The sequence below is a fragment of the Denticeps clupeoides genome, chromosome 18 (assembly GCF_900700375.1).
Source record: "Denticeps clupeoides chromosome 18, fDenClu1.1, whole genome shotgun sequence".
Lineage (NCBI taxonomy): Eukaryota > Metazoa > Chordata > Actinopteri > Clupeiformes > Denticipitidae > Denticeps > Denticeps clupeoides.
This window is the reverse complement of record NC_041724.1, coordinates 5657261-5718208: the sequence shown is the minus strand read 5'-3', so window position 1 is coordinate 5718208 and position 60948 is coordinate 5657261. Positions and strand designations below refer to the sequence as shown.

General features: G+C 43.5%; 4 protein-coding genes across 5 annotated transcripts in view; 3 read left to right on the top strand and 1 right to left on the bottom strand.

Annotated features, from left to right (window-relative positions):
- Nucleotides 1-20087: 20087 nt before the first annotated feature.
- Nucleotides 20088-25239, top strand: zdhhc15b (zDHHC palmitoyltransferase 15b). Its single transcript, XM_028960243.1, has 12 exons — nt 20088-20248; nt 20499-20525; nt 20638-20732; nt 20810-20930; nt 21624-21693; nt 21865-21897; nt 21990-22110; nt 22199-22331; nt 22545-22671; nt 23223-23341; nt 23703-23767; nt 23938-25239. The coding sequence occupies exons 1-11, from the start codon at nt 20131-20133 to the stop codon at nt 23744-23746; spliced, it is 1008 nt and encodes a 335-aa protein (XP_028816076.1). The 5' UTR covers nt 20088-20130; the 3' UTR covers nt 23747-23767; nt 23938-25239.
- Nucleotides 25049-29743, bottom strand: LOC114768124 (uracil phosphoribosyltransferase homolog). Of its 2 annotated transcripts, none has more exons than XM_028960244.1 (7): nt 29349-29743; nt 28550-28592; nt 28401-28470; nt 28261-28323; nt 27432-27593; nt 26206-26304; nt 25049-25756 (listed from the first exon to the last, which is right to left on the bottom strand). In XM_028960244.1, the coding sequence occupies exons 1-7, from the start codon at nt 29567-29569 to the stop codon at nt 25650-25652; spliced, it is 765 nt and encodes a 254-aa protein (XP_028816077.1). In that variant the 5' UTR covers nt 29570-29743; the 3' UTR covers nt 25049-25649. The 2 variants fall into 2 exon arrangements, with proteins under 2 accessions (XP_028816077.1, XP_028816078.1); XM_028960245.1 differs by lacking the exon at nt 29349-29743 and adding an exon at nt 28899-28910 and having other exon boundaries at nt 28550-28691.
- A 701-nt stretch (nt 29744-30444) lies between these two features.
- abcb7 (ATP-binding cassette, sub-family B (MDR/TAP), member 7) lies at nt 30445-57161 on the top strand. The gene is made up of 16 exons (XM_028960093.1): nt 30445-30619; nt 31517-31597; nt 31917-31994; nt 35097-35216; nt 37203-37335; nt 39614-39882; nt 42399-42487; nt 42827-42914; nt 44689-44863; nt 46610-46767; nt 47750-47913; nt 48572-48701; nt 48828-48999; nt 49114-49217; nt 49694-49801; nt 54999-57161. Exons 1-16 carry the CDS (start codon nt 30473-30475, stop codon nt 55221-55223), a joined length of 2241 nt encoding a protein of 746 aa, XP_028815926.1. The 5' UTR covers nt 30445-30472; the 3' UTR covers nt 55224-57161.
- A 3538-nt stretch (nt 57162-60699) lies between these two features.
- The window catches only part of nexmifb (neurite extension and migration factor b), a 47883-nt gene continuing 47634 nt past the window's right edge, over nt 60700-60948 (top strand). The window contains exon 1 of the mRNA XM_028960241.1: nt 60700-60923. The gene's annotated coding sequence lies outside the window, so the exon portion shown is untranslated. The remainder of the gene's footprint in view (nt 60924-60948) is intronic.

Genomic DNA, 60948 nt, shown 5'->3' with positions numbered 1-60948 from the left:
CCAGTACGGCTACTCCACGGTGACTTCGGCGTCTCACCGTGGAGCCCACTCTGAAAATGAAGTTTGAAGAACTTTGTGAAGAAAAAAATCAAGCCTTACTGCATTCGCATTTACATTTAGAGCATTTATCAGACAGCTGTACAGAGAGTGACATAAATTATAATGGGCATAAATTATAAATATATGGGGCATAAATTACAATGATTTGTTTAAGGTTCACGGTAACTTCACAATAAGCCAACTAGAGGCAGATGTGGCGCACGCAGCAATGGAGAGTTCAAAAGTGGACACAGACATGACTTCCCTTGCTGGAATGTTCAGCTTCATCAAAACTAGTGGCCAAGAACGTGGAAGTTGACAGAGCCGCACCATCCATATTTAAACATTTTAAATGACTTTTCTGGGTAACTAGTCACTTTTATAGATATCTGTGACTCAACAAACTATAACTTACTTACTGCCTCAGTGGTATGTAAAGTACATTGAACATTGTTCACATTACCCAATAAGGAATATGTTCAGTACATTATTTTGAATGAGGGTATTGTTTTTTTTAATGCCTAATTGTACCTACGTTTCCAGGTTGTTATGTTCTGTTTACGTGGTTTCCTTAGATTTCTAAGCAGGAGCTCATGTCATCTTTTCACAAGGTGCTCATCAGAGCTCCTCCCCCAACCACTCTCCCCGACAAACACATCTCCTCTTTGTTGCCATTGACAGCTGATATTTCCTGGCGGGCGGTGAAATACTAATCTTTGGCTCTTTGAGAGCCATGAAGTAAGGGAGACAGAGCGGGCTCTTCAGAAATGCCGGAGCACTAGACATAAGCACCTGTAATCCTCTCCACTGCAGTCTTCCACCGCAGCAATGTGGGTACTGCTGTGTGACCTCACCGCTTGGCTCCAGGAACAGTTCCATCAGTAGCAGTCCTGTACGAAGATGTTCTCTGAGCATCCCTGCAGCCCCCATTAATGCTCTTTAAAGGTCTAACTGTATATAATAATCAGGAGACAAATTGAAGGTGATGGGTCATCATCATGTCAGAGTTGCAGGTCACCTTATTTACATACTGCTCATCACACATGTAGTCACCTTTGGTGCAGGGTTTGGTTGGCGCTTCACAGATGGAGCAGAGGTGGTGGTGGTGGTGGGACTGGTGTTTTTTAGGGGGGGGGGGGGGTAGAGCTGAAGAACTGGGAATGGGAAATGGAAGATGTGGTGTTGGACCAGAAGTACTCTGGAGTTGTGGGCTGCAGTCAAAAGGTGTAATCTATAAACTTCTGTTTTTGGGCAAATAGCTAGTCAGAAGCACCTTATTCTCCTCGTAGAACACTGTCAGGAAGATACGGAGAATACTCAGTTATCAGATAATGTGGCAGGAATGGGTAGTAGGTGTGAGAGATTGAATGAGTGATTGTGACTAAGTGAAGGAAAGAGCACACGAGGGGAGAAGGTGTCTTATGGTGAGCCGCTGAGGAAACCTTCCCAGCTTTAATGGTGCCTCAGGAAGTTGGGCCCGCTCGGTCAGGCCTGTGGTAAGTCGGTTAGGGCTGCGGAGAGACTGGGGAGCCCCTGAGTGTCGGGCCTGCGCTCAGCGCCTGGGCCGAAAGGAACTGGAAATCATTCAAAATGTGAAATTAAAGTCATCTGCACCCTGTTTGAACCGCATCCATCAGTGAAAATGGCTGGAGAGGGCGTCACAGGAGTTGTTCCTATGCATTTCATGCGAGCAGCAAAGTAAACATGTGACTCCTTTGGTCCCTGCGTGTCTTTAATTAAACCATTCGATTGAGACACCTTCAGACACCTCACCTGGCTGTATTACTGGCAGTAGTGAAGATGTAAAATAATCACCGACGGGTGTTGTTTTTAATAAGACAAGATGTTCTTTCGATCCCCGGCCGCAGTCTCCTCAGGATGCTCGAAGTTCTCCCACCGGGCTCGCCACTCGGGTCACATCTGCTGATCCCATCCGGCAGTCGCCCACATCTTCGAGGAGTTTCCTACCTATTTATGAAAAAGCCATCACTGTTCACGCTTCTTAATCCCAGAGCTGCCGTTATTCCTGGGAAGCTCGCTCGTCACCATAGAAATGAAGAAACGAGAAACAGCAAAACAAAACAAGAGGGGAAGAAAGAGAGGGAGAGCGAAGGAAAGCATAAATGGAGGGAAATGTGGAACCGAAGAAGCGATGGAAGGGTAGAAAAAAAACAAAAAAAACCTCCAAAGGACAAAGCACAGATTAAAAAAAAAAAAAAAAAAAGAAAGAAAGAAAAGGCGCCGCCATGAAAGTGTCAGTGTGGAGTGTGTGACGCACAGCCCAAAGCGCCGTTTGCAGCTAATAGGTCTCACGGGTTCTCTATTTCTGAAGCTTGACCGCAGTTTGGATAACAAATACAGAGACCCCGCTCCGCCCTGCGCCAAGGCTGGCGGCCTGCTGAGGTCCCAACCTGAGGGACACCCAGCGGACCCTCTCCAGAGGGCGTAACCCCGCGCCCGGGTCTCCGCGTCCACGTCAGAAGCTGCGCGGCACGGGATTGCTCGCGAGGTCAATCGTCTTTTCCCTTGACGAAGGCTGTCTGATTCAATGCAGAGAAAATTCAGGGAGGGGTCCTGCTCCCATCGATAGTCTAGTAAACGCTTTGACAAGAAAAGTGTTTGCAAGGAAATGTCGCCATAGATACTGACAAATCAAAGCAAGTGCCTTGGACAAATCGTCCAAATCGTCACCGTGGGGACGCTTTCCTTTTTCACTTGTCCTACTTGCGCTGCATCCGTCAAACTGCCGTTAAACTGATTTGTGTTTGATGTGGTCTAACCAGTTCACCAGTAAAAAAATGTCATTGTCCACATGACCTACCTTGTGTCTCTTTGGGGTGTAGATCCTTGCACAAGTCAGGAAAACCAAATGGGACCTGTGTGTCCTATCCAGAGAGTCGTTTTCACATTGTGAACCGTTGCTATGGCCTTTTCTCGCGAGTCTTTTGTCTGATTTCACAGAATGACTGCACCTTGACTTTCCACTGCAAAGCTCTTTTAATGGCCAGCAAGGATGCGTATTACCACAGGCCAGCGCTTATAAAAATGAATACTCGCATGTTGGACTGAGATAAGTGAGTCACGTCGCCCTATGAAATCCCCTCGCCCCCCGTAAGAATATTTTAGTATCTTGTCTTGGACATCTTGCCCTGCGCACCAGTCACATTTGAACAGTTTAATCACTGTCTGATGAACTGACAGTGGGCATTACACATCTGACACTAGGGCGAAGCCAGGGGGCTCGTTCAATAGCGTAATGTCAAATGCTTCCTCGGGAATCACTTCCATAAAGAACCGCTCTGTAGTTATCTGTATCACGTAGAAGAGACACTAACTTCCTGTTTTATATTGGCGCGTAATTATTTCTGTCGCCCAGAACATGATTCTTCTAAATGATTCACCTGTCAATAATATATACTGCAAACATCAACGTATTTCGAAACAGCGGCCATTATAGTAGATCACTACTGAACCCAATTGTAAGGGAATAAAATCAATGTGCACATGCAACACGCGTGGCTAAAATCATAAATCCGATAAGGCTTCGCCCTAAAGTTTGGCAGGCAGATGGGACTGTGGTTCATGTTGGTCATGGTCAGGGTGTGTGGCGCATGTGGAGTGTTGTAACATGAATCACCATGTTGCACGAGATACTACAAACCCTTGGCCTTCCAAGGGAGCACATCTGCGATGAAGACATCACGAATAGCCGCTCGGATGAAGAGTGTCAGCGTGCGCGGCAAGGAGAGTGCGGGTTTTTTTTTCTTTTTCACGTCAAGCTCGAAGAGCCATTAGCTGGTGGCTGAACTTGTGGTGAATCCCAAACCGCAACTATAAAAATTTGAATATAAAAATGTGTGGAAATAACTCAGTCAAATATCCAAAGCAGACCACCGAATAAAAATAACTGCATTGTATCTTTGGCAAGTGTGTGAAACAGGTGGGTTAACCGCAGGGCCTCTGGGTTAGCTTGTGGCGCTAAAGCACGGTTCTGAATCTCCCAGAACTTTCCAATGTCAGAAGCCGTTATGTGAGACATAAAGTTACAGTGAACTGAGTGGAGCGTGTATTTTTTTCCCCTCTCTCCCTCTTTCGGGTGTTTAATGCTGCTTTGTATTTTTTTTTGTAAAGAACTCTTTGACTGTATTTGGTTTTGCTATAATTTACGGCATTTTTACCAGATGCCCTTATCAAGAGCGACTTACAATCAGTAGTTACAGGGACAGTCCCCCCCCTGGACCAATTTAGGGTTAAGTGTCTTGCTCAGGGACACAATGGTAGTTTGAGCCTGGGTCTTCTGGTCCATAGCCGAGTGTCTTACCCACTAGGCTACTACCACCCTGTGCTATAAACTTTATGAAAAAGTATACATATATAATAATTTGTGATTTTTGCTACCTTGAAAATGGTAGCACACTTTTTTTTTTTGTGATGCCTTCTCATGTAATTAATTAATTACGTTCAGCACACTTCCATAAATGTTTCTTGGTTTTGCCCACATTGGAACTATAAATGTCCCCAAAAGAGGACACCGACCTAGTGAGACTTATCCCTTGTTTTAAGGTAGCAACATGAACTACTTTCATGGCTGCCGTTTGTCTTGCGTTTCATTCCTCACCTTCATCCGGCGTCTGTGTCAACATAAAGTGTTGAATCAGGTGAAGACTTTCTTGCACTCAGCGTATCAGCGTGTGTGTGTGTGTGTGTGTGTGTGTGTGTGCGTGCCTGGAACTATGGAGCCCTGCTTGGTAAAAGGCACCATGAAAAACTTGCTGAAAAACTGCTGGCCACAGGAGTGCATCTTGGCAGCCGCTAAAAGAAACGTTAAGCTTGGTGCCGAGGCGCAAACACCAAAAAAAAAAAAAAAAAGTGTATTAAACATTACGGCGGCATTTTAATTTTACAACCTGTTTTAGTGTTGCCCACGACTCTTGTGCAGCTATGTGGAAACCTAAGTGCTCAAGGCACCGCGATTCCAAATGAACTTTGAAGTGTACACAAATAATTTGAGCCGTCTCTTGCGCCAGGTTGTTAAAATGTGGGAACTGAGGACGCGGACTGGGTCCACGAGGCCAGTCAAGCCGTCAGAAGTGTGACCGACACACACTCACACACGTGAGTTTCAGGCTCGTTCCCCGTCCCAGGCAGCCGGGTCGTTTTACTAGACTGGGATTTAAAAGCATTTCTTAACTTTTTTTTGTTTTGTCGTGAGCTGCTAAACCCTACTTAAGGCTGGCATGGAAAAGACCAGACGGGGGGTGTGTAATCCAATGGTGAATATCAACTCTTTGCATTGTGCGCGTTCACGACGTCGTTGCTATTTTGCTTCAAGAACCACCCCCTGACTGTCACTCTCTGACTTTGACTCGTTGTGCAAAGTGTATCGGAACATGAGCTGCAAACATCTCTGTCAATATGCAGACCAGCTGTGGGACAGGCTCCGTTCCCCTTGTCCCATCAAAAAAACACCCCCCCCTCTCCATTTTATCAGAAGTAGAGAAAAGAGAAAATTTCCACCCACTTCTGTCATGTATGATTGGTCCTTTTCCAAGTATGACATGATGCATATCATCTGGTTCTACTTAGGGTGGGGCACCCTGCTGAGATGAAATGAGTGCAAATGTCCTGACATAATCGATAAAGGCCCCTATTAGCATGTCTCCACAAACAACAATAAAAGTAACACAACAAGGAACAGCGTAGCTGTGTTACGTTCTTGCTGTTTTTAGGATCGAAGAACTGCCCCCCGTCCACACCTGGGACACCATCACCCAGCCATGCTCCTGTTTCTGCTATGTTACTTGTGAACCACATGTTACATAAATTTCCGCACCATTAAATGTGCTTGATATTGCCAGTCTAGCCATAAAGTACAGTTCGTGCTGGCAGGACGTAGCTGAATCTGGACCACTTATAACAAAAAATGTGTTTCTGCTGCCCCTGCTGGCAGTTAGGGTGAGTTGCAGCCTTGCCTTTTCGGAGCTTGCGTTCTCTCTGACTGCCAAATGCAACTGACGGAACTGCAGATGACATGAGTTATGATGACTTGCCCATTAGGAACGTGAGCTTTTGGTGAGAGTTTCTGAGGAATCGTGTGAGCTGTTGAGTGACAGAGAGGGTCGCGGAACAAGTCGGCAAGAAGCAGGTCTGTTGTACCAGAAAGTACAGCTCGTTCAGAAACAAGTTTGTTTTTAATTACATGAGAATGTGCTTTGAACAGAACAATGTTCAGCCTTTGGTAATGTGTTTAATTATATTTTCTAGGAATGTGCATCTGCATCTATGTGAATTGACCTCACGTCATCCTTCATCCAGGGAAGGCCAACCATGACTCAACCGACCACTTTGACATTTTTCAGACGGTCTCAATGACAATGCTGACCCCGTACTGTTCTGTACTGTACCCATAGAACAGGCGTGGCCTGTAATTAATTATAGATTAGACAACTAATTAGATTGCATTTAGATTAGTAATCTCTGGTTGCAAGGCAGAACGATACCCTAAACAGGGTGCTGGTCCACTGCAGGCTAAATTTTGTACCATAAAATGTACAGTTACTCAATGTAACCTTTTTTTTTTTTTCCGTATATGCCTGAACGTACAATGGGTACATCTGAAGAAGCATTTAAGATTTGAGATGTAAACAGAAAATGGAGAAATTTTGTATATAGAGTTTTGTCTGAGGGTATATAAAGTTCGCATTGAGGGTTTGTCTGAAATTTGTACCAGTATGGTTTTTGATGCTGTTGCCCATGATGTTACTGTTTCAATGATTAGTATCAAAATCTCTAAGTGAAATTTAAGATGTTCTAACCCGTGTAATCCACATAAACGTCAGTGTCTGTTTATTTAGCTACCTGTTTCCGACTGTTATCAGCTTCACGTGTCGGGGTTTTAACCTTTTCTGCTGCCTGTGGTTTACACAAAGCCCTGCTTAGCATACAGGGACCACGCCAAGCGGTTTGACGTCCGCTTCCTCGCTGTGGTCATGAATCCGTGCGCACTTTTACCCGTGTAATCATTTATCCGAACAGACGTAAGGACGTTATTTGAATAGCTGACATTTTCCCTGCGTCTCCTGTGATTACAAGCGTGGAGAACTAATGAGACCCATCAGGCATTTTCTTTGGTCCTCTAGCTATGCAGGTTTAATGTAAGACTCCTTCAGTTCTTCCAGACCGCCTTTGATGCCATCAGAGAACAATCATTCTAATTGTCCAAGGCAACGTTGATGAAAGATTTTTTTGGAATGGGAAAACTGAATCAATATCATTAATCACGCGCAGGAATCTTGTATTAATCGGGTCTGCTACCTATTATGAGCCCAAGAGATGTGAGTGAAGGGCTGCTGAGCCACTCTGACCTCAACTGTCCTGTGGAAAAGTTCAGTGGGAGAACATCTCTCTGCATGGCGCTCGTCAAAGCCTTTCATTCCACCATGTCACTATAGCCACGCACTGGAGCATTGAGAACCAGGCTTTGGCCATTTTGCATCTCATTGGAATACAGACGTGTGGCGGGGAGAGCAGGAAATTTGACTGGTCATATTGCGCTCAAGCAGAAATTACAGCATTTCTGCCTCATAGAGCCTTAACATAACGTTGACGTTGAGAGCAATGGTGATAACAAAGCTTATCTGCATTGGAACAGGCACAAAGAATGTGACATTAACTTGACCTCTGACCTTCTCTGCTCATTAAAATCACAGGTTGAAGCCGCGTTACTACATACTAGAATAATGAGGAAAAGTCTTAGAAAAAATAGAATAGAAATGTAATAGAAAAAAAAGTTAAATAAATTTGATACATATCTCAAATATAACCCACACATATCAATAACTAATGAACAGCTTAGCATTAAAAAACTGTACGTCATCTATAATCATAACTCAGTCTAGCCTAAAAAATGTTGATGATTTTTTAAAAGGGGCGTGGCCTTTTACTGGAAACTAATGGTTAATTGACCGTTATAATAGCAAGCAACCATAGATCAGGCCCCCTCTGTTTTTTAAAGGAGATATGCTATCATTATGTTGTATGTTATGGCCAAAGATTACCTCTGAATAATTAAGAGTACAACAACTTTCCACTTTGTCAAAAAAAATGTCTTAATAACATTAACATTAAATAACAGAAACATAAAAGAAATGTTGTGCTTTCACATCAGCAAAGTAGGGCCCTGGGAGTGAGTTTGTGAGAAACCTAACATCAAAGCCACTTTAACTGGCTGTGCCAGGGTGCAGCAGCACACTGGTGTGACTACCTGATACCCTTTACTTTACGTTATCACCAGCACCAGCGATGTCGAGGGAACCATAGAGAGGCAGAGAAAGAATTCTGCTCTCCTACTACTCAGCCCCTTACCTCAGCTGCTTACAACACCCCAGCCACCTCTCTCCCCTTCTCTTCTCCTCGTATTAACTCTGTCTGGAAACTTTAAAGGACCTTGTAAAGCAGGACTGGCAGGCTGGTTCTGAAGCACTACCTCAACTGGAAAGTTCTTATGCAAATTTGGTCGGAGCTGGAGGTGGACACTGGGGGTGAGGGAGGTTGAATGGGGGTTGAGGGGGTCAGTGCTTTTGGGGGACTGTGTTATGTGCATTACCAGTGTGTGTGTGTGTGTGTGTGTGCGCACATGAATGAATAAAGTAAGTGAACAAACCTATGAACACGCGTCCCTCAGAAGTAGCTTAGCTTGAAGGAACTGTTTTTCTTGGAGTCCTTGGCTACAGTTTCCCAGATGAAAAACACAATGTGGCAGAGTTTTCATCGCCGCCACTGCGTCCAGACTCCCGTCTTTCCCAGTATTTGCAACGACGCACAAAGGTTGGACACAACACAAATATGCTAATCTGCATATGTCATCTGCAGATGATCGTGTCCTTTGTGATAAAAAATGTAAATGACGTCACTGTGGAGCTGCGCTCTTCACCCGCTGGCCCTGACATCATTGAAGCATTATCAGCCACCTCCATTATCTCTAATCTGATGGCCTCCTGGAATCCTCACGGTGACTTATCATACAATGTGGTAAGTATTCCCTTTCACAGTACATTACACCTGACATTTTGTCACTCTTGGCATTTAAATGCATGTGTTGCTATAGACCAGAGGCCGACGGTCTTTGTGACACACCAATTTTTATTATTAATTTTCATTCATTACATCAAACAAAAGGAATATATGTTGCCGTCAGCTTAAAGCACCATCATTTATTTTTTTGTGCACAGTGTGCTGTAAGTTACTGGAGACATGATGCCATCTGCTGCGTCATTTTAACCAAGCGTACAACCTCTGTTTATATAATGAGCCATGAGGGGCCTCCAACAGAAACACATTGCAGGCCGTTGAGAAGCTTGATGGAGTCCATCTTTAATGCTGTTTCCCATCAGTGAGGGAACACACACACACAAACGCACACTTCTAGAATGATGTACTCTTGTATTTTTTCGATGCACAGGAGGCCATCAAAAGGACCCATCTTCTTCTCTTATCGGTCTCCTCTTGCCCGCCCCGTCTCGCCCCGCTTCCTTTCTGCCCCCCTCACTGACCAGCGGCTGTGCGCAGGCAGCTTTAAAACAGTGGAGGCTATATGGGGGCATGGCTGGCTGCTGCACGGGGTCGCCGAGGCAACGTTCAGGGGAGAGAGAGAGAGAGAGAGCGAGGCCAGGGCGAAAGGTGAAGAGGTTTAGGGACACATATGATGAACCCATGACGAAAGGTCATTTTAAACTGGTCTAGATTTAAACAAATGCTCTGTCCACGCGAGAATGTGTGTCCGCACGGTACAGGGCGTTTTAGGGGACACAGAAACATTTACATCCACAAATGCCCAACCTCCAGCCTGACCACTTACAGGTGTGGTCAAAACGGCGTTTTGCCGTTCAGCGTTCTCTGTGTCTCTGTGTGTGGACGCAGGTTCTTTAGAAGCCGAACAACCTGTTTTAGAAAAACACATTCTTGTGTGGACGGGCCTAAGACAGGAGTTGTTTTATTGGACTTGGGTGTGATGTGGCTCCTGAAATGCACTCCTCAACTTTCCAACTACTTTTTCAGGGGGTTTGCAAGGTCAAACATTGCACGCTTTAACAGCGGGTCACCACCCAAACACCAACGCATCTGTCAAATTCCTCGCAAAATGAAAACAAAACGTAGCGTCTCGTTTGTTTTGAGAAACCACCCCAGTGCATGAAAACGCGGCGCTCTCCCAAAGACACGCTGCTTTAATGCAACAGCTGTCATTTTGCCATGGTTCACAACTCATCACGCCAGTTCAGTGCCTTTGGCTGACTCTTGCCTGTCTGCTCGCTGACTTCTGTGCATGTGTGAGAATGTAGAGCCATTCCACCTGCACCCAGCCACCCACACACACACACCTTACACAGTCACAGTAATGGCTATATACTATGGGCGACTCATTGTTAATTCTGGTCATTTACGATCTCGGGTATGGGCGTGGGTGATGGGCGTGTCTGGCGCGCAGGGAGCACCGCGGCTTAACCAGACCGATCGGCCACTCTTAAAATGTTCTGCTGCGCACAATGTGACGTGATGGACCCACAATCCAGTCTGTTGATGTCTCCAACATGTATGTGTGTGTGTGCTGCAAAATCAACAAAAGAGGATCCGAGGCCACAAAAAGTGATGTTAATCTCCAAATCTGATGAAATTTTGGACAAAATGAATAAAACTCTATATTATTTCTGCTGAGTCACCAATGACTTCACTTTAAAAAAAAATTATAATTCCTTTGGATTGCAAATATTGAGCCAAAAACCCAGAACTCCAGGTAATATTTGAATAAACAAAACCTGGATTTGCTGTTCATGCATTACGCAACACACATGTAGGAGATACAAAGCAGAACTGAAATGATGCAGGACATCGCCAGGACAACGGTTAGCCAATACGTCCAGTGGTGGCCACTAGGTCCTTTACTGACCTTTACTGACACTCATGACATTCAAGTGTTTCATTTCAATATATTACCCAGCCTTATTAGATCTTACATGAGAAATTGTATGTGTCATGGAAAATGGAAAACCATTTCTTCTGTGTTTTTCTGAACTCTTCGTCTTTTCTTGTCTTTCTAATGTTCCAGCAGATTCCCTGAAGAATAAATACACTAGATTCCCGTGAGGATCTGCTTTGGGCAGTTCTGACAGCTGCAGATATGCTGCTGAGCAGAAGAGCTGGTCAATAGAATCGCAAATATAATGGTGAGAACATAGAGGGGGAGATCAACTATAGAATGCATGTTATCAGACTGGTCCTGCAGAGCATTTCATCTTAGAAGGCCCTCTTCACTGGAGGGTTGAGAAGGGACGGCTGCAAATCCCTGTGAGGTTTGTAGACGTTTCTAACTTTGTTTCCCATCCAGACTTTTCCAGAAGTTCAGTTTCAAACAAGCTCCCATACGGTCTTCTCATAGGACCTCAAACCCAAGCCTCAAAATAGAGTTGTCTTGTGCTGCTTTTTTACTTTCTTTAACAACCATTAATAGTCAGGATCTATACTTTTGGGACACATACTCCTGACTGTCAACTGAGCAACACATCACTGAATTGAAACATCTGCAGAGCATTAGTAAAGTCCTCTTTAAAAAAAAAAAAAAAAAACCCCAACCCCCTTCCCCCCTTTTCACCCAATTACCCGATTTATTGTCAGGTCCTCACCTCCTGCATCAGTATGGAATGGCAATGACTTGCACATGCCTTCTGAACTCTGAATCCTTCATGTCGCCAAGAGAACTGAACAATTTGGAGGAGATGCTGGTTCACTTGCTTGGCCCTTCACTGACAACGGGAGTTGCAATTGCATTAATAAGGTCTTCACCTGAGCCGTGTTCTCATGTTCTTCAGGCGCCCAGCCCGAGGCGGCTAGAACCAGCACAGCTGGGATTTGAACCTGTGATCTCAGCTGTATAAAGCAGGAATAAACAAAGTCTGGCTGTTTAACCCCCTTTCAGGCAATTCATGTAAAAATCGGATTCCAAGTTTCGTTTTTTTTTACAGCCGCAGATAACAGTGTCAACACAGAAGACCTGCATTAGACGGCCCAAACACCACAAAATCATTGGGCCTTGTCTGCTAATAAGGTCATGCAACAATAATGGATTGTCTTATAGAAAGCAGCCTGGGCTCACTTCTAATAAACGGTGCCGTGGCATGGAAAGACCCGGCTTCAATCATTCCCCCACATTCTCCCGCTCATTACATCACCATCGCTGGATCATCAGGACCAAATGAGCCTGCTCCACTCTACCTCCATATTCCCTGCAGTGACAACGGTGAGTAATAGGCTCCGAATCTGTTTTTCTCACTTTGTGGGAACCGCTCCTACATTCCAGTCATCTCAGCCCTGCTACAGAGCTTAGTTACTTTTTTGCTCACAACACAAATAACACATTTACAGAATCTCAATATCATATCGATTGCATTTAACATTTACATTTAAGGCATTTGGCAGACGGCCTTATCCAGAGCGACATACAACGTGCTTCCATGTTACCATCGATGAAGTGATCAATTCTGGTTCTATACATAAGTCAGTTATATTCTCTAAAGAGGAAGGTCTTGAGCTGCCGTTTGAAAATATTCAGTGACTGAGCTGTTCTGACCTCAAGGGGAAGTTCATTCCACCACCGAGGGGCCAAGACGGAGAAGAGTCTAGATGAGTGTCTTCCTTTTACCTTCAGAGATGGAGGGACCAGGCGAGCAGTACTGGAGGCTCGGAGTATACGAGGTGCAGTGCGAGGTATAACGAGGGCTAATGTATTGGAATAATCCATGGTCTGGGTGACTTAAAATCCAAGAATAAATGTGTTGTCAGTCATTCAAGTAAAACCTGCAAATTGCTATAGTATATAAACATATATATATATTTTTTAAAAATCATGTCTAACAGCCTCGCCTGAGCCAGCATTTGGGATTAGAGGACAATGATTTACCTGATTCCTCTCACTCTACACTGTGTATACACTTACACACACACACACACACACACACATATATATATAGTTCAAAAGTTTGGACACACCTTCTCATTCAATGTGTTTTCTTTATTTTCATGACCATTTACGTTGGTAGATTCTCACTGAAGGCATCAAAACTATGAATGAACACATGTGGAGTTATGTACTTAACAAAAAAGGTGAAATAACTGAAAAAATATTTCATATTCTAGTTTCTTAAAAATAGCCACCCTTTGCTCTGATTTCTAAATTCTCTCGATGAGCTTCAAGAGGTCGTCACCTGAAATAGTTGTCCAACAGTCTTGAAGGAGTTCCCAGAGGTGTTTAGCACTTGTTGGCCCCTTTGCCTTCACTCTGCAGTCCAGCTCACCCCAAACCATCTTGATTGGGTTCAGGTCCGGTGACTGTGGAGGCCAGGTCTCCACTTTGTTCACCGAGAATCTTAACAGAGAATCTACCAACGTAAATGGTCATGAAACTAAAGAAAACACATTGAATGAGAAGGTGTGTCCACACATATATATATATATATAAAATCACTTGACCAGATAGTTTTATTCATTTGTATGGTCACCAAAGTAGCAGCTTGTTTGATAACTTGAATTGAAGCAGGATAGCCACGTTCCAGCAATATTTTGTAAAACGTATAAGGTGTTTAGACTGATTTTAACTCTACAAGATCGCTAGAGCTCAGTGGGCAGGACCGTTGAAAGACACTTTCCTGAAACATATTGCAGTGAATGACAGGAATTGTTATGCATCCTGAGGGTTGCGTTAGGAGGCTGTGAATGAGAGGTATAGTGTGATTGTGATGGAAAGAGCAGCCACCAACGCAGGTGAATCTCACGTAAAGGACCGGAAAGCAAACAGCCACCAGTTCCAGATGGTGACAGAGTTTCCACCTGCTGCAGCCGTGCACCATCACATGCCCTCATCACTCAGCAGGGCACTGTGTACTGGTGCGGCCTACCTGTGGTATTTGTGGAAACCTAATCAATGGTGATGAAACCGAGAGGATTTTGCTTTTGTTCCAAATCCTCCACCCACTTTCTCAGCAGACAGCAGATTATTTTTAACTCGTTTTTTTTTTTCTTTTTTTTTTCCACTTGTTATTTTAATGTGTGAAGTGGTAATTCAGTTAAGACCTTCAGAACAATTGATGTTTCCATTGCTGAAAAGCTGCTGGAAAGCAGTGAATGCATGCGGTCTGATCATTTGCTCCTTGTCGTGTGTAGATGCTGACTGCTGCTGTTAATTACTCCCACGCAGGCTATATTCATCAGCTCTGTGCATCACCTAATTAAAAAAAATCTTAAAACTAGGACTTAAGGAATACTCTATGTTCACTTGTTTGCAAATGTTTATATTTGACACTTATGCCAGCCCTAGTTTGGTGTGCACCATCTCAATCGTGTAGCATTTGAGTTATTCTAAGTCGGTCCGGTTCTAGTCCTGACATTTAATATGCAACATACATACGTTATCACAAGTATTTTATCTTTGGCTCATGCAAATAGCGATGCCAACCAAACAGGAGTCAGGAAAACAGGACAGAGGTTGTGTCTTTGCAGAATTTTCAAACTGGCACTATATGCTATAAGTGTGCGGCTTAGGTCAAAGGCATCCTTTGTGTTTTACATAAATGAATAGATAAAACTTAAAAGAAAGAAGCTACTAATGATGTTTACACATGTGACATTTTGATGGGCATGGGTTCAAATCATCCAGAATGAGGAAGTAGCGTGCGTGAGTGCCGTCAATCATCAGGCTCCTCCCAGTTTAAAATCTGTTTATGAAAACATCTTTAAAGGTCATGTTTTGTGTGACAGAAAGGATTAAATACCAACAAAAATTTTATTTTCACTACTTCTTCTTCCATTCATGTAAATCCTAAGGAGCTCACACTAATAAACAGTTTGAAAATACTGCCCTAGTGAAAGTGAAGTGATTGTCATTGTGATACACAGCAGCACAGCACACGGTGCACACAGTGAAATGTGTCCTCTGCTTTTAACCCAGCATCCTTGGAGAGCAGTGGGCAGGCATGACAGGCGCCCGGGGAGCAGTGTGTGTGGACGGTGCTTTGCTCAGAGGCACCGTGGCGGATCGGGATTCGAACTGGCAACCTTCTGATTACTTCTGATTCCTTAACTGCTAGGCCACCACTGCCCCTAATGACTTGTCTTTTGACGTGAGAAGGTGACAGTCTTTCAGAAAAGATTTTTCATGTACGGGTAGCTTTGCCTGGTACTCTAACAGTATGCTCCAAAGTAGGCTGCACAATTAGGCATGGGGTTTGGGTCGCCTGACATACCGACCCGCGCACGTAAGCCCCGACACGCACAGCCTTCATTTACTGCCCCGCTCGTGGCGCGGCCACTGAAATTTCCGTGATTGGCGAAGACACACTCCACCCTTTTGCAGATTTATTTTCACACATGCTGGATGAGGTGGCTGTAAGTCCTCCCTGCTCTGTCATTGTTTATTCTGCTGCTAAGTGTGAATATGAACAGAACCCGCTGCCTCCCATCTCACACACACAGTATATCAGTGCCCCCCCCTCTGTTCCACAGCGCTGGTCAGCCACCGGTGGTCCAGGGCCTGGAGACCGTGGGATATTATGTTCTATCACGTTCTGTTCCCACAGAATAGGATTTATTCCTACATGGTTCTGCTTTGAATTAAGCCTGCCACAACACATCAACGCGAACAAAAAAAAATGAAATAGTTTGGACGGAGGCAGAGGAATATAATTGCAGCGTATTTTGATCTAACCTGTTTTTTTTAGTTGTTGTTGTTGGTGCACAGATGCTGTAGACGCAGACGTACAGTTCAAATTTTGCTGGGCTGATTACCATCGTCGATATTAAATATGGCTTGTGAGTGACAGCAAATAAGAAGTAATCCACGGCGGTGTGGAACTCTTGGCGCTGGGCGCGTTTTTCCACTTTGCATGTTCTCCTGTATTCGGAGCGGCCTGCTTTCATCTCTGATGTCATGCTCTTGTTTTTCATGAGCTGGTCAATTGTGCAATTAATGTGTGACTTAGGCCGACCGTTGGAGTAACAGGAAGGAAAAATAGACAGCCTATTCTTTGATCACCTGCGTGGGATGATGACCGCGAGCCCAGATGGATACGAAGTTTTTCCAAAGCGCGTTCCATCGTTGTCTTCAGAAGTGCACGTGCTTGATGAATTCACCGTGCAGACGCCTAAGCATGCAGGGAATGAAATGGGAATGCTATCAAACCCTGCAGTCAATTTCAGAGTGATTCGAAAAACACCAGTCGCTGCCCTGAAAACTCGCAACTGGACGGAGAAAAGAGTCCCTGCTGCAGACAGAGCTTTTCTTCAGCGAGTCTGGGAATGTAATTAAAAAGGAACACCCCCACACACACACATAGCCATACACAATTAAATTTACTGTAGCCCGTCGCTTTGAACCTTGAACAACTGGCTGCCATTTTATCTCGGGCCTGAGCCCTCATCGTAAGGGTATCACCGTGTCCTAGTATGCTCAGTGAAATAAACACAACGGCATAAACAGAACTTAAAACATTTCAAACAGAGACAAGTTATCACATATTAAATGCAGGAGCACTTCAGATTCCTAAGATTTTTCTGTCACTAGTCATATTTAAGCAAAAATGTTGCACTGGTGATGTTAATGCCTTTGTACAAAAGGTCAGATTTTCAAGATTTCGGTAACATTACATCACTTTTTTGGAATATTCTGATGGGAGAACATAGGTGGGAACCTCAGATTATATATAGAATATATCTGAATATAATATACAGAAGCCCTATAGAGGCCCTCCTGGGTTCTGACTTGAGAACCTCATAGCATATGAGGTATAATATTTAGGATGGAGGAATTTAATGCCTCTGGTCCCCAAACTTGTTTGATCTTTAAGCACCATCAAAATTCTTAGTCATACCTCTTCTGCTTAGCATTCTCTTAATTACTTTTTACTTTCATCAAGTGTGTTTTAATTTGTATTCAGTTCTTTTTTTTCCTAATTTGCACTGTCAAGCTGTTGTATTGCTATTAGATGCTATACATTTACATTTACATTTACAGCATTTATCAGATGCTCTTATCCAGAGCGACTTACAATCAGTAGTTACAGGGACAGTCTCCCAGGAGCAACTTAAGGTTAAGTGTCTTGCTCAGGGACACAATGGTAGTAAGTGGGATTTGAACCCAGGTCTTCTGGTTCACAGGCGAGTGTCTTACCCACTAGGCTACTACTTTACTTTACTTTACTTTATTTAGCAGACGCTTTTATCCAAAGCGACTTACATGAGGAAGACACCAGCAATTCTCGTTCGATTTCTATAGAATATTGAGTTTACAAACTAAGAGCCCTGATAAGGCTCACACTTGTCAGTGAAGAGCATGCTCAGAGATTGTTAGGTGCTAGACGAAGAAAAATTATAATGTATTTATACATTTTTGTATTGTTTGTGCAATGTGTACGCATGTGCGTGTGTAAGTGTTAGATTTGTCTGTAATACTTTTTGAACAAGAGGGTTTTTCACCTGCTTCTTAAAAGTGGTGATAGTCTCGGCTAGTCGTGTGGAGGAGGGCAGGTTGTTCCACCAGCCAGGGACAACAACGGAGAACAGACATGATTGGAATCGGAGACCCCGTGAAGAAGGAATTTTTAGTCTCCTTTCGTTTGCAGATCTGAGAGAACGTGCAGGAGTGTAGCTAGGTAGTAGTGTGTTGATGTAGGAGGGCGCAGTTCCATTTACAGCCCTGTAGGCTGCATCAAGGATTTGAACTCAATGCGAGCAGCTATCGGGAGCCAGTGGAGGGAGGTAAGAAGAGGTGTAACATGGGTGTATTTTGGCTGATTGGAAATGAGACGGGCTGCCATATTTTGGGTCATCTGGAGTGGTTTTATGGTGACTGCAGAGGCTCCAGCCAGGAGAGAGTTACAGTAGTCGAGTTTGGAGATGACCATTTTCTGGACGAGGAGCTGCGTAGCCTGTTGTGAGAGAAAAGGCCGAATCTTGCGAATGTTGTAGAGAGTGAACCTGCAGGATCTGGAGATCGCAGCAACATGATGGTTCAAACTCAGTTTGTCATCTATCCAAACTCCAAGGCTTTTTGCAGATGCCGCGGGTGTTAACAGTAGCGAGCCAATTTGAATTGAAAGGTTTTGCTGAGGGGAATTGTTGCCCGGAAAGATCAGAATCTCGGTTTTGGATGGGTTGAGTTGGAGGTGTCGCTCAGACATCCATGCCGATATGTCTGAGAGGCAGGCCGAAATTTTTGTTGGTACTACCACCTTATGCTATATAAATGAAGTCTAATTGATTAATTGATTGTGTTTATCCATTGATCTGTACCCTTGCTGTTACATGTAGCTTGGACAGTTCTTGGACCACGGAGAAAACGTACTTTACTTCTTTTCTTCTGGGACCGGGTGTCACATGGAGGTCAGAAGCAGCGTCCTATCACACCTGACTGTGGCTCTGTCGCTTCTCTACATGCTTCTCTATCTCAATTTTAGCACATTGTATGATTTCCTGTCCTCTCTTGCTTAATCTCTCCGGCTTGCGCTGTATATATCTTTCACGTTCTCTCCTTTTTCTTTTTTTTTTTTTTTTTTTGAGGAATGCACCCAGCGCATGCTGTGCTCAGGGGTCTGTCCGAACCTGTTGATACGAGAAGTTTGTGTTTTTCCCGTCTCTCTCCCTTTCCCGCTTTCCGGGGGTAAATGTTTTGATTAAAAGCTGGTTACTATGTTCCTAATCACAATGACTTTGCAGTAGTGAGCTTTGCCGATGTGCTGACAGATGGACCCCTCCCTCCCTACCCCAATGCACTCGTATCCACCTCATACAGACAGGCATGAAATGTTTCAAGACACTAATGATGTCTTCTTTTGCTCTGTGATTTACAATATCATTACTGCAAACAGCCATGCTAATGAGACCTATATGAGAGCGTGTTGTCACACCACTGGAAGCTTTATTACAGTATGTGATGGCTATAAACAATACTAAGATGACACAGGAGCAGGAATAACAGTTGGCTGGCGGACATCGAGGCTTGCGCGCACAGCCCTGCAATTCCACCGAAGGCTGGTGGGCAGAACTCAAGACAAATGCACACTGCTCGTGACATGAAAAAGCAGACAGAAGAGAATCTGGACTGCAGTCCTTGTGATTAGACAGAGGGTGGAACATCACCTACATTTTTCCTTCTCCCAAAACATCCATGATTTTTAATAGACCACAGTTGAGACAGTCCTGGGGTGATGTCACAGGAATGTGTAATATTGTGGAACTGGGCAGAAGTCATCGCCCCAGGATCGTTGCAAGAAGCCTTTAAGCTCAAATTTAGCTTTAGAAGAATGATTTTGATGCTTTGTGGCATCAGGTTTTATTAAGTGTGCTACGACTATAATAAAAAGGAACATCTGTGGTCTAATTTAACAAAAAAAAAAAAAAAAGAAAGAAACTCAAAAGCATAAATACGCCCGAACTAGGATTAAGTTAAACGGAACCACATCAATCGCTTCTCTAGATCTACAGCAAATGGATCTACTGTCGCTGTGTGAGGCTCTGAAGTGGTCCTGCAGCGACACCTATAGGTGAAGAAAAACGTGTCGACATTACATCACTTACAATAAAAGACTATAAAACCCTCCCCAATCTCTCCACATTCCATTCACATATAAAATATGGTATAGACTGTAATAGATGTATAGATGTAATATTTGACAAAAAATTTGTATAAAAGTTGTTTCAGTTATACGCCTATACACATATATATTTTTTTATCTAATGAATACGCCATGGACTGACATAAATTAAATTATTCAACACTGTAGAATGGTATACATCCTGTTGTGGATCATAAATCTTTCATTTTAAAATCTGTCAGTATTATTGTTACCTGTACATATGGTTTGGTTGCAATGATGCACCTAAAATTTACCTAAAAAGTCTGTCTGTGTTATATTTGTTAGGCCAACAAATCCGGCGTCTGTGTTTTTCCCCAGACCGGCTGCCTTTTAATCGAGTTCCGATCTCGCCTCGGGGATTCGCCTGCCCAGGCCGACGAGCGGATCGCAGAGAAGATGATCGCGGGGCTGACGGAACATGGCTCTGTCGAGGGGCTTAAGATGCTGCCAGAGAATATTCTCCTGGATACCCGTCGTGATTATTTCGTCCGTGGCGCTGTGGTCGTACTACGCCTACGTGTTTGAGCTGTGCTTCTGTGAGTATCGCGGCGTGTGTTCAGGTTGCGAACAATCAAAGGGGCGTTCGGGCTACGAGGAAGTGATGCTACTGCACCAGCTTCCAAAACGCTACTTCCTCGCTGCACTGTGCACGATTGCAGTAATTCCCGGCGAAAGGAGTATTCATGAACGTTGGTTTCATTTTTATAATCACGAATCAGTAGGACATGCGAGTTTCGGCTGATATTTCTGTGTGTGTTTTTTTCCCTTGTTGTTTCTCTTGCACAGTTACTCTCAGCAGCACCCTGGAAATGGGTAAGATCCTTGTTCTCTTCTCTCCTCTTGCCACGATCAGCTTGTAAGTGGCTCCACGGCTGTGATGTGTGTGGGGTAACGGAGATATGACCTGTGTGGGTTGTGTCTGCAGTGTCCTACCTCACAGTGTTCCACGTCTGCTTCGTAATGTTCTGCTGGACCTACTGGAAAGCCATCTTCACCCCGCCTTCTTCCCCGTCCAAGAAAGTAAATACGATACGTATTATAATTTGTTTTTAAGTATTATTATCATAATTCAGTCTATAAATGTTTGTGTGGTTTAGTTCCAGCTGTCCTACAATGATAAGGAGAGGTATGAGATGGAGGAGAGGCCAGATGTTCAAAAGCAGATACTGGTCGACATCTCAAAGAAACTTCCCATCTTCACACGAGCAGCTTCCGGAGGTGATATTTCATTAAACCTTTTTTTTTCGTCTTCTTCTTCTTTTGCCGCTGATTAAATGGTGCGTGTCGTAAATGGGTGTTCAGGTTAAATTGAGACGCCTCGGGAGGTTTTCCGGTAAAAGATCTACAATTCAGCGGCAGTCCAATTTAAAAAAGAAACAGTGATTCATCAGGTACTTTTGTTCATGAAGAAGTCGTTCCACCATTCCTCTTCTGTTGTTTGCTTCCTCCTGTCCATATTTTGTCATTGATTAAATTTGATGTGAAGTTAAAATTGAGTTTAGTGTCTACATATTAAGGGTCCCTAATCAAATTGTTTCATCTGTTTGACCCGTTTCTCTAGCGCAGTGAGGTTCAGTAAGGTCACATGACGAGGTTCTCGTTATTGAGGTGAAGTGATTGTGAAGTGATTGTGATTGTCATTGTGAAACACAGCAAGCACAGCACACGGTGACGAAACGAAATTTGTCCTCTGCATCGAACCATCACCCTTGGTGAGCAGTGGGCAGCCATGAAAGGCGCCCGGGGAGCAGTGTGTGTTGGGACGAGACCTTGTTCAGGGGCACCTTGGAGATTTGGGATTCAAGCGGTCAACCTGCTGATTACGAGTCCGCTGCCACTGCCTCCCCTTATTGAAGGGCTGTGTGAAAATGAGGGCCGATGGTGGGCCTGCTGATTCTCTTCTGTTTCCAGCTATCAGGTTCTGCGATCGCTGCCAGGTGATAAAGCCGGACCGCTGTCACCACTGCTCCGTCTGTGAAATGTAAGTGGCCTATAGAGGCGGCGCACACACACACACACACACACACACGCACACACACACTTCCTCCTTCATAAAGGGGTGACAGAAGAGAGCTGTACGAGATGAAGTTTAGCAGCTTGGTCGGGTATCCGGTGTTCTGTCTTAAATACCCGTGGCTGCTTTTTTTTTCAGGTGTGTTCTGAAGATGGACCATCATTGCCCCTGGTGAGAAATTCTTAAAAGTGCTTCATGACGTGAATTGGTATTTGGATGAATTCATGATGTTGCCTTTTTTTTTTTTTTTTTGGATCTTTCAGGGTGAATAACTGCATTGGCTTCTCCAACTACAAGTTCTTCCTGTTGTTCTTGTGTTACTCCATCCTCTACTGTGTCTTCATTGCATCAACTGCATTTCAGTATTTCCTCAAATACTGGGTGGTAAGTCCTCTGCTGATTTTATGGTTCTTATAACATTTTTTGAGTGCATCTCGCTAAAAACTTTATTCGCTCCCTGTTTCCTCTCCAGGAGGACCTTCCCAGCGGTCATGCTAAGTTCCACGTGTTGTTTCTCGTTTTTGTGGCTCTCATGTTCTTTGTTAGCCTCATGTTTCTGTTTGGCTATCACTGCTGGCTGGTGTCAAAGAACAGGTCCACTTTAGGTGAGAGGGTTTAGGTTTAGTCATTAAACCCCCGTGTTTCAATGCTCATTACTTGATCAGATAAAGCCCATCTGTAGAGACGGAGATGTCACATGACCTCCCATAACATTTTGCCGCCACCAGGCATGGGCTAGTCATGCTGGGTGGCGTACAGGATTAAATGTTGAAATGTAACAAAATAGCATCATCCCCCCTTTTTTTTTGTTCCCCCAGAGGCCTTCTCTGCCCCTCTGTTTCAGAACGGGCCAGATAAAAACGGATTCAACGTCGGCTTTCACAGAAACCTCCGGCAAGTGTTTGGGAATGACAGGCGGCTCTGGTTTGTTCCTGTGTTCACAAGGTCAGAACAAGACTCAGTTTCATCTCAGATTCTGCTTTTCAGTGTTTTGGCTGTACGTTCCAGACAAAGGTGACCTTTCAGTCCAAGTGTTGCTTGATTTAGACCTAGGGCCCTATCTTCATATTTGCCCAAATCATATGTCATATGCCTATTTTCCTGACCATTTTGCTTACATTTGGCAATTTTGTGTGTAATGGAAAGACTTAGTAGGGTCTGAGGACCACGACCAGCCTGATGCAGTGGATTATTTCTGTGGTTTAGATGCATGCTGGAAATAGATCCTAGTTACACTCATTGGCTCATTGAAACTTAAAAATGGTTACAAGAAATGAGGAAATGCTGTTGCCGTCCATTCAGAATTTTTATTAATATATAATTACAAAGTAATTATCTGTAATTACAAAGTAATTTTTGCCTGTCCTTAGTGTGGATATTTTCTATTCAATCAAGGCCAAAGTAACATGGTTTAGGAAGACTAAATACATTCATCCTGATGTTTGATTCAATTCCACGAGACAAAAAAATTGATTCCAGTTTTTGTGTCTGTCAAGCTTGGGAGATGGCCACTATTTCCCTGTAAGGAGTGTAAGCGAGTCTCAGAATCCTCTGTTAGGGAATGAGGAGAACTGGGAGGAAGACGAAGGAGGGACAGATGAAGAGGAAGGCACAGGTGAGTATAATCTTACTGCCTCCGAGGAGGTCAGTGAACGTCTTATTTAAAGTTGAGTTATGTGCAGCCTGCTTTAAAGCAGTCAGGGTAAACGTCTGAGCCGGAGTGAAGTTGACAACTGGTAAATTGACTCGGCAAGTTAACATTGTGATTACTGGATTATTTCAGATCTACACTAATGTCCTTAATTAATCCAATTATGGTTATTTGATCTTGTTCTTTAATGTGCTATAACAAATGAAACCTAATTTTCCTTTAAATGAAATATTTCTTCTCTGTACTAGTACTTCCAGTAGGATAATTTGGATGAAAAACGGTGTAATATGCAACTTGATTATATATGTATACTGACTTGTTTCAGATGGTCCAGATGACCCCTCAGTTACAATAGAAATGGATTCATAGTCCATAACCATGTCTGGTCTGGTGAGTATTCATACCATTGCACTCTAAATAACATCAGTAACCTAAAAGCTGTACCCTGTCCTTGTAGCTTCGATATCGGTACTTTGTACTCTGTCTCAGGTATTGGTGCAGACCTAGTATTTTACAAGTTTCATTACAATCCTAAACCTGTTTTATGATATTTGTTTTAGCTGCAAGCATCAGAAGGGGCACACAAGGAGGCATGCCGTGAACAAGGCCGAGCCACATTGATTAAAAGCCTCATTTTTGCCATGAAAATTGAGATTTTACGTCGATTTTAATTTAATCATTTGTTCTTTTATTTGGTCATCGGAAGGGTACACAGTGGACAATCAGAGACAGGCTGACTTGATTTCGTATTTTACTGGCATTGTATGTATAGCTATATTCTCTGTATTGCTGTTGTGGTGCCTTGCTGACTGACGCTGCGGAGGTCGTTTTGGGGGAATGCCAATGTTGTAAATGTGTGGTTGTCACACATTGTTGCCAGGGAGGACAGAAAATCCCCTGCTTCTGTATTTGACCGCAGACACCTTTTTTACGCCGGTGGCCTACATTATTGGCCGACATTTAAACAGTGTTTCACAACGATTGTGTAATCCATGTGAATCCACATCCACAATATTGGTAAACCTCTAAACAAATAGCCATTCAGTTATTAATTTTGTTTCGTTGTATGTATATTTTGCATTTTAAAGGCACTAAGTTTAATACTGATAAAGTAATATATATTAGCACTGTGTAATATATGGATATATATATTATTGTATTCTTTTATGGGTTCTGCTCGTTTTTTTTTTTCTTTTCTTTTCTTTTCTTCCCCTGGCTGGGAAATTACAAATTTCTCTTCGTTTTGTTGATTGAGCACATGCCACGTTAATGTCTTAATGAATGAAAGATGCCGAGACGAGTTTCAGGATTTGCAGTCCGGCCTGTGAGTGTTCAGCTGTCCTTCGTAGCTCGTGGCGCATGCTTGTGTATGTGTGGTGCTCTTAATGTGTATGCACGCTGTGTGCGTCCCGTCCTGCGGTTGTCCCCGCATCAGATGTTTACATGTTTTTTTGGGGGGGAGTACTGCCCTTCAGGCTTCTAAACACCTTTCAAAAATGTGAGTCGCAGCGGACGACTTTCTATGGTCTGGAGACAGGAGGAGGGAAATGTCACATCATGTCAATGTCGTTATTTTCCCTTCTGTAAATGTCCATTTTTTTTTCCCCCATTAAGGTCTTATTTTTTTTGCACCACAGTGTGAACTGAACAAAATAATCCATCACTCCGTTCAACATGCTAACTCAGCTTTATTGGGGTAACTTATCCACGCAACAGTTACACACACGCGCACACACACAAAAAGATACTGTTAGAGCTCAAAGGGTGTCTTACAGGCTGAGATTGCAATACAAGGCTGTATCTTATTATTGCATATGAATGCCCTAAGAACAGTCAATAAAAATCTGCCCCTTAAACATAAATTCCTGGCGTCTGGTTATATTTTGGCACTTTTGGCTTTCTTGTTCAGTGCAAGTAGAACAAGCAGATTCACCTTTAAGGTTTCTTCTCGGCTCCTCTGCTACTCTGCGAATCCATGAGGGATTTTTTTTAGGCTTGGAACTGTGAGTATTTGTCCTTCAGCGAACATTATTCAGCAGCGTTTGTTTGTTCTCGTAACGGATGAAAAGCAGGCCAAACGGGCCAGGTAAACATTACAGTCTCAATGCTGACTTTGTACACAATTTTCCCCACAAAGAGATGCTCGCCACTCTCACCCCCATCACCGTCTCCATACATGGCATGTCAGGCAAATTACCGTACAGATCCACACTGTAGTGACATAAATAAAAGCACATAAAAGGTGCTTGCATGTTTTTTTTTTTTTTTTTTTTTAGTCTGTGCCAAAGTATCTCTGGCCAAAGTGGGTCGGGGCCACAGGGTGCACTTCTGTGGTGAGTATGGTCATCTCGGGGAACTCCTGAAGGATCAGCTTGGCCCCTTCAAAAACAGACATTTCATGCCATCAGACTTTCGCAGGCTTTGGTCTTCACAAATACCGAAGACTGATTACATGTAAGATGGCTATCAGATAATAAAAGCTGTTTAGTAAAGTCATCCCCCAAAATTACCACTAATAAAATGACATAATACCTAAAATGAGAAATTATTACATTTTACATGTTTAACATTTTCTTATGAACAAAATAAGTTTTCTACTACACATTCACACACAAACACACAAAAAAGTTTTTTAATTCGGACTTCAGATTGTGATGCATGTTCGGGTTTTGAAACGTGTAGATTCCTTCTTAATTAAACATGGCAATCATATTACTACTAATGACCATAATAGCAATGATGCTCTATTTCATTAAACACTCAGTAAAGAATGTTTGTTATGGATCTGATCACACATATGAGTGTACGGTGGGTGTCAGGTGATTTACCGTGAGGTGTGGAGAACAAGCTGAGCAAAATGATGTGTTTTGGCTGGACCCCATGTTCTACCAACACTCTTACAGCCTCCACCACCGTGTTTCCACTACCTGTGCAAACAGAGCCGGCACACCTGTGAATAAGACACAGCGGCGCCGTCCACAAATGCACATTCATCCTCAGCCCTGTTACTCAGGGGCGTGGCTGCCGGAGCCCATCCTGGAACGCTGGGGGCAGGGCGGGAGTCGCCAATACACCTGGAGAGCCCGGAGGGACGTGTAAACTTCACCCACAAAAGGAACCCACAACCACCGTGCGGCGCATTATAAACGTGGCTTTTCCCCCGTGCCCTTCGCAGAATAATCCCAAACAATCGGCGTTTTGAATGGGTCACATCATCGTTACCTTCGTGAAATTGAAAATGGACGACGTATAAATAAAGACCCCACTGTTATAGGCCTAATCGCTGTTTGTGAAGTAGAAGTGTCGCCGGGGTTAGGAACGCACCGTGGCTTGATAAAACATCATTAAGAAGGAGCAGAGGTGGCGAGCGGCGCCCCGTCAGCCTTTCGTTCACGAAACAGCGCTTCGAATGTCAACCCAGTTTCATCACTAGGGAACGCTTAAGTGTACTAATGACATGCGTAAAGCGCAGCCATTACCGCACTATTTCAGGGGGCCTTCATTATGCTATTCAGCACTTGGTGGCTATCTAACGGGCTCTGTGTAATTTTCCTCGGAGAGCTGTAATTATCCGCGGTGGCTGAGTGGTGCCGGGCGAGGTGCAGATGAGGAACGAGAGGCAAAAGGTCAACTTCGGCTGAATAGGAAGGTGGGGAAGCTCGTTTCAATTCGCACTGTAAGCAGAGGGCGAAACAGGAAGCTGCGAGGTAATTACGGGACGGCAGTAATTCATGCGGCAGGACGTGCTGCGGGAGTGAGATCCATCGATGGCAACTTCAGATCGCTCATAATTGTTCCTTGTGTATTCCAGAGGTGACACCAACGTTGATAAAATAAATGTCACACTTTCTAGTAATCATACATAGAAGGGGGGGGGGGTTGGATCACATGACCATGGCATTTCAGAAACTCCGTCTTACAGCAGGTCAGTTGTGTATTATTACCTCAATACACATTTGGCAAACAAGAAGTACATAAAGACCATATGCATACATACAAACACCTTCACACACATCTACTGTTATTTGGGGCCTTTGGTAAGACCCCTACTCACTCAAGATGGGGTACATGAGCAGCACTTTGCGTCTGTAGATGTCTGGGGGGAACTTGGCGTAGTACACTTTGGCTTTCTGTGTGTCCTCGTCGCTCTGGATCAGGATCTTCCCGATTCGGATGGACCTGCAGCAGTCCCTCAGGCCCTGCTCCATCGCCTCGCCTGGGAAATTCAACGAGGAAGGAAACCACCAGATTTTTAATAAGTTTAATAAACTATGCATGTTTTATACCTGTTATTTTTTTTTAATAATGACAATTAAAATCTGGTTATGTTTAAAATTCAATAAAAAAAAATCCTACCGCCAGAATAGTGTTCAAATTACATCGAAATTAACAGCAGATCACATTATTAATGTGACCATCTACACCCGCACCTCTGCACCACACACAGCACCTCAGTTGTCTTTGCACTACACAAGCCTTATTAGACCGCACTACAACACCTAACTGTTCATTTTAGTTTACATGTCCACAATGAGTGTACTATGTCTGCTCTGTCCAGTGTGAACTTTGTCTAATTTTTTAAGTTTAAACTGCTGGAAACTGTGAATTTGCCTCTGGGATGAATAAAATTACCTATAATTTAGGAACAGAAAATAACTCATTTCTCAGCGCTGTATTAAAACGGTGTCTGCAGCATTATTTAACTGCTAGGGAGTGTTGCTTTCCTCTCCTCCGAGCCGACCTAAACAGTCAAAATTGTCTTTTCTTTTCTTATGTTGCACAAGACTACGTGTGCATCTACACTACAAAAGATGTATGGCTCAAAGCCCTAGTTCATCCAGGCCAGTGACTTTCTCCTGTGGGTGATGCTTGAATTTACTCACCACTCCTCATTATGCTCACCCCACAGTTTCCTTTCTCAAATTTGACACCAGCATATTTGTGTCCTAAAATGAGAGGAAAAGGCAGAGTTCAGGAGCTGAGCAGAGGTGGAGAAGGCGTTACGGACGCCTTCGAGAGCTACCTGTTGGCGTGGTCACCGAACACTCAGTGTAGGGGAGTTGATTGAGTCCCTCTTCAACAACAAGTCTGATCTGTTGAGGAGACACATTTACTAGAAGCGTGCAGAGAGTCTACATCCCCATGTAAAAAATCCCCAAAAATCAACCTTACCAATCGGTCAGCACAAAACACAAAGTCTCCTCTGCTCGTTGTCCTGTCAGTCGAAATGAAAACCAGAATCGGGTTCATCGCAACATGGCTCCAACTCTCAGGCAACTTAGTACAACATGCAGTTCAAAGCCAATGCAATAAACTAAAGCAAATAAAATAAAGCAAAGTAGAAAGAATATACGGTACAGAGCAAAAGTGTTGCACACATTGCATTCAATGTGTTTTTGTTATTTTCATGACCATTTACGTTGATAGATTATCACTGAAGGTATCAAAACTATGAATGAACACATGTGGAGTTATGTACTTAACAAAAAGAGGTGAAGAAAGAGCTTCAAGAGGTCGTCACCTGAAATGGTTTTCCAAAAGTCTTGAAGGAGTTCCCAGAGGTGTTTAGCACTTGTTGGGGTCCAGCTCACCCCAAACCATCTGTGACTGTGGAGGCCAGGTCTCCACTTTTTGTTAAGTACATAACTCCACATGTGTTCATTCATAGTTTTGATGCCTTCAGTGAGAATCTACCAACGTAAATGGTCATGAAAATAAAGAAAACACATTGAATGAGAAGATGTGTCCAAACTCTTGGCCTGTACTGTATGTCTTTATTTAGATTGTTAGCTAACGGGCTAGTCGTGTTCTGATGTGCACATCCCGCCGGACATTTACAAAAAAGCTGAACAATCCGGCCAAAGAACGAGAAGACTGTAACTTTTTTCCAAGCCACCGGCTTGTTCCAAGTCACCAGATATTAGCAACTAAAGGGGTCCCCCAGCCCCCCAGAGGACGAGTTCTAGCTCACTTGTCCCTGATGATGGTCTGCAGCTCGCGTATTTGGTCATTCAGGGGCACAAGCTTCAGCTGCGGCCCAAGCAGAGCCTGCAGGCCTCGGTGGAGCTCGTCGGGACGCGGCTTGTCGTCCGGGTCGCCGTCCGGCTCCGGCACGCCGCCGGCGAACCTGACCTGCTTCATCACCGCGTGGTCCGAGCTACCATTGCTGAGCTGCTGATTGTGGCAGGGCATGCTGTCCCGCGAAGGTACGCCGATCTAACCACGCTGAGCTAAGAACGAACGGAGGCTAACCAGACGCCCCGTGTCGGGTCGGTCGGCCGGCGGAGCCCAGACGCCGCGGTCAGCAACGTGCTCGTTCGGCCATTAGCGCCTGTCAAAGGTTCTCGCAGGCATAACAAACGTCACTTCCGGTTATCGGCCCGCCGCTCCACACGAGTGCAGCGATTCATCCCATCGTTTAAGGAAATGTCTTGTTTCTCACTTTTTTTTTGCACAATTCCACAACGACCGACGGTTTACTGTTTCTTGAAAAAAACACCCAATGCTACCCAGTGAAAATAAAACCACCGCAACGCAACATGTAACCTGTTTAATGCATAATTTACTAATTTTCATTCAAATGTATATTATATGTATAGAGACTCTGTTATTCTGTTGCTCTTAATACAACGTTGCTCCCCATCTGTAGATTTTGCTTGAGTCCGGAGTGACTTCTGAACTTACTAAGGTTAATAAAACAGCTAATGTTCTGACCAAAGGAAATAAAGGGCAAAATGATTCCATGGATCGAGTCTTTAATCCACGATACCTTAAATTAATTATCCTACTGTCAATATCGTATTAATTTACAACTGGGAATAATTTGTTGGGTTAGTTATTCGGCACTATTTGGCATTGTAGCTTTCTATTGTTTAACAATTTCAGCTTTTGATGAGAACTGGAATATGATCAGCACTGAACAATATAAAGGACGTATTAAGCGACACTGAAAATGTTGCTGCGGTCTGTTGTTATTATTATTATTACTTTTTTTTCTTTAGTTCTGTGTGTCTCTGCGCATCCCCGTCGCTTGTGTATACGGACGTGACGTCACCGTGCGGCGCGCGCCTCACATGTCCCTCACGTCCAAGCGTCATGGCGCCGCTGCTGGTCCCGCTGAAGTGTGGTCTCCACCTGCAGAGGCGCCGGCTGGCCCTGCTGCTCCGGCAGAGCAGCTCCGTCCGCTGCGGCGACTGGAGAGGTGGCCCTCAGCGGCCGGCCGCCACGCGGAGCACCTGCCGGGTAGGTGACCCGTCACAAGGACAGGCGGACCGACCAACCCCGGCTAGCCGGTTAGCATGCTAGGCTAAAGCTAGCGGTTTGAACACGACCCTTGGTTGTTTATCGCCGGAGTTTGACCGCTTGCTGGGTAGCTACTAGTTTTGGTTACTCGCTCCCGTCCAAATGATTGTGAACGCTGTCCTGGAAGCGACCGGTTTGTGTGTCTAAGCTCCCCCGGACCCGGTGAGTTAAAGTTGACAGCGCCGGTGATGCACCGTGTCAGTTTCTTTTTTTTTTCTCTCTATCTCTTTCGCTCTCTCACATAACCATTTACGATTTACTTACGGGGGTTAAGTCCTGTCACGTGACTATACCAAGGGACACGTTTGTCCCCAGTTTGCGACTTGTCCAGTGAGATAAGACTTGGGCGATCCCACACCCTCGAAAGAGCCAGACTGACACAAGTCAACGACATTTCGTTTTTTTTCCTGGCTCCACAGTTTTATAAAACTTTGTAGTTAACTCATTGGTAAAAGTTCGCTTTTACCTGGTCCTGGTAACTAAAAGTGTGAAACACACAAAAAAGGATTTGCGGTTTCTTAGAAAATAAAACCATATTAAATATGTGCAACCAACATGCGCATATTCAAGTGACGTACGACTAATTGCACTTGGGATGAGCTGTGAAATGTAAGCACTTTTGAGAACTTTGAGTCAGGTGACCACAACATCTCATTTTTGGACCTGAGACGTTTCTCATGGGACAGTGGTGATTAGATAAATGATCATATGCTGCTCATTGTTGTCCATTTTTCATCCACTGGATTTGAATGTAACAAGTGATTAGTCTGGGCTTAGCTACGCGACTGCTACCCTCATCTGGATTTGTCATGTCAGCATGTTTTGGCTTGGTTGCAGTTACTGGGCCCGGGCATGAGAACAGCAGCATGGAGCACCAGCAGACTACAAACATCTCGGCAAATACTGGAGGCTGTGAAGGTGTGACCTGAAGCATTTCTCATATGCTTTTGCTTGTCCCTCTTAATTGTTTTTCTGCTGTCATTCGTGTTGTTCTGCGATCAGTGAAGTTTCAGGGCTGTTAACAGGGTTTTAGTACCCTAGTGGTTAAAACATTTGCATATGAACCAGAAGACCCAGGTTCAAATCCTACTTACTATCATTGTGTCCCTGAGCAAGACACGTAACCCTAAGTTGCTCCAGGGAGACTGTCCCTGTAACTACTGATAGTAAGTCGCTCTGGAAAAGGGCGTCTGATAAATGCTATAAATATTAACAATATTTATGTCTCTTTCTGAAGCATCTACAAGTAACGGACAAAAGGACGTGTTGGCATGGCCATGCTGGAGGTGGGCTGAATGATGACCCCAAGAATGTTGTGAGTAGAGATGTACACAGACATGTAATTATACAGTGTCAATAAATTATTCCTATGGACACACACTTTGGGCCTGATGTTCATTTTTCTGTTAGTTATCTATTAGTGCTGCACGATTAATCTAATCGTAATCGCGATGTCAGTCTGTGCGATTACATGAACGCAAAAAGCTGCGATTTAAATGATTAGTGCATGGATTGGATCGACAACATATCCGATCCATTCTCTCATTCTCTCAAAGTTTGCGAGCTGACTAAAGTCTCACTTCAGTCGGATGTGACGTGTTTGGTCACATGACTTTCAATTCGGAGACATATGGGTAGATGCCGCATGACGCGCTGCATCGTACGTCAACGTCGCCGCCATATTGCGAGAGGCTCTGCTGTGGCGTGAAGCATATACATGTCTATGGAGAGAAGTGCATAAAAATGCCTCACTCTTGTGCTGCTTGGGGCTGTACAAACCGCTGTACGCTCCAAACCAGATCCTGGGGATTACATTTCATAGGTAAGGCTGGACAATTGTTTTGAATATATTTGGCCATTATAAAATCCCGTTTTATAAGTCTTAACCTTAGCTAAGCTAGCGAAGCTATGTATTCCTGTGTTCAAGTCAGCCTCCAAACAACGTTTTGGCTAAACGTAGGCATTAACTTTCTAGACTGTTCTTAGATGTTTAGTTAACTTTTCTCAAACTTTGAAGGTTTCCTAAAGAAATTCACCTCAGTTTACAAATCTTAACCTTAGCTAAGCTAGCGAAGCTATGCATCCCTGTGTTCAAGTCAGCCTCCAAACAACGTTTTGGTTAAATGTAAGAACTATAATACGGGTTTTTATAATGGCCTATAATTTATAATTTCTCTTTGATATTAAACATTTCACTGTTAGTAATTTATATGCGACTCTTCATTGATATACAAGCAAGTGTCCTTTATCATATCGCAATCACATATCGCAATATTGATCTCAATAATCGCAATATGTCTTTTTCCCCAAATCGTGCAGCCCTATTATCTATGCAAGTTGGTGCATAAGTACATCTGAGAAGTAGAGGACTTTCAATGAGGGATTTGTTAACATTGTCTAAAATGAAAGGAACCCAAACATATAATCCACCCTTCTTTGTGGCCACCTACCGATAGGGACATTTAAAAGGTCCCCTGACATGACATTTTTTGCTTTTATATTAGTCATTTTGGTCCCCTAATACTTTATCTGAAATTCATCTTTAGTGCATAATTGCAGCCACTTTCAGCCAGTCCCACAGTGAGATTTTCCCAGGATGTGCCGTTTTGGTGTCTATAGCTTTAAATGCTAATGAGGAGTAGGGGAGTGGCCTATAGAAGGTAAGCGGGCATTCGCAGAAATTACATCAACACCATTGACCAACCACAATGTTTGGTGTAGCCGTCTCTGAGTTTTTCCAGAAAATACCCTCGGGTTCTTCAGAGGCTCATGTGACTGAGCTAAAGAAAAAAAAAAAAACATTCTTGGTGATTTTGCACGTTTGGAAGCCATGACTGAAGCCATGGAGTTCTCTGATCTGCCATTCTCTGAATGGTGAAGCAGAATGACCAAAGCACTCTTTATACATGTCAACATTTCTAGCCATGCAGGACCATGGACAGGCTTGGGGAACTCGTATTAATGTTAAACAATCTCACAAAGTGAACTTTTCATGGTAGGGGACTTTTAAAGCACTCATGAAAGTTGTTCCTATGGTTAACTGTGGGGGAAATAAGACTGATGAAGTCTGATGAAAGCAACTCTCGTGAATATTTTTTTCATGTTTGACTTTACATTATTTTACATGGCCAGAAGACAGTTCCTAAAATGCTGTGGTGTATTCGGGTTTATCGGACTTTTGTCAGTAGATGTCACTGCAAAACAGTGAGGTTGAGCTGTGGACTGAGTACTTTCCAATCAACAGGTTCTCCCTTTGTTAACTCTGCAGATTTTTATGGTGCAACTGTTAAAATTGCCAGTGTCGTACCCCCTCCTCCTCCTCCCCAAACTGTTTCTTGTGTACCCTGGCTCGATGCGAGGGAGAAACAGGTGCTTGCTGTTTTTAGTTTTTTACATTTATTTTGTCCCTGTGCCATGCTGCATCTACTCACTCATATGCTACCATATTGACAGGATTAGAGGAATCAACGCATGGCTTTTTATAAAAAAAAAAAAATAATAATTTTTTTTAGGGGGGGGGTGGGGTGTATTGAGGCAGGAAGCAGGTGGCCTGCCAGAGCTAAAGGTAAACAGCCAAGCTGGCACCAGCAGGGAGCACATCGTCAGAGGAGACAGAACCAGGAGGCTCAGGGGAACGGCCTATGCTGCGTACCTAGCTGATTCCCTTCAGCCCCCCCAGGAGGGACATGCTGAGCCTGGTGCTGCCACAGCGTCTGTCTGATGATGGCCCATCTTCTGCCATATGTCTGATATGTGTGCCTAAAATCGAGTGAGAGATGTTTTGGAGCTGCTGGTATTTACTAACTCAATATCGGTACTAAGGATGGTACTCGATACTATTCTTGATATAACAGGAAGAAAAAAACAAACACAAACTTTTTAATACATAAAGAATATTTTTAAGAGTATTTGAAAATGTCAGAACACAATATATATACTACATTAAATGAATAAATAAATACATGAGTAAATAAATTAAGCCAAACTTAATTCGGCTTAATTTAACAGAGGCTGCCTGTCGTAATGCCTGTTGAAAATTGTTGTAGTCTGCTGGCGATTTCCGTGAACGAGTAGACTCAAAACTGGAATTTATGCATCGATTCCAACTGCTAATTGTGATCAAAATCGATACTAAAAGCGAGAGCTTTCAGCCACGTCTCCATTCTCCTACCCTCCTTAAAGTTTGATGTTTAGAAAAGCATTACAGGACGTCAAATGATGTACTTGATGTGACATTGCCTTTTTAATACTGCACCAGGAAAGTGTGTGTTAAAGGAATAATTGATAGGATTAGTTACGGTGCTCCGCCAATCTTATATTGGTCTAGGCCTAACATTTTTGCAATAAAAGTGCAAAGTAAAGAACTGTTAATTGATATGTTAATTGATAATCTTTTTTTTTTTTTTTTTTTATACAGCTGAATGAGGTACATTCAGCAAAGATCCTCTCAGCAATGCTGTCATATGTTTGGCCCAAGGACCGACCGGATCTCCGAGTTCGCGTGGCAGTTGCCCTTGGCCTGCTAGCTGGAGCAAAGGTACGTGAATGTTTGCTCTTCAAATGGTATCTGCCTGGTAATGCGGTCTGACATTTTTTTAGACATCTTTAATACATCTGATAATTAACACAGATCCTGCAGACTCTGGATGCAACACATAGCTTTCCAGAGTCATTTGATTCTCCTCCATTGGAGCTCGCACCCTCAAACACGTAGCGTCCATACTGAAGATTCTAACGGGCAGTGGTGGCCTAGCGGTTAAGGAAGCGGCCCCGTAATCAGAAGGTTGCCGGTTCGAATCCCGAGCTGCCAAGGTGCCACTGAGGTGTCACTGAGCAAAGCACGGTCCCCACACACTGCTCCCCGGGCGCTTGTCATGGCTGCCCACTGCTCACTCAGGGTGATGGGTTAAATGCAGAGGACAAATTTCACCGTGTGCACCGTGTGCTGTGCTGCTGTGTATCACATGTGACAATCACTTCACTTTATAAGAACGCAGCTCAGCGTGTGTGGTAGTTCCACCTGTTGCCTCAGGAGGCAATAGTGAGTTACTGCAGTGTTAGGTCTGCGGTTCTGTTGTTTTTCTTGAGTGTTTATTAGAACAATGTTTCTCAGTCCTGGCCCCGGGGGGGCGGCTGTCAGAACGTTCTCACTCCAGCCCCTGACCCTAATTAGCCTCAGGTCCTTCTTAACAACCTAATAATGAAGGTGGTGACATACCCTTTATTAGGATCTTAGCTTTTCTTGTTAGTAATTCATGGCTAAACTAAAAAGAAAAATGAAATTACATTTTCCTTTTGATTACTTAGATTTCCCTTCTGTTGGCCATAGTGATTTAAGCTTTTATACGATCATGTAAATAATTGCCTAGAGACTCAAGTGCCGAAACATGAACTACTTCAGCTAGTGTTTTGGAGAAAGCCTGAGCAGAAATTCAGAGCTCAAAAGTACCAGATGTCCTCCATTGTTCCGCCATGTTGAACGGCCGCCGGGATCGAGGATCGCTGCAGCCTTATCTCTGTCCCCGGTTCACCAGGGGTCATATCTGCAGGGAGAGATAAACATTGACAAGCCTGCAGCGCACCAGCAAACGATAACCCCACCCCCATTCGTTTATTTCTTTATTTCTTTTTGTCTGGCTGTCCGCATCTCCCCAGTTTTTCTTCTGCCTTGGCCAGCTTGTGTGGGGCGCGGTTAATGTAATGTTGTTGTGGCTCAGTTGTTCGACCGATGCCCATGTGACTTATGCATTTTAAATTTTTTGTTAAAATTTTTTATTTTATTTGATGGGTAACTAATTATGTTAGACCTTCACAGAGCGTGCGAGTGCAGTTTGAAAGTTAAATTGAAAATGTGGTGTTGGCAGCTCATTTTCTCCCTGTCAAATTTGCACTTATTGCAGTAATTGGCTGGTCGCGTCTCTTGGCTTTAGATTTGCAGGCTCCATTGGTCTCAGAGAGTGCGTTATATTGAACCGGGAGACCGCCGTGTGGCCTGCAGTCCTGGCACCGGAGTTCTGATGAACAGAAAAGGGGGGAACAGCAGACATGCCCATGCCGCCAAGCCGCGGTGCCCGTACGAGCTCTCGGGGGAGACGAGGGTTAAAACGAAACGGGGGAGGGGCATGACTCGGGTCCACCTAATGTGCTGCAATCCTTATTGCGTCTGCCAAGCAGCTGTCCCCAAGCTTTTAATTAGCTTTAATAACCATTTCAATTCCATTAGTGGATGCATCAGCCACCCCATTTTGAGTGTCGGCTCTGCGCGCGCGCGCACACACAGAAAATAATAAAACCGGCCGGCCTAATGCACCGCCACAACACCGCCAGCTCGGAGCACTCACCGGGCCCAACGTCTGTGAAAATCATTAACGTGTTCTCTCTCTCTCCCCGTGTCTGTATCCCCCCCCCACCTTCAATCCGATCCCTCTTTGCTTTTCCCTTTTTTTTTTTTTGTTATTCCCTGTCTGCCCCACCCCTTCCTTCCCCCTTCTCCTTCTGGCTCTCTCTACTGTACGCCCTCCAGATCACCAACATCATGGTGCCCTTCATGTTTAAGTATGCAGTGGACGACCTGAACCAGATGTCAGGACACATGTTGAACTTGAGCGATGCCCCAAACACGGTGGCGACCATGGCAACGGCCGTGCTGATTGGCTGTGAGTCCCGTGCACTCTTCCCCTTCTGGCAGGTGTTTGCTTCATCTCGGGGAGGGTGCGAGTGTTATGTATCAGCTGACCTTTTTAGGTTTGAGAGTGGTCCTGCTGGTGTGGCAGTTTCCTCTGTTTCTTTCACTGCTTTTACATATTTGGTGCTCTACTACTGCACAGAAGAGGTGTTTTTATGACACGACTAAATATATAATGCCTTTATTTAGACATTGATTTGGAATTTTCCTCGAACTGGCAAGATATTAATATTTTAATAGGTTCAGAATGGAAACAAAATATCTGTACATCCGATAGCCGTGACGAACAGGCATCCTCACGCCCCTGTCAGACACGCAAGATGCTCTCCCTTGTTGCAAAGTAACTTTTAGATGAGCTTTTTCCACAGTCTAGCATGTTTAGTTTTTTTTTTCCCCTCTAAAAATATTTGGCATTTTCAGTGGGCAAATTTGCACTCAGGATGGGATAACATTGTGCTTTTTTATTTAATTTTAATGGCCTAGATGATAGTAGTGCAGGACAAATTGTATATCATTAACATTTCATAGCACATGGCTTTTCCCAAACCCAAAAAGTTGACATGATGTTCTGTTACTAGCAACAAAGCCTCCATTGTTAATGAGCCTAATGTTTGAATCACCCCCCCCCCTCATTATTATTAATATTATTTTTAAGGCACTTAATCAAAAAAACAAGCTCCAGCCATTTTGTGGATCAGTCTTGCATGCTGTGAAGCTCGCTGCTTGTCAGCTTTACTTGGAGGCTCCCCGCTTTAACGAGCTGCATCAGGACCGGGTCAGTCTGACTGAGGCTGGATTAATTGGGGCTTTAAAATGGAGCTTTGCAGCACTGTGGGATTTTTTTTCTTTTTTTTTCCTCCCTTTTCTTTTTTTTCTTCCCCAGCTTACATGCAGATAAAGCTTGAAATATGACAAGGTATCCGGAACACAGCAGCCCTTTTGATTAAAAGCAAGGCACCGTAGCGGCGTTGGTTCTCCGGATGAATTAAATTTTAAACCAAATCGTTTCACCAACTAGTGGAGGTGACATTAACGTGGCAGGATTAAGATTGTTAGAGGTGTTTTTTTTTCTTTTTTTTTTCTGGTTTTGATTAAGCATTACAACTTTTTGTAGGAACACAAATGCAGAAAGGCGCTTCCATTCAATGCCAAAATCTGACATGTCTATACGTGCAGTCAATTTTTAAAAACCTAGATTGAGATCAGATCTTTTTACCAAGTGGTGTTGGTTCTGATGGTGATTATCTAATATGCCTAATGAGACTCAGAGCAGAAATGCAAGAAAATGTTGTTTAATCACATTTATTCTGAATAAATATTGAAATGCATAAACATGAACAACTCGGCGAATTATAATAGCAGCAAATGCAGTATGATCGAGCCTGAAGAGTTGGGTAAACATACTCAGCCAAACACATTTATTGTCCCCATTAAAGATGGTTTACCACAAAATCTGTAAAATTTAAAAAATGGAAATTTTACGTTCACTGGATGTACTTTAATAGGGGAGTTGACCGTGAATGGCGAGGCCTCACATTTCAGACGGCACAAGTGATGTTATTGAAGCGGATTTCTGCTTAATGCCTTAATGGCTTTGTGAATGTGCACCGTATTCAACGGGCTCTTGAATTTAAGTGTGGTCATCCATTTTGGAAGAAATGTGCCACGGAAAAGATTTATGACATCATCCATAATGATGATGAGCATGTCTGAGCCATTCAGGTCCGTGAATAGCAACCTGACAGCACGTAACAGATTAAAGGGAACAAACTCAAAAGGGTGGAATACACTTGAACTTTCAGTAAATGGCAGATGAGGGAGTGACCCTTGCAGTCCTGTGCTATTTTCAGGGTTGTCTTGGGCCTCTGTCTTGGCTCTCCGTCTCCATGGTTTCCGGGTTCTCAGGTTTGGAGAATAGCATCTGGTTCGTCCTGATATTTTATTTTCTTTCCGCCCGCTCTCATTTGTAGTTGCGATCACAAAGTCTGCGTCTATGGGGTGTTGCTCCACCACAGATGCTGACAAAGGCAGCCAAGCCGCTCTGCTCTGTAATGACGAGGAAGCGGCGGAGTATCACTGCGGGGGAATTCTGGGAGCAGTTTTGAGAGCTTGGTCGATATTTCTGTTTGTTCTCGCTGTTGTAGGTTCATCTGAATTGTGGTCCTGAATTTTGGATTCCTTACTGTCAAGAGTTATTTGTCATTGACCAATAAATGAGATTATTCTGGTGTGTGTGTGTGTGTCGTCAGATGGTGTGTCTCGAGCTGGGTCAGCCCTGTTTAACGAGCTGCGGAACGCAGTGTTCGGAAAGGTGGCTCAGAGTTCCATCCGGCGGATCGCCAAGAACGTGTTCCTGCACCTGCACAATCTGGATCTCGGCTTCCACCTGAGCCGCCAGACGGGGGCGCTGTCCAAGGCCATCGACCGCGGCACCCGTGGTATCAGCTTTGTCCTCAGCGCGCTCGTCTTCAATCTGGGACCCACGCTTTTTGAGATGATCCTTGTGAGCAGTATTCTGGTTAGTGTTCCAGTACCTAAAACTTGAGCAATACAATCAAATATCAATATTTTTGATGTGTACTGTTAATTCTGTGAAATGTGATTCTTTTTTTCTCTAGTACAAAGTTTTATATTTCTATATAATTGTGAGGCAGTGGTGGCCTAGCGGGTAAAGAAGCAGACCCGTTATCTGTTCTAATTCCGAACCGCCAAAGGTGCCACTGGGCAAAGCACCGGCCCTACACACTGCTCCCCGGGCGCCTTTCATGGCCGCCCACTGCTCACCAAGGCTGATGGTTAAAAGCAGAGGACACGTCCTGTTTAAATCCATTACAAATAATAATTTGTGGACGTTGGTAAATGCTAACAGTTGCATAGCCTAGTGAAGTTGGTGAATTTACTTTTTTATATATTGTATTTTGAGGGACATTAGAATATATCTATGAGAGTTCAGTTTTTTTTGATGACATTGTGAGTGCTGTGCTTTATATCACTTCACTTTCACTTAAATCCAATACAGTTCTCTCTCTCTAAAACAATCCCTTTTAGCACAAAATTTAAGAATCGCTGAATACTCTCTGGTGAGAATTGTCTTCATTTCTCATACAGAGAAAGTGTTCAATTTGAACTTTCAAATATGTAGATGTATATAACAATGTTGCTTGTATCTGTTATTTCCTTCTATATACCTCACTGGTACTGACCAACATAAGGTAACATTTACATTTTCACTTAAACGAAAAATGACCTTTTTTTCTCCCAGTTGCTTTCCTTTTGGCATAATGAACAATGAATTATGAATGAAGTGTGACTCATGAGCCCATGTTCACCTAATAAGGTTTTCATTTGCCTAAGTTTGTCTCACATGATTGTCATGAATATTAAATCCTAGGAAACCCCCACACAGACAGACACACACACTCACAAACACTGGATCACGTCTCGCGCTAACATGATAATGCAAGTTCAGTTGCCTTCACATTTCTATTATTAGAAAATAGACAGTCTCCTGTCGTAATATCCGCAAAATATATATTATACTATATAACCCAGTTGCTCAGCTGGGTGAGGAGAGCTCTGCTGCTCACGATGAGCGTCCACGTCACGGCTCGCTGTCCATTTCTTTGTCCCCACTGGCCTTGGTGGCAGAGGGTGTTGGGGCGGAGTTAGCTGGTGCAAGCCAGTGGAAACCAGGCATTTGTGCAAACAGTCAGCGGTCTTTAAATTCAGCCAGTGTATTTTTGATGGTTGCATCATGTGGCAGAGTAACACCATTGCACTCCTGGAAAAAGAAGTCACAGCTAAATTCAGCCTCATGCTCTGCTTTTGTGAAGTGCGGAGCGTGAATTACTCCCTCGGTGTCTCGTTCTCGCTCTTTCCCAGATTCAGAGAGAACAGCCTGATGATTAAAAACAAGGTCCTGAGATGTCGGGGTAGCTGTACATGCTCGCGCATTTCTTGTGGGCTAATCTCTTTAGTATTATTATATTCTCTTCCGGAAAGTGCCGGGTGCCCTCGCACGTGCGCGCCGCGGCCGTCCACCAGCGCAGAGCGTAATTAACACAACCAAGTTCATTATGTCAGTGTTTCTGACTGTGCCGCATCAATGGCAGAGACATTAGCTAGAATTACTTCTGTAACCCATCCCTGGGCCATTTGTAACACTTAATTAAAAAAAGAAAAAAAAAAAAAAAAATGAGATGTGTAGGTTAAGTGGCCGGGGGATTTAATCTGAGCTTGTTATTTTTCCCCTTCAGCGCACGTCTCTTGTCATCTTAAAGACACTAGCTCAGTCTCCCTCGGTGTCAGTGATAATATGATCCATATGCAGCGTGCCGTTTGTTCTGTTTATTGTGAAAAACGTTTCTATTAAAGCAAGATCGCGACCTAATGATTACTCTCTAGTGGATATTATTCTGGGGCTCGGAGTGTCACCACTCTTAACGTGGAACGTTGGAGACACGGAGGCCAGCAGTTGTAGATCTGAACAAAATGTTAGAAAGAAAAATAAATATTGTTAATAAGACAGGTAGCGCGTTTGTCGGTCAAGTGATATTTACTCTACACTGTTAGATGCTGCTTTGGTTCCAGATCCAAGAAAATTCTGAATAGAGGACAGAGAAGGAGTCCTTGTGCTACTCCACCCCTGTTGACGTGTTATCATGTCGTTATCACATTTCATAGAATAAACTACGTGCATTGTACATACTGGAAAGGAGAACATGACTAGTAAGACCAGATGTGTGTGTAATTTTTTCATTATTGGGACTAAAGATGGTTCAGTGGATCGTTCTGCCTTATATCAATAAGAATTAGAAACCATTCATCTATTAAATACAGTGTATTTATCATCACCTTTGTAATTAATTGCATCACATATTCTCTTTTTTTTATATTGAAGCAACCATTTTGATCATTCAGAGTAAAGATTGTCTGTTGCTTTGGCAAGTTTGTCTATTTCTCTGATCTGTATTGTTGCTCCTTGTTTAACTTTGTTTTGGATTAACCATGTTCTTTTATTTATCTATTTTGCAGTATTATAAGTGTGGAGGCCAGTTCGCATTGGTAACACTTGGCACTTTGTCAGCTTACACCATGTTCACTATTGCATTCACACAATGGAGGTGAGTTTTATGCAATTTATAAGAATGATCCTGCAGCTCACCAGATGTAATGTTTGAAATCCCTGGTTAGTTTATGAAGAATGATGCACAGGAAGGTATTGTTTCTTTAATCGTCCTTTGCTGGCAGCTTTTTTTCAGATGTTTCTCTGTCTGTGTCTTACGAAACTGCCCTTTTTCATATCTGATTAAGCTAAATAGGGAAAATATTGAAACTGACACAATAAGGAATGAATTCAAGCACAGTAGAATCCATTCTTATTTTTCTGGGGATTAGTAGATGAAATAGCCTTTTCTTGGTATTTGTCTAAGTGTCCATAACTCATCTTTCATCCTTCCAAGGACCCGCTTTCGGATAGAAATGAACAAAGCGGACAATGAGGCTGGAAACGCTGCCATTGACTCTCTTCTCAATTACGAGACAGTCAAGGTGAGCCTTCCCTCCTGGATCTCTCATCCAGTTCTGTTTTATTTTTATTATTCTGCACAGCAGCATTCAACATTGAATTGATCTTAAGAGCACTATGTGCAGACTAGTTCATTTAGATGCCGGCAATTAGCATTATTGAGTTACTTTTTGTTGCCTCGTTCATAATGACAGAAGTGGAGAAGGGGACCTTAAATGTTTGTCAAATCAACTGCAAAACAACTGATGCTTTTAGGTGTATATATGGTGCCCACTCCAATTAGAAAAAATAAAATCCACTTTTTTCGGTGAAGTAGCTTCATCTTACACTGGAATAAAAAATCCATTAAGGTAATGCATTCTAAGAAGAACAAATCTAGTTGCTTTTTATTCTACCTTCCAAATAAAATGTTGGCAGTGTGGTCTGGTGGTGGATTACACATTTTCTCCTAATTCACAAGTAGTGATCCTTGGGGATATTGTTACCGCTGGTCCTCAATGCATGTGGAGATAATAAGCACATTGTCTCTTGTATGGCTACCTTAAATAGTATATTTTTAGGTTGAGTTGTTGAGTGTGCATGATGTGACATCATGCCCAGTTAATCAGGAAGTTCATTCATAATCAACAAAACGCAACCTAAAAATGTAAATGGAATTTAAAGTTTTTTTTTTTTTTTTTAGATTTGCAAATAATGTGGATGCCCTTGTTGAAACTACTGAATGTATTTTTTAGCTTAATAAATCTATTATAATAAATTTTTATTGATTTCTGTTTGGTTGATTCATTTATAAAATTGGGTTCTGTAAAACTGACCATTGAAAGATGTTCTAGTTAAATTCCTTTTGTTTTCAGTTCAGACTGTTGACCCCAGCAAGGTGTTGTGGAGAATTTGTAGCACAGTTATAGAGTAGTCATTCATTTTCTCCTCTTTTTTTTTTTTTCCGAATGGATTATCAGATGATATAAAAACAGCCTTTTTTTAGTGGCAAGTTAACAACTCAAAACAGCTCTGAGCTACTGCTGAAGCGACCAATGCTTTCACTGGATCAGATTGCGCTGATGGAACAGGAATGTAGACATTTTGTGGCACTGTTCTACACCGGTGAAGTTGCCTGAATCGAACCTTTGTTTCCTCTGCTCTAAAGCCATAACGGCAGTAGTTCGGACTGATGTCTCCATGCATTCAACCTATTTTTTTTCATCCTTTTGTGTGGTGTGTGTGTGTGTGTGTGTGTGTGTGTTCTCTGCTCTGTTTTATTTTGTACATTGGTGTCAGTGCAGCTGAATTTAGTATCACTGTAAGCCAGGGTGCATACATAATTAGATCTCCGCCCACTCAAAATCCGTTCCACTTTCACGCAAGCTCCCACAGAACCTGATCTCGCTCACTACTTCTTTCTGTCTTTCACTCCCTCTCTTTTTGTCAGTGCCTTTTACATTCTCCCTAGCAGTCTGTGTGTGTGTGTGTGTGTGTGTGTGTGTCTTCTGTTCCTGTGTTTTTTCATTTGTCTTTGTCTTTCAAGGGCCGTAAATCAGTAAAAGCCTAATTGGTGTCAGATGTCATCCATGGCACAGAACTTTGCAGGGGTGCAGGAGGTAGTTGACACGATGCAGTAAATAAGTATAGGAAATATTGTGATGTTAGTCCAGGAGAGAGCGGCCATTTGATTGCTGTGGCTGATATTCAGTCAACATGTAGAGTGCCAATAAGGAGGGCTGCTTTATTAGTTTTCATTTATTTGTTTGCTTTGTATAAACTCATCAACTGTTCTATATGAATTTTGTTTTCTTATAGTATTTCAACAATGAGAAATACGAGGCAGAGAGGTACGATGGCTTTTTAAAAATCTACGAGTCAGCATCCCTGAAGACCACATCCACGCTGGCCATGCTGAACTTCGGCCAGAGCGCCATTTTCAGCATGGGGCTAACAGCCATCATGGTGCTTGCCAGCAAAGGCATAATGGCCGGTAAGGTGACCTTTGGACGTCTCTGAATGTTCTTGATTATACAGGGTTCCTACAGTCATTAAAAACCTGGAAAAGTCATGGAATTTGAAGAGAATTTCAGGCCTTGAAAAATAAAGTCATGGAAAAGTCACTGAAATCTGATTGGCACATGAATGTATAACATGAACTACATCGTTTCCATACAACTATGTGAGAAACGTTTAACATTTAAACCTACCACAGGACTATAGTATCTTTGCTGGCTTTACATAGTGAACCATGTCACGTGCTACTGCGTACATTGCATCCATGTGCTAAGCACCTCCGCAGTCGCATGTCTCATTTTTACAGGTCATGTAAATTACAGTTGATTATCTATGCCGGAACCTGATGGCTCGGGCTTGCATCAACTTGGAAGAAGAAACACTGTCGTTTAGGTTTTTTTAGGGTTATGAGATTTGCTTAACAATTTTTTCCTCCACGTGTGCCCAGAAATTTCAAAACATATGGTCATGAAAATTTACCTTTTACGTTTGTAAAAATGTGTAAGAACCCTGTTTATAAGATGAATGGCTAACGTTTGGCTGGGTGGGGTTCCAGACAAAAAAAGGAATAGCATGATCCTTTACATGGGTCCCATAGATGTGTGCTCAAAAGAGGCCATTATTTGACGAAAGGAGTATATTCTGAATGTATTCAGTTGACAGCCAATAAGGAGAAGCTCTGATCCACGACCATGAGTGGACTTGAATTCCTCTTGAACCTTTCCATCATTTTTTTTTTTTTTTTCTTCAATGAGTGGAAAGTTGTAGTTTTATGCAAATTTGAAATATCCCAAATGATGGTCAAGGACGATGGATACATTTTGAACATGAGAACCTAGAACTCCCTGGGAATACATGGAAACTAATGTAACAGAAGGGGTATGAGCTGTGGCACCAGCTGGGCAGATGTTCCCACCCCCCAAAACGTTGGCATGCATGGCACTGCAGACAGAAAATACGCATGTGTGTGTTGCCAACCTGAGTTGCCAGAATTACAAGTGCTTGGCTGCATCTGCAGGGAAAAGGCAGAAAGGACTTCTGGACTTCGTTGGCTTGGAGGTGGTTGTGAGGCTCTCCTGAATGCCACTGGGAGGGATTATTTGGTACGTGTTCATGCTAGAGCTGCTTTTTTCGTCCCTAGATTTTCCTATGGACAGCTGCTGAGCCGTGAGTTGGCACTGTCCGTGGTGCTGCACAGCAAGTTTTCACCTTCTGAATCAGAATAAACTTAATAAATGCAGGGAAATTGCTTTAGCTCAGCAAACATAGATAAAATAAAACGTATAAGGACAGGAACAGATGAGATCTAGTCGACCTTGGGCCTTCTTGTAAATGGCAGCAGAGCTTTTCTTTGCAGTAATGTTAAATTGTTCACAGAAATGCTCCGTGTCACTTTGCATCTTTCATTTGTCTCGTCATTATGCCGTTGAGACATATATGGACATGTCCAGTTTTACTGTTTTTATAAATAATCTGGGCGGCAACTCTCGGGTGAAACGTGGTTTCAGTAGCCAGGTACTGTCATATGGTCGTAATGACAATAAAGTTCTGTTCTTGAATCTAAGTGGACACAGTGCGTTGTCGATGTAATTTAAGTATGAAAGCTGCTTAATGTCTACAATATAAACACACTAATCAGGAACCAGCTTCAGACTGATGAATGATTTAAGTGTGTGTTTGTGTGTGTGTGTGTGTGTGTGTGTGTGTGGCGCGGGATGCACAGGAACAATGACGGTGGGAGACTTGGTCATGGTGAACGGTCTGCTCTTCCAGCTCTCTATGCCGCTGAACTTCCTGGGCACAGTTTACAGGGAGACACGCCAGGCCCTCATTGACATGAACACACTCTTCACCCTGCTCAGCGTTGACACGAAGATTAAGGTGAGAGGCCACCAATCCCCGAATTAATTCGCTCGGACACGCTCAGGGCACCGCCCAGGATGTGTATTATCCCATACAATAGAAATCTCCTACCACATCTTTCTCTATTGAGATAAGAGTTTTCTTTTGTGCAATGCACAAAACTCAAAACCTCAACAGAACACCTGTAGTTATTTATTTAAATATTAATATAGAAAGAGATTTTTTTTTTTGTTATGCTTAAGGTAAATGTGATATTGCAGTGCCTTCATTTTTGCAATCTTTTTGTGTCTGGGAGAAATGGGTTAAATTGCCTTTTAGGACTGATGAAGTTCGCCCTTCACTTGGCTAATTCTCTATGCAGACTGTAATTGCGGACAATTGCCGAATCTATCCAATTGTTCCCAGTAATGGAGGCCATTGTCTTGGTTTGGATGGCAGAGCAATGCATCAGGCCATCAGTGGCTGTCTAATTTGATTTTCTGTCTGTCTCTCGGTAACGTGAATGCCCAAAAAAAAAAAAAAAAGAATTGTCCGATTGTCCACGAGAATAGAGAGTGTTTTTGTCATGTTCTCATTTTTCCATGTTTAGACTGAGTGAGTAGCACATGTGTGCTTGCGTGTGTGGGTGCCTGCAGACTGGCAGCCTGGGGTGAGCCGAGCCTACAAACTCAGATCCCGCTGTGAGGTCCAAAGCAGACGTCCTGTGATATTTGTCACTCTGGCTGATTTTTGTGGGGTTTTTTTTTTTTGCACAATTGGCTTCCTTCTGCAGCAAAATCTGTACAAAATTGGTAAACGCTGGTCAATTCTAGTATAGAATACCAGTCTAAAGGCAGAGGTTTTGACAGCATTTTTACATGCTTGTGGAGCCCTCCTTTTACGAGTAAAATGCAGACCTTTTCAAAGGCCAGCTTTCTGAAGGTACTGTCCACACACACACACACACACACACACACACACACACACACTCACTCTGTCTCTGGGTGTGTGCGTGTCGCAGGAAAAAGAGCTGGCTCCCCCGCTCATTGTGACCCCTCAGGAGGCCACTATCAGGTTTGAGGACGTCTACTTCGAGTACCTGGAGGGACAGAAAGTGCTCACTGGCTTGTCCTTCGAGGTGCCTGCTGGGAAGAAAGTGGCCATTGTTGGTGGCAGTGGGTCTGGGTGAGTGATGGTGGCTGTGGGCTATAACCCCCTACTTAGCATGGTATAAAATCACATTCAGCAGCATTAAGCATATCTTTCCTCTTTGTGGCATCTGCGTTTATTGATAGGACATGTCAGTACGTAGTGACGGCCCTGTGTCATTTGTAGCAGCGATTTTGTTCCTGTCCAGCTGCAGTAGGTACCAGTGAACTACACTTCTGGACAAACATTTTTTTTTTTTAAATAAATTAAGACACGGTCTTTATATTCTTCAATAATTTAGTGTTTGCAATTGAATTAATGTTAAAATAATCTTAACTAAATACTTTAGTAACCACAGAAGAAGTTGTGGAATGGAATTCAACAAATAATGAACATGAAATGGCTGCCATAGAAAAATATATGCAGTGTTTTTTTCCAGAGCTGTGTATCAAAATGAATTTGATATATGTTAAAAATTAAGACCGAATTGTGAAGACTAGTTTAATACTGTGAACCTAAAGCACAGAATATAACAGATATATTTTGGCCTTACATCAATATGTTCTATGCTTAAATATATTGGTGCTTTGCTCATAATAACTTGCCATATGTTTTTCTTTCTTTTTTTATTGCCAGTCTGTAGTCTGTATTTGTTTCTTTGTGCTTACATTCCTTGTTCTCCAACCTGCTGCAGCAAGAGCACCATCGTGAGGCTGCTGTTCCGGTTCTACGAGCCTCAGCGGGGCAGCATCTATGTGGGAGGGCAGAACATCAGAGACGTGAGCCTGGAGACCCTGAGGAAGGCTGTGGGTGTGGTACCACAGGTGAGGAGATAACATATTTCACGGTGTTGCCCAGGTTACCATGGAAGTACTCTCTGTGATATGGTGCAGGGGATGGAATATAAATATTAATTCTGATGAGGGCTATTTTCAAACCCCCCTCAACAGGATGCTGTTCTCTTCCACAACACCATCTTCTACAACCTGCAGTATGGCAACATCAACGCTACACCAGAGGATGTGCACCATGTGGCAAAGCTGGCAGGCATTCATGATGCCATTCTTAAAATGCCTCATGCCTATCAAACTCAGGTTGGGGAGAGAGGTCTAAAGCTCTCAGGTACGTGTTCATTCAACATGTATTTATTTATTCTGCAACAAAGGTGTGTGTTCATGTTTCTGGGATAGTTTGGTTGAACGGTCGACTGTAAGAAGTGCCATTTTGTTTGTTCAGGGGGTGAAAAGCAACGAGTTGCCATTGCCAGGGCGATCTTGAAGAACCCGCCCATCCTCCTGTATGATGAAGCCACGTCGTCACTGGACTCCATCACTGAAGAGGTGTGTGTGTATGTGTGTGTTTTAAAACTCTTCCGATAAACCTCATGATGTCATCAAATCAAGAAACCCTGTTCATTAGGGTGGAGACTGTAAAGTTTGATATATATATATATATATATATATGAATCTGCACCTACACAAGGCTCTTGTTTTTTAATCTTAATTCTGCCGTGTTTGCACTTGGTGTAGGAGCTCAGTGATTTATGAGGCTACGGGCAGGGGATATTACTGCAGGAGAGAGGATGTTTACTTAGTTTCCATTGAGATCTATTCATTGTTTATTTATTTTGTTTGCTTGTAATGTGACTGCGCTTTTCATATAAATACTGTCACTCATTTTGATGTTAGTTGTTATTTAGGAGGGACCGCAGTCAGTGTCTGACTTTCTGCAGTGTCCATTAAGGCAGAGTTAGTTTTTTTGTGTTTTTTCATTTTCATACTTAGTTTTTCTTATGAAGTGACTGTCTCTGTTCTAGAACATTCTGAGCTCCATGAAGGAAATGGTGAAGGACAGGACGTCAGTCTTCATCGCCCACCGGCTGTCCACCATTGTGGACGCTGATGAGATCATTGTTCTCAATCAGGTAAGCAAATCCACACATACGCCCACATATTAAAACTTTGTGCTGTAAGTATAGTCAACATTTTATTCCACTGCTCAATGCAATAATTTCATAAAATTCATTCTTCTCTGCGCAATATTCACTAAATATGTTTTGGAATTCTTAAACTACCCACAGATGGGTCAGGTGGATGGATGGTCTGAATGTAGTGGTCTCTCTCTCTCTCTGTGTGTGTGTGTGTGTATATATATATATATGAGATAAATAAATAACCAGGAAAAAAAAATAACATTCCTGTATACATTTAGCAATAATGAAATTACTGCAAATTTATTCACCTTGAATGAGAATTTGCTTATTTCAGAGCTTCCTTTTAGAATCGGATTTTCTTTTATCTCCTTCTGTGTCTGCACGTTGAAGATTGAAGGAACAGCTTTGATGCAGTGGCTGTGTAGTGTGTTTTTTTTTTATTATTATTATTGGAAAGGAAATACATCTTTGCTGTTTAGGGCATGTCAGCTTTACCCATCTTGTGCAAATTTTTAATTCTGATTTCTAGCATTTCATGAAAGTGTCAGAGTAGGGCGCATCGCTGGCTTTCCTGCAGAATTGTCAGTAATGAACACACATGGGTGCTGTAATGAGTTGTTTGGATCTCACGATTAGATTGCTCTTGTTGTCTGGAAGGCTGGGGTCAGTGCAAAATAACTGCCATCGCTTTCATTACACATGAACGACTGCAGAACGTCATCAGATCTTCTCTGTTGCATCTGTAAGTGTTAATGTCAGAGGTGAAGAAGTTCTGGAGGAATTACTTTATTTATTGATCTTATCTTATTTCAAGTCGCAATTTTTTTCTTTTTGTACGTAACACGCAAGTTCTAAATGTGAGACCCATTCTGTCAAATCCTTAAACTGTCATTGTGTTTGTTTTTCTCTGTGTTAAACAGACCCTGTAATGCTGCCGTTTTTTAATCTGTTGTAGCAGACAGTAATCATTCTTGAATTGAATTTTAGAACAAACAGAGAGCCCTGATCCCGTAAAGCACTTTGTGGCTTAAGAGTGCTCACTACCTCATATACCTTTTATAATACTTAGAATATACTATAAATACTATTTAAAAGAACTCAAGAACACCTTTTAATGATTGTTTAAATGTATTGTTCTAAGTGTGTTGACTGTATGAGGTCCCACTTATCTGCAATATGCAGAAACACCAGTTTTTGCTTTGCCCACTTTGGGAAATTAAGTAATTAATTGCATATAATAGCCATCAGTCCTCTTTCATTACAACCCAGGTGCAGAGCTTTATGAAGGACAGACAGGCTTAAGTGAACCCCTGTAAATCCTCGGCGCTGGTGGAGCAGTGTGGGCGCTTCAAATCTGTGATGCTATCGCCCATTTCCACATCTCAATCCTGCACCACTGACTGGGAAGGTTTCTCCCCCCAGCGGTTCTGACAGATGCCACTTTTCACACTTACAGCAAATTGTTCCAAACGCGGCCAGGTCCGGTGTGTTGAGTTTATTGCTGACATGGTTTGTAGGTGAATTATGTGACCTCATTCTGCCAATGTGACTAAGAAAATGCGACGGATGCAGAATAAACATAAAGAATACGGGTTGATTCAACTGACTTAAAAAAAAAAAAGTACTTTCCTCATTATGAAACATGGAAGCCCTTTCACTCTCGTGATACTGCAGTGAAACCCTATACAGCAAAAGCCAAAAAATTTAACACCAGGCAAAACCAAAGGATTGTTTTTTTGCAGCGTCTGTGACTTGTTGTTCTGTATTGTTTTTGAAAATGGGAATGTTCCTTAGTCCAGTCTCTGCAAATTGCCAGATCTACATCAGCTTGTTCATACACGACCCCGAGCCCGTGGTTGAGTGTCCTTGGCTCAGCACATCTTCTGCACTTGCTGCTTTTAAATGGATCTTTATTTATATATGTGTGTGTGTGTGTGTGTGTGTGTGTGTGTGTGTGTGTGTGTGTGTGTGTGTAAAAAATAATGAGGGAGTAATTTCCAATTCTGCTATTGGCTTTGTTGAAATCCATGCACATATTTTTTCTTTTTAAGCTCATTAGATAACTGGTGTAGCTAATGTAGGCGTGCATAATCATTTAGAACATATTAACAACCCTGTGTTATTTAATAACTCATTCACACTGTCAACAACTTGACTTTATGGGACAGTGGTGGCCTAGCAGGTAAGGAAGCGTTTTCGTAACCAAAAGGTTGCGGGTTCGAATCCCAACCCGCCAAAGTGAGGTCTTCGTATGTGAATTACACACAGTGTGTGAGTCGCTGAACAAAACTAAAGCAAAATGAGTACATTTTCTTGTCCTTCTGTGAGGAGATGTTCATCCGCACCATTGTGTGACCTGTAAAAGTTTTTTTTTTAATATTTTTTTCCCCCCAAATCGCCATAAATACCACCACCTGTCAGCATATGGGTGCATAATGGAAACCAGTGTCAATAAAGCATCTGCCCTTGCTGGCCTCTGTTACTATACATCAGAAGGCCAGACGTCCTCCTCCAGTGTGTGTGTGTGTGTGTGTGTGTTAGAGAGACAGAGATCCTCCATTTTGGTGGGGGTTGAGAGTTTGTAGTTTGTAGGGTGAGAACGATGGTGCTCATTAGAATAATAAGTGAAGCACCTTGCACCTCTGCTCGTGTGTGTGTGTGTGTGTGTGTGTGTGTGTGTGTGTGTTTGTGTTTTCTGTTGTGTTGTACACCCCCTCCCCCCAGTTGGGTGTGTGGGTGGTTTGCACTCTGTTTACACATCCCACCTCCCTCTCTTCTCTCCTCCTTTCTTCCTGCTGCTCCTCAGCTCGGTTTCTTTGTCTCGGACCGTTTCCTTCTGTACCTCGGGTTCTTCCTGTCTCCCCATCACCTCCATTCCAAGCTGGAGTCACGCGGGACAGGGACAGGCCGCCGGATGGAGTGAAGTTGCTCGCAAAATGAGAATGAAACATTTTAGTCCGTATTTAGATTTTGCGACTTTGATAGAACGAGCTGTATTATTTCGGAGGCGACGCGGGCTAATCTCGGCTATAAATACTGTCAACACTGGAAACTGTGCTCCTCCGCGGTGACTCCGGCGTGCTGATCTTGCCGCAATCACTAGAAGACAGCCTGCCGACTGCCTCGGTGCTCATTCTGGAGCTAATTTCATACTTTGCTTTGTTGTTGGCAGCCTTTTTAAATGCCGGCGCTGCGGCTGCCGCACCCACACACAGCCTGTGAGAACGTTCCGGGCTTCTCTCTGTTCCTCTCCATCTCGCGCGTCACCCCCCCCCCCTCTCCCCTCCCCCGTTCACTTCCAACATCTTCCTATATCTCCGTTTCTCTTGATGCGCGCACACACACACTCGCTAACCCTTCCACTAAATCACTCCTTCATAATTCATCTCGCTCCCCACACACCCTCGCTGCATAATGCCACATATTCACCTCACCTTCTAACAAGGGCAGGTGGCGTCACACTTCTTCACACTTGTCCTCATCCTATCACTCAGCCTCTCTTCCCGTCTGTCATGTGCGCGCTTCCAAACTTGCCCTCGTCCATTTATCTTCTACTTTCCAGCAGCCTGATTTTAATGCTCATTGTAAATTTCCCGCTTGTGGGACTAATAAAGGGATCATCTTATTTTATCTTATTAATTCCCAGCTCTCTATAGAGGGTCCAGTACCTGGAATGATTCAATTTATTCAACTAGTTTGGGGGAGTGGTGGAAAAGGCCCCTTAATCAGAAGGTTGCCGGTTCGAATCCCGGTCCGCTGAGGTGCCACTGAGCAAAGCACCGTCCCCACACACTGCTCCCCGGGCGCCTGTCATGGCTGCCCACTGCTCAGGCTGATCGTTAAAAGCAGAGGACACATTTCGTTGTCACAGTGTGCTGTGCTGCAGTGTTTCACAATGACAACCACTCCCCCACAATACACCCTATGGAAACCCTTTTTAAATATTTCAATGAATCATCAAAGTTTTTACACTTTCACGACATGCTATTTTGAGTGGGGGGAAAAAAGGAAAAACTGCAATGACAACCAATTTTTTAAAACCAAAGTCACCATTACAGGACTATAAATTCAATAACAAAAGAATCATGATTTTTTTCATTCATCTGTGTAGAGGAGGAAGGATTTACCCACAACAGGAATCTGCAAGCACAATCCAGATGTGTTATCCATAGCAGATATATGTTAAAAGGGGAACCACTAGAACCTGGTTTATTATTCCACTGTAAAATTAGTAAAAAAGTAAAATTAGTTTGTAATAGTTAGTAAAATTAATGTTATTGCGTACCATGAAATAACGTGCATTTGGGAAATCAATGAATACAATTTTGTTCATTCAACAAAACAGGTTAAGCAAGCATTGTTATGTTGATTTTACTTTAATGGTTTGGTGCAAAGTTATAGGGAGTCATTTCTAAGCTGTTTTGTCCACTTAACAAAAGATAACAAGTTAGAGGACTGTAGCATGTGGGGGCGGAGCTTCCCACAGTGCCCCTGGGGCGATGCTACACAGTTTAATATCGGGGAAAACTTGTTGTTCTGATGGCGAAGTTACTCGTATACTATACTTTTTTTTGGTGAATTCCTGCTTTTGCAGCTCGTCGTTCTTGTTGTCTCTGTACTAAACGCTTGTTTAGAATCGCACTTGCGTGATTTATTTGCTACTAGCATCTGCTTTTCCTAATCATGTAGAAGCGGAGCTGATATAGCAGGGATGTGACCGATTACTGATACCGAATTGGCTTAAATTCTTTTAACTGCATTGTGGAGTTACATCTTATGGGTGGAACTCTATAAATTTGGTGCCATACAAATACAAATTTTAAGTTTAGGTCTCTGCCATTTTAATTGTGAGAACTCAATGTTATATGTTATAAGGAGTTAATCACAACCAAAGTCAAGTTTACTCTAGACCTCTAGTCAAATAAGTTGCCTTTTTTATTTTTAATTGGCACAACTATGTTGTTCCTGTTGGTTCCTTTTTGTCCTCCGCCACCTTGGAAAGGGACTCGTATGGTTGGGTGTGTTGCTCGGGGGAGTGACTTTCACACTGATTTGGCTACTGAGTGTCTCCACCTGTGACTCACTGATAACCGGAGGGTGGAACCGCAGCGGCTCCCTGTCCTTTGAGGGTCACGCCTGAGGATCTATAGAGAAGTGACTTGAGTTCCTCTCTCTCTCTTGTCTGTAGGGTAGGGTGGCTGAGAGGGGATCCCACTCATCGCTGCTGGCCATGCCAGGCAGTCTCTACGGTGACTTGTGGAACACGCAGAACAGTAAAATCCTGAACGGCAACGGGCGGGACGGGAAGGTGGAGCCAGACGCCCAGCGTCTCTCACAGAAGGAGGCGGAGAGGAAGAAACTGCAGGAGGAGATTCTCAACAACGTCAAGGGCTGCGGCAACTGCTCCTGCTGAGGACCGTGCCCTCCCGCCTGCACTCTGTACTTTACTCAGGTCAAGGAGGCGGGGTCCACAGCAACCCCACCCACCTCAGTCCTCCACTTCTTGGCCCCACCTGTTCTACATATTCCATGAGCCTCACTGTTTCATTTGAGACACCGAGACAAAAAAAGGACTGCTTGATTGCAGTAGTGTGTGTGTGTGTGGTGTGATAAACTACAGGATGACTTGTGATGTGTGTTGACATGACTTTACCGTCTTAACACACACGTCTAACACACAATTCAATGCGCCTTTATGTCTACAATGTAACACTGAGGAGTATTTTAAATTATTTTGGAGACTCAAGGTAGGTGTTTTTATGAAATCTGACATCCATTAAGTACATATCACAAACACTGAGGCCACTTCTGGCCACCTGGATTTGTTACAGGACAGGAAAATAAAAAGCTTTTTTTTCTTTTATATGGTTGTGCATCTATGCCAAGATTGCACTTAATTTACCTGAAATACTGTCACAGAAATTTCGGGTCTCACAGAGTTCTTTAATCTTCAGAATAATTCTTCCTTCTACCTGTGGTAGCAACGAAATATGTTATTGAAATTTGATTATTGTTTTTCCCCCTGTCTTGAGATCTGTATCTGGCAACGGCCAGTTTTGATGCAACACATAAAACAGCAGCTTTTCTTTTCTTTTCATTCGCCTTGCCAAACTATCTATATATTGTGCATCTGAAAGAATGCTGTTGGCTTCGGTGAACTGCCTGTTTAAAATTGGTCATAGTTAAAAATAGTCCATTCAGAATCTAATCTGTAAATTAAAACCCAGTCTTGCGTGTTTCCATGGTTGCCTTTACATTTGCACAATCTTTTGATATAAATTCCAGGTCCAAAGATGCTTGTGCTTCAGTGATTGATTGTTGCCATGCTGTGCCTTTCAGTCATGGGCACACGTGCACACCCGCCGTAGATCATAGGAGATGAGCTGATGATGCCAGGAGAGATTAAATTCAGTTATTTAGTTATTTATTTGTCTATTTTTTTATTTATCTATCATGATTGCGCGTTAATGTCTCTTTAGTTTGAGATTTGGTCTTTGATGATTGACACCAGCACTGAGGCACGGACCACCAGCGGTGTGTGGGGGAGAAATGCAGGGCTGTAATGTCTAAGCAGATGTTTGCGTTTACACTTAATTGAGCACACAGGCAGCCATATGGTTACTATGCATCGATATTTCTTAAAATATCTCAATTGTTCTCGCAGCTACAGCTTTGTAATGCGGTTAATTTATTCATTCAAATTTTTGAGCATTCTGCATCACACTTTGGAGAACATCATGCTGGGATAACATCAGAACATCAGCTTTTCTACGTGGTCCACGGCAGGTTGAGATTTAAGATTTAATTTCTTGCTCAAGTAGCGATGCTGAGAACATAATTTGTAATGAAAATAACGGAATGTACACTTTCTAATGGGATAATGTGACGAGTTAAATTAGAAAAGCATGCAACGTGAGACACGATTTCACTTGTGGCCTCCGTCCATGTTACTAAATCAAATGAGCAATCGCTTTAATATTTATGCAGTGTCTGGAAATGGAAGCTACCCATTTTTCCCCATATCCATTGGATCTTGTGAGGCTCTTGACTGGACCCTGTCTGGACCAGCACCAAGTAGTGTACCCTGCCTTGGTTAAACTAGCTGCTTGCAGTAACATTGCCTTGTGTAACCTCGCCATCTCTTATCAGCCGTGTAGCATGCGCCCTCCAAGCAGACACTGCCAAATATTTGCTTTCATGCAGACCTTATTTTCCTTAAAATAGGTATCTGAGAAAATGAGGTGTGTGTGTGTGTGTATAAGATTTTTCTTTGCAGGAGCTGAGAGGAGGTTTACAATTTGTGATCCTGATTCCTCTTGTTCTATGATTAAAAATTCCAGTGGTCATGAAATAGGCATCCATCATCCTTATACTCTGTGAATGCACATCATTGCATTGGTTTTGACTCTTAAGCTTGAGCTAAGGTTGTGAAATATATACATTTAAAAATTCTGACTTTTAAAGTGAAAGATATAGCGAACCAATGTAGACATGCTTTAATTTTTTACTTTATAAAAACGGTGCTGCCCAGATTAATGGCATTTCTTGACTGATTATAGTCCCTATTTGTCCAAAGAAGAACTAAGTTTTTGCTGAGTTTCATTTTGCCCCATGCCCGAGAACTTAAGTTTTTTTTTTTTTAACTTAACTGGATCCTGTGGCTCTTTCAAGGCTCCTGTTGGCTTCTGAGGAGCCCCCCTCTTGAACTTTCTCCTTGACCTTGCAACATTCTGTAGTGCTGAGGTTCTCCTGATCTGCATGGACTCATTGCTGGTACGGGGGGGGGGACTATGACTCTCAACCAAAAACCATCTGTCTGTTTTCTAAGCCCACTTATCTATGTCAGGTTTTCATGGAAGCTGGAGCCTTTCCCAGCAATCTGTGGGTGCAAAGCAGGAGTAATCCACGGACAGGGCACCGGTCCATCCCTGGATGAACACCCCAGGGCCCATTTAGCATCACCAGTTCACCAAACCTGCATGTCTGCCTCTGTGGGATGAAACTGGAGCATCAAGAGGAAACCCTGCGTGACATCCAGCCACCCGACTTCGTGGAATCGCCAGTGTTCCGCCCCTCAACCTGGTTCAGTTCAATGTGCTTTTTTACACAATTAAAATAAACCCGATTTCATTGCCTACTTATTGTCTTGGTGTCAAATACGTATTTCTAGGCCTGGGTCTCATAAACGAGCACAGTTGTAATGCATTCCTGTCACTTTCCGCCGACGACCGGCCAGTGTGTTGCAAAGGAGCCTTTTAACAATGACAACATTTGCCACTGTCGCTGGTTTGTGATGCGGGAGGCAAATGAAGTGTATAAGACACAGATGTCCACGTCGGCTGTGATGTGCGTGTCAATGTGTGTGTGTGCTGATTCCAAGAGTCACACAGTAATGAGGACGTGGTCGTCTCCGCGTTTATGGTTATAATGCGGCGGCAGAATCTGGGACTCACGAGAAGCCCCCCTAATAAGAGCGGGGTCGATGGACAGCGGTAGGTGAGTCCATTTAAATGAAAACCCCAACTCTTCACGTTGGGGTGATCCTGGGGGAGGCCGTGTTCTTGACCAAATCCTAATATGGCAGTGCAGAGGGTGAGAATAAACCCAGCATTGCTGTGGATGTGATCCAAACTAATGAAGTGAAGTGATTGTCATTGTGAAACACTGCAGCACAGCACGGGGTGACACAACGAAATGTGTCCTCTGCTTTTAACCATCGCCCTTGGTGAGCAGTGGGCAGCCATGACAGGCGCCCGGGGAGCAGTGTGTGGGGATGGTGCTTTGCTCAGTGGCACCTTGGCGGACCAGGATTCGAACCGGCAACCTTCTGATTACTATCATCACATGACCAGCATTTACTTCTCAGCTTGTCTCACCTTCATCACATCAAAAAGGTTTTTTGATGAAGATATTTTGTCATAACATTGTTGACGAAAACAACACAAATTTAAAAATACCATAGTATTAAGTAATTTACATAATGTTATGTAAATTGAATAAAATCCACCCTCAGTCCGGCCTTAGTACAGATGTAAACACATAATAGTTGTTACAGATGCCATCAGCACCTATTGACATTAAATCAGAACACATCCTATCAATGAACTTTGAATTTTAATGTTTAAAGCTGAAATTGTACATCTTCATGTTGATGTAAATCTTAATATTGCATCTTTAAATGAACCCAGTGGAGCTCCAGAAATCCTCTCGCGTCTGAGTTGTATTCACATTCAGCCAAATCACACAGGTCACGGAGTGACTCTGCATGTGTACGTGGTTCCCATTCGGAACTTTGCACGGTGGTCGACGGTGATCTGCTTGAAAAGAATGCGAGTTGTGGTGAATTTCCCCGGATGACCGGGGCTCGCACTGTTCAGGACGTAATGGGTGCACGTCTGCAATCTGACGAATATGATATTATATTATCAGAACGCTGTCACTCACCGTGTGCATTCCCAGGATGCATTTTGCGAGTTGCATTTTTCATGCAGGCTTCGTAGATGGCAAGGCCGCAAAAAGTTTTGTCAACGGAACAAAGGGCGGGCGGAGTCAAAAATCGCTCGGGCAATGAGCTGAGGAGAAGTGGAAGGAGCACGTTTGCGTCTTCTGCGAAGCTCCGGAGGAACTTTGGACGGAGGTTCGCGTGTCCGCCTCGTCTCGATGGCCGCACGGCCGTGGACGAACTCTCGCGACCCCCCCCGGCTATAAAAGTGCAGGTGTTGCGCGAGTCGTGCTGTTGTGTGGAGATGCGCGGGCTGCGTCACACCTCTGCCTCGTGGCCAACGCCTGGGCAACTTTATCGAGATGGAAACCTACACGGCGGTAATTTCCATCACTATGGTGATCGTCAGGCCTGCGTGCACTCAAGCAAGTGTCAAGTAAACACTGGCCTCAGAAATAACTACTTTCATTTATTTGCTGAGCGCAGTAGGCCTGCTGATGGTTTTTTAAAAAAAAAAAAATGATTATAGGGCCGAGGCCTCCAGTTGACGGTGGCGCTCTGCATTTTATCTCCGGCCAAAGGAAGTGGAGTCCAGCGCAGGGGTGGGATATGCGGCCGTCCTTTACATTTCGGAGCCTCGCAAATCTGAAAGCAAGAGAAAAAACGCGATGCGAGGGCGGCCCCGATTCAGATTTAGTGGTCTGGTCTGAAATTTGAATGTATTAAGCAAATATGACAAAAAAACTTACTTTAAACGTTTTGGAGGCTATAACTCGAACCCGCTTTGTGATGCGGATGCAGGAAATAAGGCCTACCAGCAACACCCCAGCCAGACCCAAGGGTCACGTCTGCTGCCACTTTTGTGAGATCCTGACTGACGGATTTTTTTTAACTTAATTGGGAAATTAAATGCGGAAGAGAAACACATTTCTTATTTTCTCTTCACGAATTGTGTCGCAATATTATTAATCTCACCGTCCGACAAGGTCCATTTTTATAAACGGCTCTCAGGTTGACAATAATAACGATAACATCAATGATAAACCGATTTGCTCGCCCGGAGCTCGTAATTACGATATTTCCGCGGCGGCCGCGATTCCCCGCAATTGTTCGGAAAAGACCACGTGATTTCATCCCGAACAGCCAATCGGGATCCACGGAGGTTGCGGCGAGAATATTTGACGAAACGCACGGTTTGCTGTTCGCGATCCATTGACGAAGCATCGATCGATCGATCGATCGGTCGGTCGGTCGCAGCCCATCCTCCGGTGCGCGGCGGGCCCTGCTGCGCGGTTTTTTTTCTCTTATTTCTCTGGGGAGGAGACGCTCGACAGAAGGGGGGGGGCAGCAAGTTAACGACGAGACGGGGGGAGAAGGTCCAGCTGCAAAAAAAAAAAAAAAAAAAAAAAAAGGAGGAGTGTCGGTGGCGTCGGTGGTGGTGGGGGGGGCGGGAGTCGCGGTGGTGACAATGGCAGCAGCGGCGGCGGCGGCGGCGGCGGCGGCACAGCCCACGGCGACGCGGAGTCTACCAGCAGCCACCACGTCGCGGCCGTCGCGCCCGCTGGACATCTGACGCGTCCCCGCCGCTCCGTGGAATAAAGATGGAGCGCTGAGGGCCACCTGCCGTCGGCCCGAGGCCCGGGGAAGAGGCGGCCGCGCCGGAGACGCGAGGTGGGTGCCGCTCGCCGCTCGACCA

Excerpts from the sequence above, each read along its gene's own strand:
- zdhhc15b (XM_028960243.1), top strand. The coding sequence starts at position 20,131 with ATGGCTCTGTCGAGGGGCTTAAGATGCTGCCAGAGAATATTCTCCTGG. Across the intron at positions 20,249-20,498 it reads CGTGTTTGAGCTGTGCTTCT|TTACTCTCAGCAGCACCCTG; the intron begins GTGAGTATCGCG and ends TCTCTTGCACAG. Across the intron at positions 21,694-21,864 it reads CACTGCTCCGTCTGTGAAAT|GTGTGTTCTGAAGATGGACC; the intron begins GTAAGTGGCCTA and ends TTTTTTTTTCAG.
- LOC114768124 (XM_028960244.1), bottom strand. The coding sequence starts at position 29,569 with ATGCCCTGCCACAATCAGCAGCTCAGCAATGGTAGCTCGGACCACGCG. Across the intron at positions 28,324-28,400 it reads TTCGGTGACCACGCCAACAG|GACACAAATATGCTGGTGTC; the intron begins GTAGCTCTCGAA and ends CTCTCATTTTAG. Across the intron at positions 26,305-27,431 it reads GCTCATGTACCCCATCTTGA|GTAGTGGAAACACGGTGGTG; the intron begins GTGAGTAGGGGT and ends CTGTTTGCACAG.
- abcb7 (XM_028960093.1), top strand. The coding sequence starts at position 30,473 with ATGGCGCCGCTGCTGGTCCCGCTGAAGTGTGGTCTCCACCTGCAGAGG. Across the intron at positions 42,488-42,826 it reads ATTGCATTCACACAATGGAG|GACCCGCTTTCGGATAGAAA; the intron begins GTGAGTTTTATG and ends CATCCTTCCAAG. Across the intron at positions 47,914-48,571 it reads GTTGGTGGCAGTGGGTCTGG|CAAGAGCACCATCGTGAGGC; the intron begins GTGAGTGATGGT and ends AACCTGCTGCAG.